The sequence below is a fragment of the Apium graveolens genome, unplaced genomic scaffold, assembly GCF_009905375.1.
Source record: "Apium graveolens cultivar Ventura unplaced genomic scaffold, ASM990537v1 ctg8045, whole genome shotgun sequence".
NCBI classification, from domain to species: domain Eukaryota; kingdom Viridiplantae; phylum Streptophyta; class Magnoliopsida; order Apiales; family Apiaceae; genus Apium; species Apium graveolens.
In genome coordinates, this window is record NW_027420842.1 from 25517 (window position 1) to 97605 (window position 72089).

General features: G+C 33.2%; 2 protein-coding genes and 1 long non-coding RNA gene across 5 annotated transcripts; all 3 read right to left on the reverse strand.

Moving 5' to 3' along the window:
• Positions 1 to 29141: 29141 nt before the first annotated feature.
• Positions 29142 to 29888, reverse strand: LOC141704585 (uncharacterized). The gene has a single exon (XM_074507808.1). It carries the CDS (start codon positions 29886 to 29888, stop codon positions 29142 to 29144), a length of 747 nt encoding a protein of 248 aa, XP_074363909.1.
• A 2402-nt stretch (positions 29889 to 32290) lies between these two features.
• LOC141704586 (uncharacterized) lies at positions 32291 to 33682 on the reverse strand. Its single transcript, XM_074507809.1, has 2 exons — positions 33151 to 33682; positions 32291 to 33027 (listed from the first exon to the last, which is right to left on the reverse strand). Exons 1-2 carry the CDS (start codon positions 33680 to 33682, stop codon positions 32291 to 32293), a joined length of 1269 nt encoding a protein of 422 aa, XP_074363910.1.
• Positions 33683 to 36373: 2691 nt separating this feature from the next.
• Positions 36374 to 39956, reverse strand: LOC141704588 (uncharacterized). Of its 3 annotated transcripts, none has more exons than XR_012568016.1 (4): positions 38922 to 39956; positions 38153 to 38200; positions 37655 to 37823; positions 36374 to 36667 (listed from the first exon to the last, which is right to left on the reverse strand). It is a non-coding gene; the product is annotated as an uncharacterized LOC141704588 (long non-coding RNA). The 3 variants fall into 3 exon arrangements; XR_012568014.1 differs by having other exon boundaries at positions 37655 to 38056; XR_012568015.1 differs by having other exon boundaries at positions 37655 to 38056; positions 38144 to 38200.
• Positions 39957 to 72089: the final 32133 nt, after the last annotated feature.

Here is a 72089-nt window from a genome sequence, read left to right on the forward strand (position 1 = left end):
GAAAGCCTCAATTATTGAAGGTGGCAGTGAGCAGAGTGTGAAGGAGAAGGAGAATAGGAAGAGGAAGATAGGAAGCCAAGGAATAGGAACCGGGAACAGGACCCTTCCGAGCAGGTTCATCAGGGGAGCAGTGTCCCAACCTGCACGAGGCCCCGGATTCAGAAAGGCCCCAAGCGAGAGTGTTGCCCCAATACTAGAGTGTCAAATCTGTAAGAAGAGACACCTTGGAGTGTGTACCCAGACAAGAGCCCCTCTGAGATGTTACTGGTGTGACCAAATCGGACATCTTGCCAACAGCTGCACCCGGCCCAATGTAACGTGTTTCCAATATGGAATGGTAGGACACATGAGAAAGGATTTCCCAACGTTGAAGCCCCCAGCCTCAGGGATGAGCAAAGCCGCATCCAACCGACCCCCAGCTGCTAGGACCTTCAACATGACTGTTCAGGATGTTGTTTGAAACACTGACGTGATAGCAGGTACCCTTTTGTTAAATTCCGAACATGCAAATGTCCTATTTGATTCCGGAGCAACCAAGTCTTTTATATATCTAGATTTTGCTAAAAAGTTAAAACTTAATGCCATACCCTTACGTGAGATATTACGGGTGGAAATAGCAAATAAAGAAATAATCCCTGTAAATCAAGTACACCCTAAGTGCAAGTTGAAATTAGAAGGGAAGATCTTCGAGGTCGACCTAATTCCATTTGCGTTAGGAGAATTTGATGTAATCTTAGGAATGGATTGGTTATCCAGTAACGGAGCGCAAATAGATTGTGAACGGAAGAAGGTAAAGATAAGAGTGCAAAATGAAAAAGAAGCAGTGTTTAAAGGTCAACGACAAAACCAGAAATTTCTAACCATGCTTCAGGCAAAAAGATTGTTAAGGAAAGGTAACGAAGCCTATTTGCTTATGTGATAGATACCAAGAAGGAATCCCTAATATACAGGATATACTTGTAGTAAACAAATTCGAGGATGTATTTCCAGAAAACTTACCAGGATTGCCACCTGACCGAGAAATAGAGTTCGCTATAGAATTAGCACCAGGAACGACACCAGTATCCAAGGCCCCATATAGGCTAGCCCCAGTTGAGATGAAGGAACTAGCTTCTCAACTGCAAGAGTTATTAGATAATGGAATGATAAGGCCCAGTGTGTCGCCATGGGGAGCGCCAGTACTGTTCGTAAAGAAAAAGGACAGCAATATGAGATTATGCATAGACTATCGAGAGCTGAATAAGCCGACTATTAAGAATATGTACCCTCTCCCCAGAATTGATGACCTATTCGACCAACTCAAAGGAGCTGTACATTTTTCCAAAATAGATTTGAGAACAGGATATCACCAGTTGAAAATCAAATCGGAAGATATACCGAAGACTGCTTTTCGCACTAGGTATGGACACTATGAGTTCTTAGTTATGTCGTTTGGGTTAACCAATGCACCCGCAGCCTTTATGGATTTGATGAACAGAGTGTTCAAAAAGTACCTGGATATATGTGTGATAGTTTTAAAGACGATATTCTGATCTACTCAAAGACAGAGCAAGAACACACAGAACATTTGAGGATAGTCTTAGAAATTTTGAGGAATGAGAAATTGTATGCCAAGTTCTCAAAGTGCGAGTTTTGGTTGAGAGAAGTTCAGTTTTTAGGACATGTGGTGAGTAGCAAAGGAGTTTTAGTTGACCCTGCCAAGATAGAGGCAGTATCCAATTGGGAAAGACCAACTACCCCACGGAGGTTAGAAGTTTTGTGGGTTTAGCAGGATATTACCGAAGATTCGTGCAAGACTTTGCTAAGATAGCCGGACCACTGACTAGACTTACCCGGAAGACAGAAAAGTTTGTATGGACAGAGAAATGTGAGGAAAGTTTTCAAGAGCTGAAAAGGAGGCCGGTGTCAGCATCAGTGCTTGCTCTTCCCGATGGAAAGGGAGAGTTTGTGATATATAGCGACGCATCACTTAAAGGATTAGGATGTTTACTAATGCAGCACGGTAAAGTTATAGGGTATGCCTCTCGGCAACTGAAGGAATATGAGAGCAGATACCCTACGCATGATCTAGAATTAGCAGCCATAGTGTTTGCCCTAAAAATTTGGAGACACTACCTATACGGTGAGAAATGCGAGATCTACACTGACCATAAAAGCCTCAAATATATTTTTACTCAGAAGGAACTGAACATGAGACAGAGGAGATGGTTAAAGTTGATAAAAGACTACGACTGTGAAATTTTATATCACCCGGGTAAAGCCAATGTGGTGGCTGACGCCCTTAGTAGGAAGGAAAGACTCAAGATGATAATGACATCAGAGGAGTTGATTTGAGAAGATGGAAATTGACGTGAGAATGACCGGTAGAGGAACAGAAGGGTTATTTGAGATTAAGCTAGTACCAGAGCTGACTGAAAAGATACGAGTGTGTCAGGAAAAAAAGATGAGTGAGGAAAGAGGAATGTTGACCGGTGAAGAAGTAAGATGCGAGAAGGACGAGAAAGGGATTATGAGGTATGCGTCCCGAATTTGGATTCCAAATGTGCAAGAGTTAAAGGATGAGCTGCTGCACGAAAGGCACAACTCTAGATATTCAATCCACCCGGGAAGTACGAAAATGTACCGTGACCTTAAGGAATATTATTGGTGGCCTAATATGAAGAGAGAAGTAGCAGAGTGGGTCAGCAAGTGCTTGACATGCCAGAGAGTGAAGGCTGAACATCAGCGACCTAGTGGACTATTACGACCCCTAGAGATTCCGGAATGGAAATGGGAGCATATAGCCATGGATTTTGTGACAGGCTTACCAAGGACAAAGACCAATCACGATGCCATATGGGTTATCATAGATAGATTGACCAAGTCCGCACACTTCCTACCAATCAACGAAAGATACATTGTAGACAAGTTGGTGGATATTTACTTGAAGGAAATAGTAGTTAGACACGGCGCTCCTGTAGCCATAGTGTCAGATAGAGACCCAAGGTTTAATTCCCGATTTTGGAGAAACTTCCAGGAATGCTTAGGCACCAGACTAAACATGAGTACCGCTTACCACCCCCAGACTGATGGACAAAGCGAAAGGACTATTCAGACCCTAGAAGATATGCTACGAGTATGTGCCATTGATTTCAAAGGAAATTGGGATGACCAGTTACCCCTGATCGAATTTGCTTACAACAATAGCTATCACGCTAGCATAGGAATGCCCCCGTATGAAGCTCTTTACGGAAGAAGATGTCGCTCTCCCCTGTCTTGGATGAAGTTGGAGAACACAAGATATTAGGACCAGAGTTAGTCCAGCAGACTAGAGAAATGGTAGGACTCATCAGGAAAAGACTGGTAGCAGCCCAGGACAGACAAAAGAAGTACGCCGACCAGACCAGGAAGGATAGTGAATATGGAGTAGGAGATTCTGTGCTATTGAAGGTATCTCCGTGGAAAGGAGTGATGAGATTTGGAAAGAAAGGGAAGCTGAGTCCCAGATTCATAGGACCCTTTAAAATTTTGAGGAGAATAGGACCTCTAGCTTACGAGCTCGCCTTGCCTCCTAATTTGCAACAAGTGCACAATGTGTTTCACGTGTCCATGTTAAGGAAGTACTATGCAGATGCACGACATGTAATAGAGTACGAACAGGTAGATTTACAACCAGACCTGACCTACATCGAGCAGCCAGTAAGGATAATGGACCAGAAAGAACAAGTGTTGAGGAACAAAACTGTGAAGCTGGTTAGGATCTTATGGAGAAATCAAAATGTTAAGGAATCAACTTGGGAACTTGAAGATGCAATGAGGAATAGATATCCTCACTTATTTTTTAATTGATTCCGGGACGGAATCCTTGTTAGAGGAGAAGACTGTAATAACTCGAATTTTTGAGACCTTGTAAAACATTTAATGAATAGTAACCCTGACGGACGGGAAAAACTTTTGAGCCCACACTATGTAGTGCATGAGAAAATGAGTTTCGGAGTTGATATTATGACTATACGTACCAAATGAGTGTATGTAAATGCTATTAGTTTTCGAAGAAAATGAACTTTGAAAAACCACCGTATTTACGACTTATCGAGGATTACGGGAATCACAATATAATTAAGAGATTAAAATCCTATGGATTTATATTCAAGTAGGATAAATAAAAATATAAGGAATAAATACGAAAGGAATTACTTCGCAAACCAATTACGAGTAAGTATTACGGAGGACGTTTAAGTAACCGAGCAAACGCGTAAATGATTAAATAAATGTAACGCACTAACTAAACCATGGTAAGGAAGTAACCATGGTTACTTCATCAAATAGTGAGCTAACCATAGGATGATCAAGCTAGCTAGCAAAATAGTGTGCTAAGGAAGCTAACCTTGTAGTTTAGCTTGTAACCTAGTAAGCTACAAAGATTTGTCTCTAAGATATGCAACCAAGAATCAACCTAGAATGCTATGCTAGGAGAATAAAATCAATTGCAAAGATATCACCTCATCTTCCTAGAAGCAACCTAACAAAGCATCCAAGAGAAGCAACCAAGAGGAGTATAAATAACCCCCCCCCCCATCACTTTGTTCCATTCGGCCATATTGAAGAAAAAGGGGAAATCCAATTCAAAAACTCCAAGCTCTAGCTCTTGTAAAATCACCCAATTAATTCTCAAGCCTCCTAGAAACTAAACTAAGGTAAGAAAATTCTTTCATATCTTTTTATCAAGGTTTGATGGATGGAATAAATTCAAGAAACTCACTAGTGAATAGTGTAAATAGTAACCTCTCTTTGGTTTCTTAATTTCAATGGTGGTTTTAGGTTCTAAAAATCATACCAAGCACTTCCAAGCCTCCACCATCCTCAATAACAAATCTCAAGCTTTCAAGAAAGGTAAAAATCTTTGGCCCAACTTTATTTAAGATTCATTTTTAAGATCCGTTTAGTATGTGGTAGTAAACATAGTGTAATGAGTGTTATTTATGAAATCTTGATGATTAAGTTAAGTAGATTTAAGGTTGGTTGTTGTTGCCTCAAGAACATGATGTTCTTGAGAGTAGTTTGTTTGTTGATGATGATATGATGATTGTTGGTGGTTGTGTAAAGAGTTAGGGCGTAAACGAAACCCCGATCGTAAACGTAACTTCGTTAAAACCAACAAATCGTAACTTTAAGTTTCTGCAGAAAGTCCCGAAATTTTAAACTGTAGATTCTTGAAAAATAACCTTTTTTAGGATAGAAAATGTTATAAGGATCGTTTAGGTGCTTGAATCGCTTGATTCCGATTTACGGATCAAACGTTATGGTCGTTTTACTAAAAGTGGTTTACGCGACAAAAACTGCTACGAATTACGAACTTTGAAAATATAAAGGATAGACTTAAAAGTGTTCATAAATCATGAAATTTTTACAGAGAGTAACATATTGAGTTTCTAACTGCCATAAAAATTTCAAGTGAAAATAATGATTTCTCAATTTTATAAAATTATCGGAGCCGAGACCGCGTGAGTAGAAACCGTGAGAATCCATAAGCGGAGCCGACGGCGATAATAAGAATGAACCTAAGATACTTAGGAAAATGAAGTGACCATAATGTGAATATGACTTAAAGGAATGATAAGGGTAGTATAAGTTGAGAAGGTGCATAATAAGTAGCGCATGAGTGCGGGTTGCCGTAAATTAGAACGGAACCTAACAAAATGAAATATGTTTATGGTTATAGATTTCCGAGCGGAACCTAGAGCATCCTCCACCTCGAGATACCCAGGAAAGTTTACGAACCAACTCCATTTTTACTGTTGTGTTGTGAAAGGATTGTTTTACTATCATTGCATAAATACCATATTAGCCATGATACGTAGTTGTTGAATTTTCGCATAATGTGGCGATGTTGTACAATAAGTATATATCGTGAAATGTTATTTCGCTTTAAGCGTGACGTATTATATAAGACCGAGAATCGGTCGGGATTTAAGATAAAACCCGGAAATTATTCCGGTGATACTATAGGACGGTTATAAGTCAATAATAATACGTTTTAAAGGGACTCAACGTCCACTTGCGAAATATTGAAATACCTCGAAGTTTTATTAAAATAATTTCCCAACGATCATATTTCCTCAACTATATTTTATTATTCGAATAATAAATATTATATACTTATTCCTTTATTATGGGAGTAGTATACTCCAACGTTTATTTATTTCAAACTCGATTAATCATTATAGATTATTAATTATGTAGACACAAACTAGTTGAGGAATATTTTTTTAAATATTCTTTTTAAAGAGTATACTCATTCGAGGTTTAATTATCTGTCGATTATCATTTAATTATTTATTAAGGGGATTATTATTGATTTAAAAATCATAGATCATGATTTAAAATATACTTTCTAATTTCAGAATATCATTCGAATAATTTCAGAATGTCGGTGAATATTATCCCGACTTATTTAATATGTTGAATATAGTTTCAAGGAGAAACTTTTCCCCCTTATTAATTATCTGTTGACAACGATCAACTCACATCCTTAGTACTTCCTCCGAAATTCTCGGAAGTATGTATATACATATATATACACTTATATCTTAGAGAGATAAGTTATTTCTATCAATAAGCAAAACGCTTGGGGAACTTCGATGTGGTTCGAGTTCTCGAGATTGATAGAATTCTTTTAAAGGACAAGGGAGGGGTAGACTCTGGTAGTATGTGTGCTAGGTGGACTACCAAAGGCACCGCAGGTGAAGGTACTCAGTGTACTCAGGAACTTGTGAAGTATGTGTATACCCGAAAATGGGACACGTAGCCCGAATACAACAAGGGTGATATCCGGGATAAGAAGGTGTCGCCCTTCTACTAGTAGAAAAAGTTACTATTATCGTATTACGACTGATCATCATATACGGTGGCTCCAACGAGTGTCCTAATTCTTCCAATTGGAATTGAGATGCAATACCGTAACCCAAGCCTAGGTGTTGGGATTACTATTAAGGTATTCGCAGGATATTAAAATCCCTTAAAGAATTGTTTTCATAAGAAGGTGTGTATCACCAAGGAAAACTATTTTCGAATAAAACATAATTATCATATATGGTGTTATCATACAATCATTTTCATACTGTACATTATTATGCTGGGCATTATAGCTCACACTTGTTTTCTTAAATTGACACAACACAACTGTGAATCAGGATGCCTGCCATGAAAACCACATCCAGGAAACGGGTAGGAAATGGCCAGCTGTTCCGTAGATTATTTGGTGTTGTACCACAGGTAGTCAGAATAAGCAGGATTAGTATTCAATTGTTTATAGTTCGGCTTATTTATAAGTATGACTTATATAAGGTAAGAAACAAGAAACGTATATTTGACCGGCGGACTAACCTTACCTAAAGGTCACTCCCGGTAAGACTAATTACTTTTGGGTTGTAATAAATATCACTTGATGGTTGACAATTACTCTAGTTATGATGGTTCGTTTCTAAGAAAATAACTTGTAAGTGTGTGTGTGTGTGTGTGTGCTAAGTGTGGGGTCGTGAAGCGTGAGTATTTATATATTGTAGTGTTAGTTGTGTGAGTTTAGATGGCGTGGCTTCCGAGACTCCTGACCCCGGGTTTTGGGGCGCAACATAAGTCATACTTAAACCTGGAAAAGGCCTTGGTAAAGGGGTCGTGGTTGTGTATTATTAATGATTTGGATTATATTATGTTTGTTATTATTGTTGTTGGTGACGTTAACTCCTGACCCCGGGGTTTAGGCCGTCACATGTACTATCAGTTGTATCTCATTCTAAACAAACATTTCAATTAAGCCTTCACATTGTTACTAAAATTATAAAACAAACGTCACAGGATTACTTAAAAATCTGTAAGGTTAACATCATATTGATCCTAATCACTTCCTGCACTCTCCACAACTTCACCCTCTTTTTCATTCTCATCTTCTTTAACTTCACGCCAGGCCTCATGACCTTCAACATACCACGCAATTTCACTATTTTCTCTTTCAATCAGGTAGATTTCCATTTTGTCGTACTTTTTATACACCTCGTCAATCTGACGGATGCGTTCATCCTCCGTGCGGGACTGATCATTGTAATCCTTTAGAATATTTTCTTTATCAGCTTTTATCACTCGCAAAATATTTTGATTCATCTTCTTCTTCATCTTTCTGGCACTCTCAGCTTCTTTCATTTCTTTCCATGATCGATACATTCCGCGATACTGAGCTAACGCCAAATGGACTTAGATGTGCTAGAAGATGCTCTTTTTTATCCTAATCCATTTTAAGGTTTTCAATTGCAAGTAAGGAGACATTTATAGGCCAACATAACAATTACTTGATAATGGATTCGTACAGTACTTCATAAAAATTTTATCATACACACTCACACGCTATTTAAGAAATTAGATCATTCTGAAATTCATCATAATAATTTTAAAATCTCAAAATAATAGAGTACAATATCAAAATACAATATTCGAATATATTATCTATCATACTCTGCACCTCAAGATGATACTTGTTGATGAATATGTAAGATGTTTTAACAACTTAATCTTGTCAATCACCAAATTCATTTATATGCTTATCATAAATCTATTCATGTGTCAGTACAGCGCAACCGTATGCATGCCTGGATACCGTTCGGGGAGGTAGGATGTTTTCATGGTCGAATTGTCGAAGGTCATACTTATGATATTTCAAATTTTCTTGTGACACCCTATGAGAGAAATTATAAATGTGTCGAAGGGAAAATATACATTCTCATTTGTTATTTAACTCAAATTACTGAAGTTTCCAACACTTATGAAGATGTATTTGACTTTGTTGATTTTTCAACAATTGATGAGGTTCACTTCCAAAATGATCACTGCGTTGGTAATCGTTGTACTCCATTTTCATTGAACCTTTTGGTATTACATTTCGTTACATATTAACATTTTCATCTTTTCTGGTTTGTAGATGTGGTTAGATTAATTGTTGATCGAGGAAATGTACAACAAGTTACAAATGTAAGAAATATACAACAAAGGTCTTTGGAAATGGTTATTGGTGATGAAATGTAAGAAAAACAGGTCAAATCCATCCTTGTGCAAAGATTTTTCAAAATATGTATTATGTTTCCTCAATATTGATAGTATATTGCAGTAACAAAGTTAAAGTTGTCTTTTCGGAAGCAAATGTTGTACCAGTTAATAGGGAGTTGAACTTTGCAACGTCTACACCCATATACCAACTACATTTCTGATTGCAAAATGAACCTTGATACTGGTACAGGTGAGACATGGCTTATCGATGCACCTTCAACCAGGTTTTACATTAATCGTCAGAGTGCGAAAGAAAGTGAGTTATGTTGTAGATTTAGAAATAACAATACACCACTTGTGTGGACACGAAGTATTGGTGACCCATGATCACGGTGATGTTGAACCTCCATCGCAGCATGTTGACGAGAATCATTGTGTTCTGATTTGATGGTATTATTTTTCTTTTTAGATTTATGCATTCTAGCTCTATATTAGTTGTATCTTTCTTTACTGTAATGTTATTATCATTAATAGTTGCGTGCTCATTTCAGTTTTGTTTCGAATTACTGTTATGTATTAGTTCTTTCTTCGTTTATCATGAATTTATACTACCATGTTTTAGTATTAAAAACTCATAAATATCCATTTTATTTATTTTTAAATATATATATAGTAATCAAAGTACTACAAGAGTACTATTACGTGGAAAGAAGTTTTTATAAAAAAAATTGCAACTACGTTTGTAAAACCCGTGAAATTGTGTCTTCACGTAAAAATTGCGCACTCGACTAGCAAGGCAACCTTTTCGAAGCTGCGAAAGTCATATATATACTATTATTTTATTAAAATAAAAAATACATACTAAAAATATGTTCACATCACTAACCAATAAAAATAATTTAAATCAAAATAATTTTGTAAAAGTATAATATTAGAGCTCAAAACGTGAGCTCCGGAGATTTTTTTAAAACTTTTTAACCTTCGAAAACAAGAGACAAAGACAAACGGAGGGGGAGAAAAAAAAAGAAAAAAAATTAATTTCACCCCAGAACGCCACTACTTCTGGGTCTCTGGGGTTGAACCCAAAAAGTAATGGTGTTTTGTGTCATTTCTGTAAATGTTTGAACAGTTGTGCCAAGAAAATAATTTTTCTGTTCAAATGGGTCAAATAGATCCGGGAGCCAAATTTGAATCCATCTTGCTATATTGTTTCCCCGAAGCAAATTTATACAAGAGTTAGAGGTCATATAGATGACGGGCTGCTTTCGAAAAAAACTCATGTAAATCATTTAATGTAAATTGATTCGAAATGATTGTCAATTAATTTAATTTGATCATTTTGTTAAAATCAGGTATTGAAATTATATAAAATTGAAAAATGATAACATAGATGGGTATAGTTCATTTTGAGTTTGAATATAATTAATAAAATATGCTATTTTTCGAATTGTGTATTAAAACTTGTTATTTCGTTCAACGAATCACGATTGAAATATTACTTGAATTCTTCGAACTCTAAAAAATGGAAGAATCAAAGTGAGGTTTTTTGATAAATTTTTGAGCCAAATAGCAAGTTTTACTAATTAAGTTAAAGTCCAAAGCTAGCTCTGTACACTTATGTTCTAATTTTTTTTTTTTTTAGCTAATTTTAATTTCGGACTTTAACGAAACAATCAAATTAAGTTTATTAATTATCATTTTAAGTCAAATTTAAAAATAAATGACTTACTTGAATATTTAGAATACATCACATACTTGATATTCGACCCATTTATATTATACTAGAGGTAATTCTTTAACGTCACATGAATAGATGATTTAAAAGTTCCGATGAAAAATTAACCAATTGTAAGATGACTAATTAAAATACAGATATTGCTTAATTAAATTATAATATAACAGCTGCATGCAATAGATAAACCTGCCTAGGTCAAAACCAACTGGGCTGTATCACCAAAAAATTATTATATGAAAATATAAGCACACTATACAAGCATGCATTAGGCGGCTGAGAAATACTTTTAAATAAGCTAATTAAATTTTAAAAAAAAAAGACAGAACTCCTCTGATCCACATAATTAAATTAATGCTGCTGTAAAATTAACATTTCTTTGCTTGGTGTTTAAGCCTGCGATACCCTAAGTACCATTTCAATATCATTTCAATCTAGTATTCTTTTAAGAATTCGTAACATTTATTAATAAAAGACAATGACATTTGCAACCACAATTTAATGATGATCTGAGCTAGTGTTTGCAAATCGGATATTACAAGTGATCAGCTCAAATGCTAAAACATAAAATTCCATATGGGCATGTTAATTAATATATCGATTACAAACAATTATTCATGTTTAGGACTATAATTTGATCAAACATGTAGCGTTACAAGGATATTATTATCGCTCATAAGAATTATATGTCACAACCTTATGACTTAGAATAAGAATTAGTAAGTAGTAATGTAGTGAAAGTTTAGTTAGGGTCAGTGACCGACTCTAATATTGATGACGAAACTTAATCAAAAAACAGGGTGCTAATAAATTTGAGTAGCTAGGTTATGTCTGTACGTAGTGCTCTAGTATCGTTTGTGTTGTATAGCGTAGTTCAATATATAGTTTGTGTCTCAGTTTGATCTAAGCAAGAAACACATATACATATATATATATATATACTATGAGTTTACTCTCCTGATTAACGAGCAAGCATGCACACCCAATTGGCCCCACCAAAGAGGAATTAACGCAGCCTTAACGTCATTAACATACTATTTTATGTTAGATATTAATCTCAAACGGGTGTTTTATTTGAATAAATTGATATTTGGTTTTGTGCGTTGATCACCGGATAACAATCATGATTGTCGCAGTTTATGTGGATGACTTATTGATCACCAGATCAGATATTAATATGATCAGGTTTTTCAAAAGGCAGATGAGCGAAAACTTTGAGATGAGCGACATGGGAAAGCTTAATTACTACCTGGACATCGAGGTAACACAGGGAAAAGGTTTCATCGAGTTAAAACATACGGGATATGCACATAAAATTCTGGAGAAGGCAGGTTTAAGCGAGTGTAATCATGCGAAGTATCCAATAGATTTAAATGAACAACTTAGTCGTGATGAAGAGGGAGAGGTTGTGGATGCTGCAAAGTATAGAAGCATGATAGGGGGGCTACGATATTTAGTCCATACTCGTCCTGATATCGCATATTCTGTGGGTATTGCTAGCAGATATATGGAAAGGCCTACAAAGTTACATCTCAATGTCGTTAAAAGGATTATGAGGTATATCAAGGGGACTACTCAATACGGTCTGGTGTATTCAAAGGATAGTGGCAACAACGTCTTGACAGGTTTCTCAGATAGCGACATGGGAGGTGATCTTGATGGCAGACAAAGCATTGGTGGCATGGTATACTACTTAAACGAGAGCATAATAATTTGGGTGTCGCAGAAACAGAGGTGTGTCGCATTATCATCTTGCGAGGCTGAATTCATGGCTGCAGCAGCAGTATGTCAAGGAGTGTGGCTGCGAAATTTGTTGGGACAACTTACTTCTGTGAAAATTGGTCCAGTTGTGTTATGTATAGATAACAAGTCTGCAATTGATCTTGCAAAGAATCCTATGTTCCATGGACGGAGTAAGCATATTGACATATATTTCCATTTTATCAGAGAGTGTGTGGAACGAGGCGATGTAGTCTTGAAACATGTAAGTAGCAGCAGCCAACGTGCAGACATCATGACAAAAGTTCTGGCAACTCTTAAGTTTGAGAGGATGTCTAATTTACTTGAAGTGAAGAATCTTGTCGGATGAGTTTGAGATTAAAGGGGGATTGTTAGATATTAATCTCAAACGGGTGTTTTATTTGAATAAATTGATATTTGTTTGTCTGAGTCATTGTATGCAGCAGTATGCATTAGTATAGGATCGTGAGAATAAGTCTAAGTAGTGGAGAGTTTTTAGGAGGTTGTTTTTAGTCATGTCCTATTATGTCGTTTGGTTGAGTTAGGACTCTTTTATATATTGTATTCTGGAAAACTGAATAAAGGCAGTAAGTCTTTGACGAGCAGTTTATGTGCTTTTCTTTCTCAGTTTCATACTAAACAATTAATATACTTATATATTGATATTTATATTAACAATATTTGGTATCAGAGCGGGAAGTTCTGGGTGAATGTCAAAGACAACGATGATGGATGTTAACAAGCTGAAGGGAGGTTCCATAGGGTTGAGTTACCCGATGTTAACGAAAACCAATTCCATGAGCTGGGTTCTCAAGATGAAGGTTTTCATGCAGGCACAAGGAGTTTGGAGTGCTGTTGAACTGAGTGATCCAAAAGCTGCTATTGCAGAGAAGAGTGACAAGAGTGACTCAAAAGCTGCTAGTGCAGAGAAAAATGACAAGATTGCCATGGCTATGATCTACCAAGGCATTCCAGAGGAAATACTGTTGTCAATTGCGGAGAAACAAACTGCTAAAGAGGCGTGGGAGACGATTAAGACGCTACGCCAAGGAGCAGATCGAGTGAAACAAGCACGGATTCAAACTTTGAAATCCAAATTTGAGGCTTTGAGCATGAAAGAAAGTGAGCAAATCGATGATTTTCACTTGAAAATGAATGGATTGGTAACGAACATCAGGACTTTGGGAGAGGAGATGGACGAAGCATATGTTGTGAAAAAGCTCCTACGTGCAGTACCGTCGAGGTTTCTACAAATTACATCCACCATGGAACAATTTGGGAACCTTGAAACAATGTTCGTGGAAGAGGCCATAGGCTCTCTCAAGGCACATGAGGAACGATTGGTGGGCAAAACAGAGCCAAAAGAAAGTCAGCTTTTGCTGACTAAGGAAGAGTGGGAAAAAAGGAAAAGTGATGAAAGGAAGCTATTGTTTACCAGGGAGGAATGGATGAGACGTGCAAATAATGAGGGATCTTCAAATTTTAGATGTCTAGGGAGTCGTGACAAAAGCAAGATTCGATGCTATAATTGTCAAAACTATGGACATATAGCAGTTGAATGTCGAAAGCCAAAGAAAACAAGAGATTATAAACAGGAGGCGAACATGGCATGGGTTGATGATGATGAGCCAGCCTTCCTGATGACAAAAATCGATGAAGGGAATGCAGAACAGGAAATTGTTGATGAACATCATGTAGTGCCAACGCTGCTGGCAACTAAAGAAGAAAAGGGTAATGATTCGGTTGTATGGTACCTTGACAATAGAGCCAGAAACCATATGACTGGATCCCGTGTAAAATTTGCAAACCTAGATGAAAGCATAACTGGTCAGGTCAGATTCGGAGATGGGTCGACGGTTGAAATTGCAGGAAAGGGTACAGTGACGATGGTCTGCAAAAACGGGGAAGAAAGAGCTTTGCGAGATGTGTATTTTATTCCCAGTTTGAAGAACAACATTGTGAGTCTTGGTCAACTTTCTAAAGATGGTAATAGAGTGGTAATGAGAGGAGATTTTTTATGGGTTTTCGATAAAGAAGAATGACTACTTATGAAGGTGAAAAGATCATTGAATCGCCTTTATAAAATAATCATCGAAACCAGCAAAGGTATGTGCTTGATGTCTAAGGTGGAAGAAGTGTCAAAATTATGGCATAGTCGTTTGGGTCACGTTAATTACCAAGCTATGGCGTTGATGACAAGAAATAAAATGGTAACGAGGATGCGAAACATTCAACAGCCAAAGGGTACTTGTGATGGTTGTCTTATGTCCAAGCAAACTCGAAAGAAGTTTCCAAGCAAAGCAAATTACATGTCCAAGAAAGCACTTGATTTGAACCATGCAGATATTTGCGGTCCAATCTCTCCGAAAACGACTTCAGGCAACAGGTATTTTTTCCTTCTCGTCGATGATTTTAGCAGATATATGTGGGTTTACTTTCTTAAAACCAAGGATGAAGCTCTCCATGCATTTAAAGTGTTTTGTGCTTTGGTCGAGAAGAGATCTGAAAAACAAATCAAGAATCTCAGGACTGACAGAGGAGGGGAGTTTTGTTCGAATGAGTTCAGAAAATTTTGTGAGGCTGTTGGGATTGAAAGGCATTACACGACGCCCTATACGCCTCAACAAAATGGCGTAGTAGAGCGTCGAAACCGAACTGTGGTTGAGATGGCAAGGAGCAGCTTAAAGGAGATGAGTTTTCCAGTTATGTTATGGGCAGAGACAGTAAGAAATACTGTGTATGTTCTAAACAGGTTGCCTACTCGTGCTTTAATTAGGATAACGCCATACGAGGCTTTTACAGGAAAGAAACTAGACGTGGGTCATCTAACAGTTTTTGGTTGTTTAGTGCATATGAGAACTCCTGGAAATCAGATTAGAAAGCTCGATGATTGAAGCATTCATGTTGTCAACTTAGGGAGGGAGCCAAGAATGAAGAGATATTGTTTATTTGATCCAATCAATGGCCGTCTGCATGCAAGTCGTGATGTTGTGTTTGAGGAGGCAAAGTCTTGGGACTGGAGTAAGTTGGAGGAAAGCAAAAATAGAGCTACTATTTTCTCTATTCAGAATGAGCAAGAGGAAGAAGAAGAAAATGATCAGAACAAAGATAGTGTAGACTATATCACAGGAGGACATGGAACACCTACAGCGCAGCAGAATACATCAAGAGTGGATTGGGAGACTTTTGATGATAGTACTGAACCAAAGAAATTCAGGTCTTTAAATGACATTTATAACGAGACAGAACAAGTGACATTAGATGAGGAACTATATCTAATGGGAGTTGATGAACCTGCGAATTTTAGAGAAGCAGCAACAGACATAAATTGGAAGAAAGAAATGAAGCAATAGATTGAGTCTATTGAAGATAATAAAACGTGAGAGCTGACTATTTTGCCACCTGGTAAAAAGAAGATTGGTTTGAAATGGATTTACAAACTAAAGAAGGATGAGGAGGGGAGAATTATTAAACACAAAGCTCGGTTAGTTGCTAAGGGGTATATTCAAGAGCATGGTATGGATTTTGATGAAGTGTATGCACCTGTGACACGACTGGAGATAGTGAGATTGTTGTTGGCCTTAGCAACTAAAAACAGTTGGAAAGTGCATCATTTGGATGTCAAAACGGTGTTCCTCAATGGAGAGATAAAGGAAGACGTGTATGTTTCTCAACCAGAAGGCTTCGAGTAGGCAGGTAAAGAACATATGGTTTACAAATTATTAAAAGCATTGTATGGATTACATCAGGCACCTCGTGCTTGGTACGAAAAATTAAATGCTTGTCTTGTGAACCTCGGTTTTGTGTGTTGCCCCTATGAACATGCGGTTTATACTCATAAAGAAGGAGAAGATAACATGATTGTCGCAGTTTATGTGGATGACTTATTGATCACCGGATCAGATATTAATATGATCAGGTTTTTCAAAAGGCAGATGAGCGAAAATTTTGAGATGAGCGACATGGGAAAGCTTAATTACTACCTGGGCATCGAGGTACCACAGGGAGAAGGTTTCATCGAGTTAAAACAGACGGGATATGCACGTAAAATTCTGGAGAAGGCAGGTTTAAGCGAGTGTAATCATGCTAAGTATCCAATGGATTTAAATGAACAACTTAGTCGTGATGAAGAGGGAGAGGTTGTGGATGCTGCAAAGTATAGAAGCATGATAGGTGGGCTATGATATTTAGTCCATACTCGTCCTGATATCGCATATTCTGTGGGTATTGCTAGCAGATATATGGAAAGGCCTACAAAGTTACATCTCAATGCTGTTAAAAGAATTATGAGGTATATCAAGGGGACTACTCAATACGGTCTGGTGTATTCAAAGGATAGTGGCAACAACATCTTGATAGGTTTCTCAGATAGCGACGTGGGAGGTGATCTTGATGGCAAACGAAGCATTGGTGGCATGGTATACTACTTAAACGAGAGCATAATAATTTGGGTGTCGCAGAAACAGAGGTGTGTCGCATTATCATCTTGCGAGGCTGAATTCATGGCTGCAGCAGTAGCAGCATGTCAAGGAGTGTGGCTGCGAAATTTGTTGGGACAACTTACTTCTGAGAAAATTGGTCCAGTTGTGTTATGTATAGATAACAAGTCTGCAATTGATCTTGCAAAGAATCCTATATTCCATGGACGAAGTAAGCATATTGACATACGTTTCCATTTTATCAGAGAGTGTGTGGAACGAGGCGATGTAGTCTTGAAACATGTAAGTAGCAGCAGCCAACGTGTAGACATCATGACGAAAGCTCTGGCAACTGTTAAGTTTGAGAGGATGCGTAATTTACTTGGAGTGAAGAATCTTGTAGGATGAGTTTGAGATTAAAGGGTGGATTGTTAGATATTAATCTCAAACGAGTGTTTTATTTGAATAAGTTGATATTTGTTTGTCTGAGTCATTGTATGCAGCAATATTCATTAGTATAGGATCGTGAGAATAAGTCTAAGTAGTGGAGAGTTTTTAGGAGGTTGTTTTTAGTCATGTCCTATTATGTCGTTTGTTTGAGTTAGGACTCTTTCATATATTGTATTATGGAAAACTGAATAAAGGCAGTGAGCCTTTGACGAGCAGTTTATGTGCTTTTCTTTCTCAGTTTCATACTAAACAGTTAATATACTTATATATTGATATCTATATTAACAATATTATGCATCCCTTTCCCTTGACAAGGCTATAGCTCTTTCTAGTCGATCGCCCCAGCTAGCTTGATGAGATCGTCATTTAAAATATTTTCTAGCGTGAATATATAATATAATATATATTATACATGCACTTCAGTTTGGGGTTGGCTCAACTATAATATAATTGGTCACATTCTAGCTCTTAACTAAAATCTTAATCTATTATTGATAACTTTTTCACCCTCCCCCAAGCAGATTGTTGTATTAAACCCCAAGAGCTGTCATTTAGTGTCTTGAACAATATTTAAACACGACTACATACACACTTGATATAGTAGTAGTGTAACACCCCCTTCTTAAATTTAGAAGGGAGATATTACTTAAAATCCAAAAACCTGCAAACAGAGCACTAATATATTTCTAACAATAATTTAACAGTCTAAAATCTCCAAAATAATATTAAATCTCCGAAATGTCTAAACCAATAATATAAATACTGAAATCTCTAATAATAAATTATGTCTAAATAATGATAGAAGTCTGAAATCCTAAGAACGAAATAAAGGGAAGCACTCCATCACACAGTCCCAGATCCCCCTAAGCACCTGCCAGAAAAAGAATACGGCATGAGCCAAACGCCCAGTACGGATTTGGAATACAATTTATAAAACAAGAGATCAGATATAAATAATCAGCAATTTATAATAAAACAACAATTTTAAAAATAAGTAAGGCTGAAGCAACAAGGGCTAGGATATTTCATACCGAGATCAGAATAGAACAAATACAAATACACACATCATAGGGTACCTAATGCGTGCAACAGAATGGGTAACACGTACGGCATATACAACGTCACCATAAATCAAATCACAAATCAAACTTTGGGTGCACCCACATATCTTGAACAAATATCAAATGCGCAAAAGCTCCTCCCAAGAGCTAACAGAAGGATACGCCATGACCAATCATACTGTCACGGAAGTGTCATGTCACTGGTGCCGCAATGACATGGGTGTAGTACCCCTACAGCTGGTTAACTCAGTATACCCTAAATCACTAAGGGTTCAAAATAAAATATTCTCGCAAAATTTAAAATCACCTGATACAAGTAATTCAGATTTCCAAAACAAAGGGTGTCACAAATAAATATTTCAAAATAGAAGTAAACAAATATTTATAATTTTGCAAATCCATTTTAAAACAATTTTCGGAAGTCGAGGAGGTTAAAAGAATTTTTAACGGAACAAACAGAAGGTAGAACGAAACGAATCAAATATATATAATATCTAAGAGAAGTAGCGCAGAATAAAAGGGGACAGAATCTGTACCTCGAATATCGCAATTAAAGTAATATCAAGGTCTGCAAATGATCTGCTAAAACCCCAACCCGTGATCTAAATACAAAATTATAATATAAAATTAATATACATTTTATATATTCATTTATTAATTAAGTATTACTACTTATAATTTATTTACAAAATTATTTAATCATGCAATTTGCCTCGTGAACATAACATGTCACTGCAGCCACAAATTCAATACACATTAATTAATCAAGTTCACTATGGTAACGTATGTATAAACTAGTTTATTATCATGCCATGAAAGTCAATGTGTTGATAAAATAAAATAATCAAACTAACTGGGAGTCTGATTTCATGAACTAACTTAATACAAAATCTTGTTGGTACCTTGTTTGGCCGAACAATTACATTCCCAGTTTGTTCACTTCATGTACTAAGAGATTAGCTCTACTTAAATACCAAGAAAATATATAATTATATATTTAATAACATGAATTAATTGTTATCTTCTATTTACTCATCTAATCTCAATATTTATAGATTTTATGACCCTAGTCTATAGAATTACTAACATTAAAGCCTATATCATCATTAATATCTTAAGCTACTAAAATCAAGTAATACTTTTTATAATTATATATTAGTTATTTTAACTAAATTTATTCAGTTTTACACGAGTATAATTAAATTATTGAAACAACTCTAATCAAATTTGTATCAAACCATCTCTAAAATCAGTATTTGTTTTATGTACACAAACATGTGTGCCAAGTGCATAATTGATTTTTACAAGTGAAAGCATTGCCCTACATACAGAGGCATAACAATGATTTATAATAAGACAAAAGTACCTTATTTGAGATTGAGCACGCGATCTCTCTTTGATTCGTCGTTAACTCCCTGTTGTCCTGCCGCTCCCATAAACCCCTTTTACACGTATGTTCTACTTTTTTTTAGGGTACCAAATATGTGTTTATATAGTATGAAGTCACCGACTAATTCCTCTGCTTAATCTTTTAGAGCTTGTTTATATAATAGTCTAAGCATCCCATTATTATTAGAATTAAAATTATATCAACAAATTACCATTAATTTTGTTTCTCATCTAATTAGCAAATAATTAAAAAAAACTTATTTTAATTCTAATCCAAATCTTATTATTATTATTATTATTATTATTATTATTATTAAAATTCACATATATTACATATATACCCACTTAAAAGGATTCCGTCCCCGGAATCAAGCGAAACTAAAAACTTGTACCTGAATCGAATAAATGCGGATATTTCTCACGAATAGATTCTTCTAATTCCCAAGTAGCCTCTCTCTCCGAATAATTTTTCCACAAAACTTTCACAAACGGAATAGTGTTCTTCCTCAAAACTCGTTCCTCTCGAGCTAAGATAGCCTCAGCTTCTTCCTCGCACGAAAGGTCCTCTCTAATCTTATGTAATGGGTACTGAACTACGTGTAACGGATGATATTTATAGCCCCTCAAAACAACACATGAAACATATTATGCACATGAGATAGTTGTGGTGGCAACGCAAATCTATAAGATACTTCCCCTACTTTCTCCATAACATCAAAAGGTCCAACATATCTCGGACTAAGCTTTCCCTTCATACCAAAACGCTTAATACCCTTACAAGGCGATACCTTCAAGAACATATGATCACCTGGCTCAAATCCCCCAAACTTCCTATGTTGGTCAGCGTAACTCTTTTGATGAGATCGAGCTTCCTTCAAACTTTCTTTAACTTTCTCTACCTTCTCATTAGTGATTCTAACTAACTCCGACCCTTCAATGACTCTCTCGGCAACCTCATCCCAACAAGATGGTGCCCTACACCTTCTACCATACAAAGCCTCAAATGGTGGCATACTAATACTCGCGTGCCAACTGTTATTATACGCAAACTCAACCAGATATAAATATTTATCCCAATCACCTGTCCACTCCAGAGCACATGCCCTCAACATATCCTCCAACGTCTGGATCGTCCTTTCTGACTGTCCATCAGTCTGCGGATGATAAGCTGTACTAAAATCAAGTCTCGTACCCTAAGATTGTTGGAACCCCTTCCAAAAAACGCGATGTAAACCTCGTATCCCTGTCAGAAACTATCGACACAGGCACACCATGAAGTCTAACAATATCTCGCTGAAAAATCTCTGCCAACTAATGAGCAGGAGTAGTCTCTCTAATAGGTAAAAAGTGAGCGGACTTAGTGAGTCTATCAACCACCACCCATATGACATTGTTCTTCTTGAAAGTTTCGGCAAATGAGTCACAAAATCCATAGTAATGTTTTCCCACTTCCAAACTGGAATATCTAGCTGCTGCAATAGTCCACTAGGCCTCTGATGATCTATCTTCACCTGTTGACATGTAAGACATTTCCCCACAAATTCTGCTATATCTCTTTTCATTCCACTCCACCAAAAGTGCTTCTTCAAATCCCTATACATCTTAGTGGAACTTGGGCGAATAGAGAATAAAGAACTATGAGCCTCCTTCAAAATTTTCTCATAAATCGTCGGGTCTGAGGGAACACACAATTTACTACCCAACCATATCATACCCTCATCATCAACACGAAAATGTTTTGCCTTGCCACTTGCCACCTCGGATCTAATAGTTTCCAAACCTGTATCACTCTTCTGAGCTTCCTTAACCATTGAAACAAGATTCGGTTCCACTTTCAAACTTGCAATACTACCATTTGATCCTCTAACATACAACTTAACACCCAAGCGCTCCAAATCTGAAATAAGGTGCGGCTGAGTAATGAGAGATGCGACACTCCCCAAGTTCTTCCTACTAAGAGCGTCCGCCACTACATTCGCCTTCCCTGGATGGTACTGAATATTTGCATCATAATCCTTAAGAAGTTCAAGCCACCTCCGCTGCCTCATATTAAGCTCTTTCTGTGTAAAGATGTATTTGAGACTCTTGTGATCAGTAAAGATGTCACAAGTCTCTCCATAAAGATAGTGTCTCCATATCTTCAAAGCAAATACGACAGCCGCTAACTCCAAGTCATGGGTAGGATAGTTCACCTCATAAGGTTTAAGTTGCCTAGAGGCGTAAGAAATCACTTTCCCATGCTGCATAAGCACACACCCCAATCCTCTCTTAGAAGCATCACTATAAACCTGAAAACCTCCACTCCCTGATGGCAACACAAGTATTGGAGCAGACACCAACCTCTTCTTTAACTCTTGAAAGCTCTTCTCACGATCATCATTCCACTCGAACTTAATTCCCTTCCTCATTAGCTGAGTCAATGGCAAAGCTATGGAAGAGAAACCTTCCACAAAATGTCTGTAGTAACCTGCCAGACCCAAGAAACTCCTCACCTCCATCACATTGCTAGGTCTAGGCCAATTATTAATAGCCTCGACTTTCGCAGGATCCAACTCAATGCCCCTACCAGATACAATATGCCCCAAGAATGCCACTTCCTCCAACCAGAATTCACACTTGGAAAATTTCGCAAACAACTTCTTCTCCCTCAAAATTTCAAGTACAGTACGTAAATGCTCCTCATGCTCCTCTCTGCTCCTAGAGTATATCAAGATATCATCGATGAAGACCACCACGAATTTATCCAGATAATCATGAAAGACCTGATTCATCAAATCCATAAATACCGCTGGTGCATTCGTCAACCCAAAGGACATCACGAGAAACTCATAATGACCATAACGAGTGCGAAATGCAGTCTTCTGAATATCCCCCTCTCTAACTCGTAACTGATGGTAACCGGATCTCAAATCTATCTTCAAAAAGAACTTCACCCCTTGTAACTGATCAAACAGGTCATCAATGCGTGGCAGAGGATACCTGTTTCTGACAGTTATTTTATTCAACTCCCTATAGTCAACATGGAACCATCCTTCTTCTTCACAAACAACACAGGAGCACCCCATGGAGACACACTTGGCCTGATAATAATAATAATAATAATAATAATAATAATAATAATAATAATAATAATAATAATAATAATAATAATAATAATAAGATTTGGATTAGAATTAAAATAAGTGTTTTTTTTAATTATTTGCTAATTAGATGAGAAACAAAATTAATGGTAATTTGTTGATATAATTTTAATTCTAATAATATTGGGATGCTTAGACTATTATATAAACAAGCTCTAAAAGATTAAGCAGAGGAATTAGTCGGTCATACTATATAAACACATATTTGGTACCCCAAAAAAAAAGTAGAACATACGCGTAAAAGGGGTTTATGGGAGCGGCAGGACAACAGGGAGTTAACGACGAATCAAAGAGAGATCGTGTGCTCAATCTCAAATAAGTTACTTTTGTCTTATTATAAATCATTGTTATGCCTCTGTATGTGGGGCAATGCTTTCACTTGTAAAAATCAATTATGCACTTGGCACACATGTTTGTGTACATAAAAAATATACTGATTTTAGAGATGGTTTGATACAAATTTGATTAGAGTTGTTTCAATAATTTAATTATACTCGTATAAAACTGAATAAATTTAGGTAAAATAACTAATATATAATTATAAAAAGTATTACTTGATTTTGGTAGCTTAAGATATTAATGATGATATAGGCTTTAATGTTAGTAATTCTATAGACAAGGGTCATAAAATCTATAAATATTGAGATTAGATGAGTAAATAAAAGATAGCAATTAATTCATGTTATTAAATATATAATTACATATTTTCTTGGTATTTAAGTAGAGCTAATCTCTTAGTACATGAAGTGAACAAACTGGGAATGTAATTGTTCGGCCAAACAAGGTACCAACAAGATTTTGTATTAAGTTAGTTCATGAAATCAGACTCCTAGTTAGTTTGATTATTTTATTTTATCAACACACTGACTTTCGTGGCATGATAATAAACTAGTTTATACATATGTAACCATAGTCAACTTGATTAATTAATGTGTATTGAATTTTAGGCTACAGTGACATGTTATGTTCACGAGGCAAATTGCATGATTAAATAATTTTGTAAATAAATTATAAGTAGTAATACTTAATTAATAAATGAATATATAAAATATATATTAATTTTATATTATAATTTTGTATTTAGATCGCGGGTTGGGGTTTTAGCAGATCATTTGCAGACCTTGATATTACTTTAGTTGCGATATTCGAGGTACGGATTATGTCCCCTTTTATTCTGCGCTACTTCTCTTAGATATAATATATATTTGATTCGTTTCGTTCTACCTTCTGTTTGTTCCATTAAAAATTCTTTTAACCTCCTTGACTTCCGAAAATTATTTTAAAATGGATTTGCAAAATTATAAATATTTGTTTATTTCTGTTTTGAAATATTATTTATGACACCCTCTATTTTGGAAATCTGAATTACTTGTATCAGGTGATTATAAATTTTGCGAGAATATTTTATTTTGAACCCTTAGTGATTCAGGGTATACTGAGTTAACCAGCTGTAGGGGTACTACAGCCGTGTCATTGCGGCACCAGTGACATGACACTTCCGTGACAGTGTGATTGGTCACGGCGTATCCTTCCGTTAGCTCTTGGAAGAAGCTTTTGCGCATTTGATATTTGTTCAGGATACGTGGGTGCACCCAGAGTTTGATTTGTGATTTAATTTATGGTGACGTTGTATATGCCGTACGCGTTATCCATTATGTTGCACGCATTAGGTACCCTATGATGTGTGTATTTGTATTTGTTCTGTTCTGATCTCGGTATGAAATATCATAGCCCTTGTTGCTTCAGCCTTACTTATTTTTAAAATTGTTGTTTTATTATAAATTGTTGATTATTTATATCTGATCTCTTGTTTTATAAATTGTATTCCAAATCCGTACTGGGCGTTTGGCTCATGCCGTATTCTTTTTCTGGCAGGTGCTTAGGGGATCTGGGACTGTGTGATGGAGAGTTTCCCTTTATTTCGTTCTTAGGATTTCAGACTTCTATCATTATTTAGACTTAATTTCTTATTAGAGATTTCAGCATTTATATTATTGCTTTAGACATTTCGGAGATTTAATATTATTTTGGAGATTTTAGACTGTTAAATTATTGTTAGAAATATATTAGTGCTCTGTTTGCAGGTTTTTGGATTTTAAGTAATATCTCCCTTCTAAACTTAAGAAGGGATAAATTAAGTCTAAATAATGATAGAAGTCTGAAATCCTAAGAACGAAATAAAGGGAAACTCTCCATCACACAGTCCCAGATCCCCTAAGCACCTGCCAGAAAAAGAATACGGCATGAGCCAAACGCCCAGTACGGATTTGGAATACAATTTATAAAACAAGAGATCAGATATAAATAATCAGCAATTTACAATAAAATAACAATTTTAAAAATAAGTAAGGCTGAAGCAACAAGGGCTATGATATTTCATACCGAGATCAGAACAGAACAAATACAAATACACACATCATAGGGTACCTAATGCGTGCAACATAATGGATAACGCGTACGGCATATACAACGTCACCATAAATCAAATCACAAATCAAACTCTGGGTGCACCCACGTATCCTGAACAAATATCAAATGCGCAAAAGCTCTTCCCAAGAGCTAACAGAAGGATATGCCGTGACCAATCACACTGTCACGGAACTGTCATGTCACTGGTGTCACAATGACATGGCTGTAGTACCCCTACAGCTGGTTAACTCAGTATACCCTGAATCACTAAGGATTCAAAATAAAATATTCTCGCAAAATTTAAAATCACCTGATACAAGTAATTCAGATTTCCAAAACAGAGGGTGTCATAAATAATATTTCAAAACAGAAGTAAACAAATATTTATAATTTTGCAAATCCATTTTAAAATAATTTTCGGAAGTCAAGGAGGTTAAAAGAATTTTTTACGGAACAAACAGAAAGTAGAACGAAACGAATCAAATATATATAATATCTAAGAGAAGTAGCGCAGAATAAAAGGGGACAGAATCCGTACCTCGAATATCGCAACTAAAGTAATATCAAGGTCTGCAAATGATCTGCTAAAACCCCAACCCGCGATCTAAATACAAAATTATAATATAAAATTAATATACATTTTATATATTCATTTATTAATTAAGTATTACTACTTATAATTTATGTACAAAATTATTTAATCATACAATTTGCCTCGTGAACATAACATGTCACTGCAGCCACAAATTCAATACACATTAATTAATCAAGTTGACTATGGTTACGTATGTATAAACTAGTTTATTATCATGGCACGAAAGTCAGTGTGTTGATAAAATAAAATAATCAAACTAACTGGGAGTCTGATTTCATGAACTAACTTAATACAAAATCTTGTTGGTACCTTGTTTGGCCGAACAATTATATTCTCAGTTTGTTCACTTCATGTACTAAGAGATTAGCTCTACTTAAATACCAAGAAAATATGTAATTATATATTTAATAACATGAATTAATTGCTATCTTTTATTTACTCATCTAATCTCAATATTTATAGATTTTATGACCCTGGTCTATAGAATTACTAACATTAAAGCCTATATTATTATTAATATCTTAAGCTACCAAAATCAAGTAATACTTTTTATAATTATATATTAGTTATTTTACCTAAATTTATTCAGTTTTACACGAGTATAATTAAATTATTGAAACAACTCTAATCAAATTTGTATCAAACCATCTCTAAAATCAGTATTTTTTTATATACACAAACATGTGTGCCAAGTGCATAATTGATTTCTACAAGTGAAAGCACTGCCTCACATACAGAGGCATAACAATGATTTATAATAAGACAAAAGTATCTTATTTGAGATTGAGCACACGATCTCTCTTTGATTCGTCGTTAACTCCCTGTTGTCCTGCCGCTCCCATAAACCCCTTTTACGCGTATGTTCTACTTTTTTTAGGGTACCAAATATGTGTTTATATAGTATGAAGTCACCTCTGCTTAATTTTTTAGAGCTTGTTTATATAATAGTCTAAGCATCCCATTATTATTAGAATTAAATTTATATCAAGAAATTACCATTAATTTTGTTTCTCATCTAATTAGCAAATAATTAAAAAAAACACTTATTTTAATTCTAATCCAAATCTTATTATTATTATTATTATTATTATTATTATTATTATTATTAAAATTCACATATATTACAAGTAGCGAGAATTAGTTATGATACCGGACAGTGACAAGTTCAAGGTGAAATTGGAAGAAACAGAAGGAATGATGACATTAGTTTGGAAGCCGTCCATAAAAAGTCCCGAAAATTTATTTTGACATGCAAAGAATATCGACAGGCCTCAGACGTCAATTATTTAACCACTACTTATTAAATTATGGATTGGATTATACTTATTTATAGTGACTAATTTTAAAAGATTGCGATGTTGGACTTACATACTAAAATTAAATAATATTGCATCATAATCTAAATATTGTTTCATGATGCGATCCTGCAACTATAAAACTAACCATAAAAAAATTATTGATTTTATTTATAATATATACTTAAAACTAACAATATAAACTCATTGATTTAACACAAATCTGTTATGTTATTTGATCGTGTTTAACTATCATAATCGATTAATTGTGAGTTATGAATTTTTGGATATACAAAATTGTGTGTCATTTTTAAAATATGTGTAACCACCTGATAACAGGTGACATCTTATAATGTTAACAGAAAATAAAAAGATTATAAACCCCCGGAGTACTTGGTCGATTACAATGTTTTATAATTTTATTGAACAAATACAAAATTACTGATCATCGAATCTTTTCCTGTTATAACCCAGCCGATTTTTTTTTGCAGATTTTAGTGGCTCGATTTTATATCATTCGGTTTTATTGTCCTAATTACGCATTGGACTAAATATCAAGTAGGTGATTGATTGCGTTCAAAAAATTCCAGTAGGTCAATCATTACGAATTTAACTCAAAATAATTATCAGCTAACTTAATTTGATCATTTCGTTAAACTCGAAAACTAAAATTAGCCGAAATCGAAAAATGTTAATACGGGAGGGTATAACTCATTTTGAGCTTAAATATAATTATTAAAACTTGTTATTTGACTTACGGAGTCATGATTAAATCTCGTTTTTAATCTTCGAATCTCACAAATAACTCAAATAGAGAAAATTAATGCCAAATTTAATCAGAGTCAAATATAAAGTTTGTGTTGTCATATTAAACCCCAAAGGAAGTTCTACCATCATATGTTACCATTTTTCAATTTCGGTTAACTTTTATTTTTACTTTATCAAAAAAATTTAATTAAGTTAATTGAAATTACTTTGAGACAAATTTGTAATAAATGATGTACTTAAATTTTTTGAAGACAATCAATCATTTACTTGATATTCAACCTATGGCACATCAGTCGGTCGATCTTAATTAGTCAATTATAACCTGCTTTTGTTTTCCTTCCCGTGTATGTTAATTTGTTGGTCATTGTTCGTAGTTATATTAGATTGTAATTTGAAAATATAATAGTTGGGAAAGAAGTTCTAAACCACTTTTTAAAGCCGTTAAATTTAATTAGAGAAAAGTTCATTGAAGACCTGACTTTAGTTGGAGACTTGAAGACCTAATTGTTTTTTTTTATTTTATTTATCACATGGATTGAGGGGTAATTTAATCCTGGTGTATTATAAGTATTATAAAAACAGTTATATACGTCAGGCACAGTTATATACGTCAGGCCATTCATATACTTATATAAAGTTGTTAATATAATTCCCATACATTAATCATTTTATCACATTTCCTATAACATAGAAATTTGGATGAATAAATTTTATTTGTTATAAATAATTGAAATTTGCTTATGTTGTGTTCTATTTTCTAATACAAATTTATTGATATTTCTAATATAAATTCTGTTATTTTTATTACTTAGTTTACATTATTATATCATTAATTAAATGTAAAACTAGAAAATTAAAATCGAAATTGCTCACAATTTTTTAATACTATTGTAGTACGTTAATATAACTTTCATTCACAAACTTATTTTGATGTAAAATAAAATTAAGAATTAAATTACAATTTTTTTTATAAAAAAATTCTTTAAAATATTAGTGACTCAATTTATTCTCTTCTTAAATATGTATAATAAATGTTATTAGTTCTTGAAAAATTAATAAAGAATTATAATGATCATTTAGTACACGTGTGATGCACTATATTCTCTTTTTTTTGAATCAAAACCGAATTTCATTACTGAATCATAATATCCGACATAATAGTCTCCAACAAACAAGATGGAGCAGACAAACTAATAACGAAGCTATTTAGATCACAAGGCAATTTAGCCAATACATGGGCCACCTTCTTTACTTGCTTCCTACCAAAAATAATTGAGACTCCACTCCTAGCTCTCAAAATCTCCTTAAATTGGCCTACCATATTACCAACCTCGAACCAATTCAGGATGTTATTGTTCAAAGCATTAACATAGAGTAAAGAATCACTCTCCATGATGACTGGACCTGCTGTTAAATCCTTAATCCACAACAAACCTTCAAGGATGGCTGTTGTTTCTGCTTCGACCACCTGCACAGCCCCTTCAAACTTTCCTGTCTTACCTGCAATGAAATGTCCCTGACTATCCCTAAGAACCATTCTTATAGAGAAGAAGTTTTGTCCTTCCTTAACTGATGCATCGACATTCAGCTTTAACACTCCAGTAGGGGGCTTCTCCCACCTATGAACCTGATGTTGTACTCTACGACCGTGACTAACTCCCTGTTGTTTTCGTTTCCTCTGAACAATGCTCCATTCACGCACGTGAGATAAACTCCAATTTACAGTCGCAGCTGGGGAAATAATCTTTCCTTCAAAGATATTTTTATTCCTGGCATAACATATTCCCCATAATACTGCCATTAGCTTGCTCAAAGTCTCATTAGATGCCTTACTAAGTTGCTCCAGCACCCATTCTGAAGCATTTTCTACCATCCTCATGTCATACCGAAGGCCCGCCAATCTCCAACATTATTGGGCAAACTGACAGTCCCAAAATAGGTGAAGCATATGCTCTTCATCGCCCACACACAACGCACATCCAATAGGCACCGGTACCCCTTTATGTCTAAGTTGGTTTCTAACAAGAATAACATTTCGACAAAAACGCCATATAAATACCTTCATATTATGAGGAACATCTAATGTCCAGATTTTACTCCAGCCTTTCGTTTGTTGCACTCCTGAATTACCTACCTGATTCTTATGCCATTGATGATATCCCGTTTTCATTGTATACTGACCATTGCTCGAATGGACCCAGGCTACGCTGTCTACAGTATTAATTTGTGGAATACGAGTTCTCAAAATTGCATCCGCATCAATGTGGTTAAAACACGATCTTACCTTTCTCTCATCCCAACTCTTACCATTTTCTGTAAAAAAACTCATAGACTTTTACATCATTTCCAACCCTCGAATCTTGCTGATCAACTACAAAATCATCCTTATTCCTTAACCATCTATCAAAGCAAATGTTAATAGTCTTCCCATCCCCAAGAACCCACCTCAACCCTCTCTTAAGTTCCTCTTTAGCTTCCCAAATCCCAGACCAGGTATAACTAGACCCACCTCTTCTACAAGCTTCAAGAAGACTAAAATTAGGGAAATATTTCGCTTTAAGCACTCTAGAGACCAGAGCATGAGGTCTAGTGATCAAATTCCAACATTGTTTACCCAGTAACGAAATATTGTACCCATGTAAATCTCTAAAGCTAAACCCCCTACTTCTTAGTCATACTCATTCTTCCCCAATTCCCTTAAAAGTAAACTGTAAAAATTCTACCCATTATCCGTCGTGTAATGCTTACAAACTGTAAGTATACTCGATGGATAATGTTCAGGGAATTAACGGCTGAGATTTAGACAATTCGACGGATGAGGATAAACTGATATCCGTCGAGACATAAAGTATTCCAGAAAAATAATTGACTTTTATTAGCAAGTAGTATATCGACGGATGACTAAACTCGATGGATAATGGTCATCCGTCGAGATGCAAATTTTGACTTAGCCAAAATTTCATCCAAGACTTAAAAATCAACTAAATTTCTGGCTACATTACAACTTGCAAAATAACTCAGATAAATTTAAGAGTAATTAAGCATACCTAACTCACTTACCAACCTTGGAAAGGTGGATTCATCCAGTGGCTTGGTAAAGATATCTGCAAGTTGCTTTTCACTTGGAACAAAATGTAATTCCACAGTACCATTCATCACATGTTCCCTTATGAAATGGTACTTGATGTCTATGTGCTTTGTCCACCAGTAAGCATTCATCAACCGTTCCATATCCTGATATAGAGACTTAGAAATCAAGAAACAAGACATGGCGTATGATGGGATCATCTGGGCCACACTTTTCAACATAACAGCTTTACCTGCACTTGATAGAAGTTTCGAACTCCAACCCTGAATTCTCTGATAAACTCTGTCTTTAAGGTACTTAAACACCGTTTTCTTCGATCTACCAATAAGAGACGGAAGTCCCAGATATCTGCTATCTCCTATCTCATTAAACACCCCGAGCACCTGCTTAATTTCCTCCGGTTTATCCTTCCGCACGTTAGCACTAAAAAGACTGCAGATTTTAGAAAATTAACAGCTTGCCCAGAATCATCTTCATACTTCGAAAGTAATGCCTTGACTACGATTGATTCCACTGTCGTTGCTTTAAAGAAGAGGAAGCTATCATCCGCAAATAGAAGATGGGAAACAGCCGGAGCTAAATGACTTACTCGGCACCCTGAAATTCTGCCATTGGCAGCCTCTGATTTCAGAGTTAGGGACAAACCTTCTACACATAATAGGAAAAGGTACGGGGACAGGGGGTCCCCCTGCCGAAGCCCTCGTCCCGGAATAATTGGATCAATGAGAGACCCTTAAAAAGATATAGTATAAGAAACTGTTTTCACACACATCATTACCCATTTGATCCAGCGTTCTGAGAACCCCATATGCCTCATCCTGTTTTGTAAATAGTCCCACCTCACTCTGTCATACGCTTTGAATATGTCCAATTTAAGAGCTACTTCTCCTTCTTGTCCCAACTTTTTCCTTTTCATATAATGTAGCAACTCAAAAGCTACTAAAATATTATCATATATGTTTCTACCCGGCATTGTTCTTCCGTAATAACATCTGGTAGAATCTTTTTCAATCTATTAGCTAAAACTTTTGAAATCACTTTATACAATACATTACACAATGCTATAGATCTTAGGTCCTTAGGATATTCTACCCTTTCTTTTTAAGGAACTAGCACCAACATAGTATCATTGACAGTGGCTGGAAACTTACATTCTTGGAGCCAGACTTTACAGCTTTGATACACCTCTTTTCCTAATACTTTCCAGAAATGCTGAAAAAGGCCGGGTTCAACCTGTCTGGACCGCTAGCCTGGTCGGGGTGCATACTTTTAACTGTAGCAGGGAACTCCTCATACTCTATCTCGGCTGTTAACATATTGTTCTGCTCATTTGTAATCACCCCCTCATCACTATAATTAGGAAACTTTGTTATGTCAGCATGATTTGTATCAGATAAAACAATTTTATAGTACCTTTCTAACAAGTTGCAAAGATGCCCGTGTTCAGTAATCATAGAACCATCCTCTGCTCTTAAACCAACAATGAGATTCATTTTTTTCCTGCTTGAGGCTGAAGCATGAAAAAATCTGGAATTAGAATCTCCCTCTTCCAACCAAAACGTTTTGGCTCGTTGTTTCCAGTATAGTTCTTCATGCAACAACAAATCACTAAGCTTCTCCTTCTCATTAAAATAAAGCTGAATTCCATCATCATCCTCTCTGTCCTTGAGCTGATCAATAATTTCTTTTTGCTTGATAACTTTCTCCCTGAACTTGTGAAAGAAATTACGTCCCCACTTGGCCATGTAATCTGAAACTGTAGTAAGCTTTGGAAGCAAATGAATAGCAGGGAGACTTTGCCAGAACTCAACAACATCATCATGAAACTTCTCCTCCTTCATCCAGGTATTTTCAAATTTGAACCGGACTTGTTTCTTAGACACATCCATGTTGAACAGTTCCAAATTTATGGGCTCATGGTCTGATGACACTGCATGAAAAACCGTTAAAGTACATAAGGGAAACAGTTGCCACCACGAGCTACTAGCAAAAGTTCTATCCAGTCTTTCACGCACCCCGTCGTTCCCTTACCTTTTTCCCCAAGTAAAGCAACCTCCTTTAAGCTCCAGTTCAGCTAGACAACAATCCTCAATAGAACTTTTAAATCCATTCAGCAAGTTATTTGGATGCGGATGCCTCCCTTTTTTATCTGTGCTATATAAGAGATCGTTAAAGTCTCCAAATATACACCAAGGCAATTGAGATTTAGTAGATAGAAATCTAAGAAAATCCCAAAAAGCTTGTTTTCTCTCTCGTTCAGGAAACCCATAAAAGCAAGTCAATCGCCAGGATACAGAATTGATTTCCTTTATAACGACATCTATGTGGTTTTGAGACGAGACAAAAATCGAGCAGCGCACATTATGTTTCCAGAATACTGCTAGACCACCTCCCCTTCCTTGTCTATCAACTGAAAAATAATTACTAAAACCTAACTTAGACGACAAAACTTCAACTTTATTTCCTTCTACCAGAGTTTCAGATAAAAATAAAAAATTAGGCCTATGAGACTTGGTCATCTCCTTGAGCACTCGAACTGTACGAGGTGTGCCTAGACCTCGACAGTTCCAACTTAGCAGAATCATGGCTGGTGGCTGGCTTGCCTAGCAAGCTCAGCCAAAACGTTGTTACCAGGTGCTGCTAAATCCCTGCCAGAAATAACAGAACCGTTAAGTTGACCTCTTCCATCACTCCCTTGATTCATTACTATGTCCCCTCTCCTCCTTTTACGTTCCTCTAGCTGTAATCTTGTTTCCTCATCCTAATTTATCTCGTATAACTGATTTATATTAGTGGTATATCCCTGATTTATAGTTATAGTTAACGATTTTGACTTTCCATCCACTACCCTTATCCTCTGTTCAGCTGTATCCCTATAATTTCTCCCACCATTAACCTCCTTTCCTTTTTTAAATTACCCCCCCTAGATTGATGATGTTTGTTACTCCCTCCCCCACTCTTGTGGTCCCACGTGTCATCATCTTCTTCCTTGAGTCAACGACTGTGAATCTGACTATCCCCCCTACGCTGTGGTGCTCTAAGCCAACTACCCCACTCTTTCTCACCGCCTCATTCTCCATTGGCATCGATTACATGACAAAATCTATTTGTATGTGTTACCATTCCGCAGATAAAACAAAATTCTCCTAAGCGTTCATATTTGCAAGTTACCACAAATTCTGAACCATCTCGCTTCCTTATCTTCTTCTTACGTTTAATTGGCTTACAAACATCCAACCTGATCCGTACCCTCACACAATCCCTCCAGATAAATGCATTGTTCTTACTATCATACTCTAGAAATTCTCCAAAAAAATTCTCAAGCTGTCTCCCAACTGACTTCAGCATATACCCCATTGGGAGATTATACAGCTGAATCCAGATATTCAGAAACCACGTTTGAACCTTGGTTGAATCTTCTCCAGGAGCCACCGGCTTCAAAGCTAACATTACATTGTCAAAAGACCAGGGACCTCCACTCATCACCCAATTCATGTCCTCCTTTCTAAAAAACTGGAACAAGAAGACCTCTTGACCAATTTCTTTGATATTAATACCCGCTACCGGCTTCCAAACATCTTCCAACTTTGATTTCATTGCCCTGACATTGATGTTCTTCTCTGTTAGCAGTCTACCAACAAGGCACAAATCAAATATGTTTACATTTCTTCTATCGCCTCATCTAATACGAAACTTGCATTTTCCTCATCTTCAATACTCAGGGTTGCCATCTGTTGATCGATATTCATACTATCTCCCATAATGAAAAAGAGAAATGAAGCAAACACTCTCACATTAATCCTTAAAAGTATAAGAAAATGGAGAGAAAAACCAGCCTCTCACAAATTAGTTACTAGTACAAGTCAATATTCAGTTGCTAGTACAAGTCAATATTCTGCTTTAATTTACTCGAGTTATGCAAATATATTATACAACCCAATGCTGGAGGATGCAAAATATTTAAATGCAGGACAATCTTTTCCAAGTGCAGGACATCCTTATTCTGCAAGTTGCATTATATCTTTTATTAAGGTTTAAAAGTACTAAATATTTATTTATGTATAAATACTTTTTTTGTCATTTACTCCACATCAAATATATTACACTCTAATTTTTATTAGGCTAAGTTATGCACTACAACTTTATTTTTGAATATTGTTTTAGATAATATGTGTTCTACATGTTAAATTGTATTTTTTTTATTTAGATTTTAAAGTACCACATTTTGTTTATAAAAAATCTACAATATGTATGCACTCTATTTTTTTAAAAGTACTACACTTTATAATTTTAAGTACTACACTTTGTTTATAAAATTCTATTATATGTTCTACCTTTCATTTTTTTAATATATTTTTTCACATAATATTTTATTCTACAAGTTGCATTATATTTTTTATTTAGGTTTAAAAGTACTACACTATATAATTTTAAGTACCACACTCTATTTATAAAATTCTATAATATGTTTTGCCTTTCATTTTTTTAATATACTTTTTCACATAATATTTTACTCTGTGAGTTACATTATATTTTTATTTTGGTTTAAAAGTATTATATTTTATAATTTTAAGTACTACATTCTATTTATAAAGTTCTACAATATGTTATGCACTTTTTTTAATATATTTTTTCACATAATTTTTTATTCTGCATGTTGCATTAATTTTTTTTATTTAGATTCACTACAACAAATCTGGCTATTTACGACGGTTTTTTTGAACTGAAATCGTCGTAATTGAGCCATTTACGACGGAAAAAAATCGTCATTTTTGGTCGAGTAGTAAGTTCGTTTTTTCGTCACAAGATAAAATTGCGTCGCAAGTTAGAAAGTAGGGGCCCACATACTCAATAAAATAATAAATCTACTTACGACGGAATTTATCGTCGCAAGATACCAGAATATGACGAACAATAACGTCGTAAGTTATCTACTTACGATGAAAAAAATGTCGGATATTACTTTACGGGACCCACTTTTAATGAGATAAAACATAATTTATGACGGAAAAAAGCGTCATAAGTTAGAAATTTTCGACAGAAAAAACGTCGTATTTTAGATGGTGGGGCCTATAAGCTTGAAAACGAAAATTCAAAAAAAAATAAATATGAAAATATATACATTACGACAGAATGTTTGAAGAACAACCGTCGTAAATTTGTTTTTCCAGAATAATCAAATACTGATTTTTCAGTTTTCAGCCATTTTCGGCTTCCAATTGAAATTTTAAACACAAACTCAACATAACTCTAAAACTGCCAAAAGACGATCAATATTTATCAAAGCAAAATACATAATTATCATTGTATCAAGTTTTATCAATAATTCCAAATCAAGCACATTACATAATTACATTTTTTAAGTCTAACTTAGAAATAACTTATATTCCGGTAACATGAGTGTCATGCTCATCAAAAACAAAAGGGTGGGACAGAGTAAAAATATAAAGAAATACACTGGCACTTCAATTAGGCGCCCAGGAAAATATCCAATTGACTACTGTTATCTAATTCAAATATAGCTGCTGAACTTGTCATGCTATCAAAACCTGAAATCAGTGGCAATTGACCTGTGCAGCGAAAGAACACAAGAACACACACTTAGAACACAAGAAATAATAAAGACAACATTCTATTTTTAGACACAAATCTAACACAGTAGTGACAAAAATGTCATATGTCTTCTCTAAACTGCAGTTTATACAAATATAGAAAAAACCAAAGTTAAAAAAAAAAATCTTGTATCATGACTAATTAAGTATGAGAATCATGTTCATGTATGAGAACCATTTATAAATGGGTCAATTTATATAATATGCAGAGAATTAAAAACCACACAAACACACACATATCTTTGGACCCTAAATGCTTACTACTGTAACATTAAACCTTGAACTATTTGACTATATCTTTCTGTCAAAATAGCCTTTTACCTGACTATTTGGAAATTAAATGCACATTTAGAAAGCACTTCAGTTCTCACCAAGTTGGTACAAGCAGGGTACCATTGTTGTAACCGGGTCGAATTTACTAGACAAAAAACTAAAAATTCCTTTATCAACAATAAAAAGGTAAACTCAAAAATGAAATGGAAAAAGACTCAGTTTTCTGGAATTTCAACTCAAGATCACTAAAGGTACCCTAGACATGCAAATTTCCTAGATACAATGATTAATTTACATACTAAACCATGAATATTTATTAGGGGGAAAAAGAACAAGAAAACTGTTCTTTTTATTTGAAAATAGATGTACATTTAGATTTCGACAGTAAAGATAATCATGTAACAGTATAATCCAGTGATAATTCACATGCAAGGCTAAAACTCTAAATAACACTTGTGTATATTGTAAGTGAGACATTGAACAGACTTGTTTCAAAAATTGGCTGCTCTTGGTATTCAGTATTTGAACCAGTCTTTCACACAATAGCTTGAAAAATGGGAAGATGTACAATCATAATATCATACTACTTTAACAGAGATAGAAAGCGAATAACACAATTAATAACATAGAAAGTGGCACAAGACATTATAATATCTGTGACAAAATAGCTACCTTACTAACGCAGCCTTGAAGAGAACTCTTTGTATATTTATCTTTGACAGTTGGAGCTTCCGACGACCCAAAGATGTAATTATTTTAACAAGTGTCTCTCGAAGAATGTTGCATTCTTCTTGAACTGAGTGACTGCTTCCTAGGGAGGTGTCATGGATATCAGTAGCACCTGAAACATGGGTTTCTAAGGTTGAAAGAAAAATTGAGCCAATCTCACATGCACTCGGAAGTAGTTTTGTAGTTGGAGAGCTCTCATCAGCTACTGAGTGTTGATTAAATCATTTGCAAGACCATAAACTACAAAATTCTTATTGAATCACAAAAGTATGCTAATTCGCTAATTAGTATCAGGCTATCAGCAAGATTAAGAGTCAGAGAGGCAATCATAATGCAAATATTAACCTGCAAAATAGACAAAGCATCCTTGTAAACATTTTTGCAGTTTGTTATAGACTCTTGCAACCTTAGATCCTATTGAAGTTCATATACCTCATATACCTCTTGCATCAAACGATTGTTTAGTAGCATTTGTTCCTCCTGTTGTCTCTGTAGATATTAAAAATCATAAAGAATGTGATGGACTTGCAGAAGGAATAGTTCCTAAATAAAATTAATATTCCTTTTTCTTTGGGGATATTTTTTGGATTAAGCTTTATTTTTTAACATTTTACAATGCAAGTAAACTATAACCAACTTAGCTGGATTTATGACTATTGACTGTTAAACGCATACATAAGGCACAAGATATTCTTTTATCTAGTATTTAGGTCAATACTTGATTATTTAGTGTAATCAGTCACAACATAATAGATACAATGTTGTTTGCTTGATATATGAATAATAAACTCTCGCCCTTATAGAGGTTGTACTGTAAAATATATAAATTTGTTCATAGTTGGCATCAGGTACTTGATATATGTCCTCTGATTTATTTTAATTCAGCTATAATCGATAGACAGTTAAATCATTCTTCTATGACGTATAAATGGGTTATCATAAATATCAAGTTCATTATGTATTCGGAAATAATTCATCAAATGTTACAATCTAGAAATATTCGTTTTCCAGCAATAACCTGATATCATACATCTCAAGTAACATGTACTATTACCTTGATAGCAGAGGCAAAAGGAGAATCAAATGCATCTATTTTTAATATACATATTTACTATTGAACCTATCACATTAGACGATAATAATTCTATCTTTTGAACACTGATCAAGAAGTATAAAAAGAGAACATAAATATATATCATTGACAAATGACCTTGAAACTATCCTTTTCTTCAGTGGCAACCTTCAATACTGGACAAAAGTATATGTCCAGTATCCTGTAGGCCAGATGCTTCATGCACATCACCTCGACCTTTCACTTTGGCTGTCACCACACCACTGCCACTGGTCTCTCCTAAAGCTTCAATTTTATACAAAACAAATGGAAGCTTCTTCTGTCTTTTTAAGCAATCAACAAGATAGTTCTGTCTAATAATAGGTAGCTTCATCCTCCATCCAAGATAAATCATTTTTAAATTAAAAAAAAATACTTCAAAACAATAAATACGAAAAAATGTGTACCATCACTTGAGCAACATTACCTTGCCTTCTTTACCTCAGCATTTTGACCATTTTCCATTTCACTTACAACCAAGCAGTTTGTGTTATACATTGTCAATTAGGAAACAAATATATCCCAATTACTCCTTACAACACATCTCCATCATCACCGTTTTTTCCATCACCACCACTCTCCGCACAAAACACCTTCTCCGCTCCCAATTACTCCTTACAAAATGTCTCCACCATCACCGTCGGGTTCGCCATCACCACCACTCTCCTCCCGCACTTTTCAACCAAGGAAAATTAGAGGGAGAGAGCCTGAGAGACTGAGACAATCCCAAGCAGGAGGAGAGATACTGAGAGAAATAAAGATCAGAGGGAGAGATGGAGAGAGAGAGAGAGACGCCTTCCCTTGAATCCAAAAATAAGCCCTAAAGCCCTAGTTTTGAACACGAACTGAAACCCCAAATTGAAGTCAATTGAAACCCTAAACGAAACCTTAACTAAAGCATCCATAAAAGAAACATACAAATCAATCAAAGAGGCCAAAATCAAAGTAAACATTTATGTATGTATAGATTTTACATAAGCAGGAGAGGAGAGGGGAAGAAAGTGAGGGGAAGAGAGAAGGGGAGAGAGAGGAGTAAGAAAGAGAGAATGAAAATATATTCAGATCTGTGAAGAAATTAGACTGTCCTGTTTCTCAAAGGCGGGGTTTTGGGAAAAATCGGAAAGAGCGGTCCATTTGCCGCTTCTACTTTCACCTGTTTTGCTTATATACTGCTTATATTTCAATACAAAAATTTATTAAATTTTAAGTAGATTAAATATTGACAATTATTATTATATATATATATATATATTCATATATTTAGATTTGATATTTGTGTATATGACTAAAATCAATATATCTTAATAATCACAGGGTTGGTATTATTCAAAAAAATCATATTAGGAAAATTAGATGTTAATTTTTAAAAATATTTTTCAACGATCCAACCATATAGATCTCAATAGATATTTATATTATTGATATAATAAAAATTTCACATCAAAATAATTTTTTTGGGTTGTCATTTTAACAGTCAAACATGAGTTTGACAAGTACATCTAACAAGTGTTTAATCCTGAATTGGTGTTTCGATTATTTTAAAAATATTTTTCAACGATCCAACTGTATGGATGTAAATATATATATATATATATATATATATATTAGTGATATAACCAAAATTTCATATTAAAATAATTTTATTTGGTTTGCCATTTTAACAGTCAAACATGAGTTTGACTAGTACAGCTAACCAGTGTTTAGTTCTGAATTGATGTTTTGATTATTTTAAAAATAATTTTCAACAATCCAATCGTACGGATCTCAATAGATATATATATATATATATATATATATATATATATATATTAGTGATATAACCAAAATTTAATATCAAATTAATTATATTTGGTTTGCAATTTTAACAGTCAATCATGAGTTTGACTAGTACAACTAACCAGTGTTTAGTTCTGAATTGGTTTTTCGATTATTTTAAAACTATTTTTCAACAATTCAACCGTATGGATCTCAATAGATATATATATATATATATATATATATTAGTGATATAACCAAAATTTCATGTCAAACTAATTATATTTGGTTTGCCATTTTTAACAGTCAAGCATGAGTTTGACTAGTACTGTTAACGAGTATTTAGTCATGAATTTATGTTTCGATTATTTTTAAAATATTTTTCAACGATCCAACCGTATGAATATCAATAGATATATATATATATATATATATATATATATTAGTTATATAACCAAAATTTCATATCAAACTAATTATATTTGGTTTGCCATTTTAATAGTCAAGCATGAGTTTGACTAGTACATTTAACCAGTGTTTAGTCCTGAATTTGTGTTTCGATTATTTTAAAAATATTTGTCAACAATCCAACCGTATGGATTTCAATAGATATATATTAGTGATATAACCAAAATTTCATATCAAAATAATTTTATTTGGTTTGACATTTTAACAGTCAAGCTTCAGTTTGACTAGTACAACTAACTAGTGTTGAATCTTGAATTAGTATTTCGATTATTTTAAAAATATTTTTCAACGATCCAACCGTATGGATGTCAATATACATATTTATTAGTGATATAACCAAAATTTCATATCAAACTATTTTTATTTGCTTTGCCATTTTAACGGACAAGCATCAATTTGACTAGTACATTTAACTAGTGTTTAATCCTGAATTGGTGTTGAGATTATTTTAAAAATATTTTTCAACGATACAACCGTATGGATGTCAATAGATATATATTAGTGATATAACCAAAATTTCATATCAAAATAATTTTATTTGGTTTGATATTTTAACAGTCAAATATGAGTTTGAGTAGTACAACTAACTAGTGTTGAATCTTGAATTAGTATTTCGATTATTTTAAAAATATTTTTCAACGATCCAACCATATGGATGTCAATATAAATATTTATTAGTGATATAACTAAAATTTCATATCAAAATAGTTTTATTTGGTTTGACATTTTAGCAGTCAAGCTTCAGTTTGACCAGTACAGCTAACTAGTGTTGAATCTTGAATTAGTGTTTCGATTATTTTAAAAATATTTTTCAACGATCCAACCGTATGGATGTCAATAGATATATATATTAGTGATATAACCAAAATTTCATATCAAAATAATTTTATTTGGTTTGACATTTTAACAGTCAAGCTTTAGTTTGACTAGTACAACTAACTAGTGTTGAATCTTGAATTAGTGTTTCAATTATTTTAAAAATATTTTTCAACGATTCAACCGTATGGATGTCAATATATATATATATATATATATATATATATATATATATATATTTATTGATATAACCAAAATTTCATATCAAAATAATTTTATTTGGTTTGACATTTTAACAGTCAAGCTTCAGTTTGACTAGTACAACTAACTAGTGTTGAATCCTGAATTAGTGTTTCGATTATTTTAAAAATATTTTTCAATGATCCAACTGTATGGATGTCAATATGTATATATTTTAGTGATATAACCAAAATTTCATATCAAAATAATATTATTTAGTTTTACATTTTAACAGTCAAGCATCAGCTCGACTAGTACAGCTAACTAGTCAATATTATATATTGACATTAATATGGTATATATATGGTTTAATTTTTCATTGATACAACTGTATGGATGACAATATATATCTATATATATTAGTGATATAATCAATGTTTCATAGTAAATTATTTTATCAAAATATATAAATTTTTCTGAAATTTTTGAAATGTCACCCAAACAAATAAATGTTGACATTAATATGGTTGGATCATGAAATAATATTTTTAAAAATTGAAATTATCAAAAATCATGTGCTAATTTGAGAAAAGTCAAATTTACCGCCAAAATTTTGAGAAAAGTCAAATTTTCCGCCAAAATTTTGGGGAAAAGGTTAAATTTCACTCTTTGATAACTTACGACGAATTTTAATTTCCGTCGTAAATTGGATATTTAACTTACGATGAAATTTTCACATCGTCGCAACTTCAAATAATTTTTATTATCCCGCCAAAATTTTTGGAAAAAAGTTAAATTTCCATCTTTGATAACTTACGACGAATTTTAGTTTCCGTCATAAATTTGACGATCCGATTTTTTCCGTCGAAAATATTTCGTTGTAAATTTAGATAAAATATTTTTTTATTCAATTTAAAATTTGAATAAAAATAATTAACTTACGACGAAATGTTTAAATCGTCGCAACTTCAAATAATTTTTATTTTTGTTTAATCGTGTCGTGCATAATTTTATTAATAAAATATTAAACTTACGACGGTTTTGGATTTCGTCGTAAATATTTACGACGTTTTACTTTTTTCCGTCGTAAGTTGGGCGTGCATTTTTTGTTGTAGTGATTTAAAAGTACCAAATTTTATAATTTGAAGTACTACACTCTATTTATAAGATTGTACGATATGTTCTGCACTCTATTTTTTTAAATAAAATTTTCATGTATGATTGTAATCTTGTTACATTTTTTTTAGGTTTAAATGTACTACAGTTTATAATTTAAACTACTACACTCTATTTAAAAACTTGAGCACTCAATTTTTTTAATATATTTTCACATAATATTTTATATACATGTTACATTATATTTAGGTTTATTAGTATTAATCTGTCTCTCACTTTGCATTCATCTCTAACCGCACAATCTTACAAAATTTTACGGGAGTTATAGAGATCTCCAGGGTCTCCAAATAATATTGGTCTCCACTAAACCCAACTCAATTTAATTAATATATTATTGTGAAATATAATATATTGTGCTTAAGTAGTTGGTGATATTGGAAAATTAATATATCTACTGTTATTTAAACTTATTATAAATAAAAGCGAATGACATGCATTTTGTTACTGTTAGTAACATTATGTTCTCAGCATGTTCAACATATATATTCAATACATATTAAAATTAACTATAAGTTTAACTAAGAAAAATTAATGATCCATTGAAGTCATTTTGATCGCTGAGGTATTATTTTTAAATTCTGAATCACATATCTACTTTAGGTGCGCATATTTAGTTTAACAAAAAACTTTGGTCGAAATGCTCTAAAATCGTTGTGACTGGGAGATGTACCGACTTTAGACCATCTTCGATGATCAAAAATATTTTTATTTTTATATTATCCCAGTGTTATAGAAATTAGAAATGGAAAGATTGGTTGAGTTACTGAATTATGAATAATTGAAAATCGGGACTTAATCAGATTTCAAAAATTGAATCGGTTAGGTATCTTGCAGAGGGATTAATCGGGGATTAATTAATTGAATCCGAAATTTTTAGAACAGTGCTTATAGTATAAATTGCAGTATATTTACTTTATTTATTTCCAATATCACAATTATCCTTAAGAATTTATTATAAAAAATGTTTTAGGAGTATATATTGGATTTCAGTGTATAGGACTTCGTCTCATCATCAGCATGCATGCCAAATTATTGTTACCAACTCAAAATCTCAAAGAGTATATATGTCAATAGATTCATTTCCTTCCTGCCTACTCCACCATAATAATAATGGATTAAAAAGAGGTCATCAAAAGCTACGACAAACCGATCCATGATCAGTAATAGCCGACAAACCGATTCATGATTGATCTACATTACTCGCTAGTTGCATTATCCTTTATCTATGTAATAGCCAACATGTCAAGCCTCCCTAAGCCTCCCTTCTGAGCAAATAAATTACCTACCTCCGAACTTGAGCCTAACTCCGAACCTAACTCCTCCTCATATATAAAAAAATTTGTCATTCACAAGAATTGAACCCAAGACCTCTTGAATTGAAAAACACCACATAAACCATTTGAGCTACACAAGTATTCACTTTGTTATTAAAAAACATTAACCACATACATTAAGATTGTTGTATTTATATTCTCTTTAATATCTTATTTAATCGAGATTAAGTTATTATTTCAGGAAAGTCTCATATATTGTTTAAATGTAGATTACTACCTATAAATTAATAATTCACGTAAATAAATTTTAAAATGAAAAAGAATCTGAATAATCGGGCTCGAACCATGATTCAGATATAACTCATTTCGAATAAAAATGAACGAATTCAAATCTAACTTAATAGTTTAAACGAGTACCAATACAATATTATAGAAACTTTAAGTCATGAATGTGACGAATTAATTAACCACAAAAATTAGAATTTCGCTACACAAGCATTCACTTTGTTATTAAAAAACATTAACCACATACATTAAGACTGTTGTATTTATATTCTCTTTAATATCTTATTTATTCGATATCAAGTTATTATTTCAGGTAAGTCTCATATATTGTTTAAATGTAGATTACTACCTATAAATTAATAATTCACGTAAATGAATTTTAAAATGAAAAAGAATCTGAATAATCGGGCTCGAACCATGATTCAAATATAACTCATTTCGAATAAAAATGAACGAATTCAAATCTAACTTAATAGTTTAAACGAGTACCAATACAATATTATAGAAACTTTAAGTCATGAATGTGACGAATTAATTAAGCACAAAAATTAAAATTTCACTACACAAGCATTCATTTTGTTATTAAAAAACATTAACCACATACATTAAGACTGTTGTATTTATATTCTCTTTAATATCTTATTTATTCGAGATCAAGTTATTATTTCAGGTAAGTCTCATATATTGTTTAAATGTAGATTACTACCTATAAATTAATAATTCATGTAAATGAATTTTAAAATGAAAAAGAATCTTAATAATCGGGTTCGAACCATGATTCAGATATAACTCATTTTGAATAAAAATGAACGAATTCAAATCTAACTTAATAGTTTAAACGAGTACCGATACAATATTATAGAAACTTTAAGTCATGAATGTGACAAATTAATTAAGCACAAAAATTAAAATTTCATTAAGCAACTTTGAAAGGAAAAATTGATGGACTTTCAACATGGACTATATCATATTAATTTTTTTTATTATTATAAAAGGTGATTTATAAAGAGATTACAATTTTTTGGAGAACACTAAATAAGATAACTGAAAGAATATTCTTATTTAGATTATTTTTTATTTTAAATTTATGAATTCAGAATTCGACGTGTAACTAAATCTTTTAAAAAAATATATAGATATAAGAATAGTGACAAAGACATCAAATTTGGTGTCATAAAATATATCTAAATGATGTAATATTGATGATATATGAATTTGAAATATTATAACATGTGATTTAAAGGTGAATTTAGGGGAATTCTACATTCTTAATCAAAAGTCAACCAAATAATAATAAAAAGCGTTTACAAGAACTACTAAAAGAATTGAGTTATAAATTTTATTTGGTTAAAATAAAATAAAATAAAGAAATAAGTTACTTATATTAAAGTCTTAAAACTATCATTTATAATATGCCGTCAATCAATATATAACATACCAATTAAAAAATGAATCAAACTACAATTAAATTGATTAATCATTTACAAATTAAACTAAAAATAAAGAATTAATCCTGAACCGGATAATCTCAGGCGATATGGTTAAAACTAATATCTGATTAAAGGGAACTAGAACAAGAATAGTTTTTTCATAATTTAGAATATCGAATATCTGATTTGATCTTTAACAATTGAACATGATATGCTACATTACTCACCCCTAAGAAATACGAGTACCAAAAATTATTTAAAAATGTGAGTTTGCTCAAAGCTAAAATAGTAACTACATAACTAATTGAGCTAAATATTTCATGTTTTTATGAACTTTATAGGCCCTAACTCATATCTACTCTCTTTTTGCTATTTGAAATTGTAGAAAATCATTTATTTGAGATTTGGTTTATAACAATTACATGAAAATCATTAAAAGTCTTAATCATCAAGCTCAGAAAACTAATGATAAAAAATTAAAATTTTATAACGAGTCAATTTTATAACATACTGTATCAAAGTAATAATCTTCTAATATTTTAAATTAACAATAAAAATGTAAGACATTGAAGTACTATATAGTTGATATGAAAATTAAAAGGGTAAACCACATTAAAGATATCAAAAAATATTTGGGTACAATTATAAGGTTAGTAGTTCAATTATACTTTTATAATAAAATTAGGTATGAGTTTTTTTACATACAACATATGTTCCAAATTCTATTAATACAAAGTGTGTGCAACATATGCTAAAAAAGACTATATTTATGATATGCCCCATCATGTATTACTTAACTATGACGCCAAATCTATGCTAAAAAAAGAAATAAATATAAAATAACACATGTCATACATTTTCATCTAATCACGATTTAGGATATCGTAATTCACATGTCAAGAACATGTTTTCATCAAAATTATGTTATATTATATGAAATAATTTAATAATTTTCAACAATAAATTACAGATACTTTTAATGTGGTATAATATATTTAAAATCTAAAAGTTTCAGTATCTATTTCGAATGTAATTTTGAACATATAGATAATATGATAATGACCTTATATCCTAACGAATTTGAAAATTAGAAAAACCTGTTCAAATGTATTTTTGATCCATAATTTTTTTTTAAAACATAGTACTTATTATTATTATTATTATTAATGCTATTAGGTTGCAAATGTTACATTTTCATATTTACATATTTTGTCAAAAAATAAAATATTATATTTACGCTCGAAATAATATAATGACACATAAATATTATTTAAAAATACTGCATAAACGAACGGCCTGTGCTTCGCACGGGCTTTTATGCTAGTTACATATAATAGGAGAACAAAGATCTAATTTTATGAAATTAAAAAGTCTTATTAAAAAGATTAAATTACTCTTATTTTTAATATTTAAATAAAAGATGTGGTTTGTGGAAATCAAACCCAAATTATTTTATTCAACTATATAACCTCTTATCACTACACCACATTGTCACATATGTTTTTTATCATACACATAATATATAAGTGTGCTAAATGAATATTTTATTTAACTTTAAAGATACTTACTTGAATTCCGCAAAAAAAGATATTTAGTTGAATATTTGTACAGTTAATTTTAAAGAATTGAATTCCAGATATAAAATTAGGCATAATACATAAATGAATTATTATCTTATTTATTAATCATTTTTTAGTTTGAAAATATATCCAATATATTTTTAACATATTTTTTATTATAAAAATAATTAAAATGTACATATATAATTTTTAAAAAATATTGAATATAGAATCGCTTATATATAAATAATCTATATTGGTATTACATATTTAGATAAGTTCGAATTATAATGAGCCAATACATTTTAGAACTTAGCACATTCTTCAAAAAATACTCGAAATTTGACTAAATGACCGCCGAAAAATATCGTCACATTCTACGTTTGATAAATTTAAATTACAAGCTCGGCAAGAATATCTTACCGATTATATGAAATATTTTAATATCTTATGTTAATATAAATTAATGTGTTTGAGTTTTTTATAGGATCAAGTCGATTAATTATTTATATTAAAATTACTAACTTCACTGATAACGCATTATTATTTTTGGGATTTGTCCCAATTTTAAGAATATTTGAAATTTGAAATGAGATCTCACTAGAATTGTTAAAACTACGATTATATATTAAATCAATTTATTTTTCATTTTTCACTTTAAAAAAAACTAACTTTTTAAAAAGAATTCTTTTAGATCAACAATATTCATTGATCAAGATAATATTGTACAAATATTTTGAATTATTCAAATAAAAGTTATATCTATACTATATTGTAGCATTTGATTCAATGCATTTTATATTATTTAAGAAAAAAATATATATTGTTCAATATTTTAAAGGAATTAACCAGTTCAACTCATATTTAGAAAACTTTATCGAACTGAAATTTTTTAATTTTAGAAGAATAGTATAAAATATTGTCAAATTATTATATGAAGAAATTTTAGAGTCGTAATGAAAGAAACTTAAAAACGGTTTAAATAACGATATAAATATAATTTTTCTTTCGAATTCTTGAAAAAAATCATGAATATCAATAATAAGTCTTAAAACTATATAATTCATTTTTATGTTACAACCATGATTGATACCCGGTTGCGTAAAAAATAGATATGAATTTTTTGTCAGTGATAATGTGAATACCATATATAAATTATAGCAATTTATTTATTACATAATTTTAATTTTTGAATAATTATAAATGCATGTTATTTAAGTAATCAATTATCTCACTAGATGTTAATAATGGTTATACATGTACATAAATCAGATATTTAACATATAAATAATTGAAACCATCATAATTTACTAAGAGATGTAACATACAATAGTTTACATGCTAACACACACACATACATATAACTTAATCTTATTTTGTTAACAATAGTGTAAATAAAAAACTAACATTTTTCCATACATACAATCGTTGAATTTCAAAAACTAATATTTTTCATTAAAATCAACTTTAATATTAACAATAATGTAAATTTTACATTATTGTATATTATGATTGCAAGTCATTCTTGAAGGGTTTTTAGCACATAAACGCAATAAAAACGTAAATTTAATCTTAAAAAACCGAAACCCTCCGCAGCATCCATGCGAAAAAATAATATTTAATTCGTAGTTTAGTATGTTTACCTTAAGAAGTTTTACGTTAATGGAAAGATGGAGGTCTTTAATAGCGATCCAAGAACGATGAACGGAGATCCTTAGCAGCTGCTCCTCAAGTGTGAAGCACTCCACCGGTATCTACCAAGAGATCAATGTAATGAAGGAGGAGGAGATGGAGGGAATCAGGGTTTTGTAAATCTTTTTGGTTGAGGCCAAAATAGTGTTTATAATAGAATATTTATAGGCAAAATTTTCAGCTGAAAATTTTCCCATAAAATATTATTATTATTAACCCTTTATTATTCTCACTAATAATTAAAATACCTTTTAATCATTAATCCTTTTTTCTAAACTCTTTAGAAAAAATTCTCTCGCTTGATTTAATTTCCAAAAATTAAATTCTTAATTAATAATATTAAAAACCTTTTCTTAATTAATTTATAATCAATTAAATCTCATTTAATCTATTATTAAATTTGCCAATTAATTATTTATTTCATAAATAAATAATTATCAGCCATTATTAATTAATTCCTCCACCATTAAATCATTCTCTTTTATGGTGTGACCCTGTAGATTCAATATTAAGCCGGTAGTAGAAATAAATAATAATAAACCTATTTTATCATTATTTATATAAATTCTCTAATTCATTAAATATGATTAATTAATTAATCATATTTATTCTACATCGTGAGGGATACTTCTCAGCATATCGCGACTATCCGGATAATACGAATTCACTGCTTAGAATACCAAGAACCTATTCAGTGAGTAGTTACCGTACAATTAATTCATTCTACCCTGCAATGTCACGATTAAATACAAGGCATGGAACTTGTGTCAAGCCTATCTTATTTAATCACTTGCTTTCCCATTCACTATGCTTAGTTCTATTTAATGTAAATTAGAAACTCCTTTCTAATTTCATTCACTCTGGCCAGAGATTCCCGAACTAACATAAGTAGATCAGCATTGAACATTCTCTTCCTACACTGGAAGGGGTAGATCCTTTATTGATCATACACTATCTTTGTGTACAAATTCTTATACCCAGTAGAGCCCTTATAATTGTCCCTTGAGACTAAGAGCTAAACCAAAGTATAGTTCACTGTACACAAGATGACTATGATGACCTCAAGTCTAAGGATACTTGTACAACTATCACTATGTGAACAATTGCTGACACGTGAGTGAACTCCATCAGTTCTTCAGCAGTGTGAGTCATGTTCAGTGAACTTATTCTATAATAAGCACCTACATACTAGCTATAGTGTCACCACACAAATGTCTATGAGAACAGACATCCTTCATAATGAAGCAAGCATAGTATGTACCGATCTTTGCGGATTATTAATTACCAGTTAGTAATCCTACGACCAGGAACTATTTAAGTTTAGAGTTATCATCTTTTAGGTCTCATTATTATGATCTCATCACAATCCATAAAAAGTTTTACTCTAAACTGTGGTATATCTTATTTAAACATTTAAATAGATAGAGCCTGCAATAAAAATACAACAAGTCTTTTATTAATATCAATGAAATCAAAATAGATTACATAAAAGTTATTCCTAAATCCTTATACATGATTGGACTTAGGACATATCTCTTTCAATCTCCCACTTGTACTAAAGCCAATCACTCTGGTATTTAATACCCATCTTGTCTTTATGACGATCAAAGTGACTATGAGAAAGTGGCTTTGTGAGTGGGTCTGCTACGTTGTTATGTGTGTCAACTCTCTCGACGTTGACATCTCCTCTATTTTCAACTCAGATTCACCACCAAAAACAAGAAAAATTTACTGAGTCCTTCGCAAGTACTTAAGGATGTTTTTCACTGCTTTCCAGTTGTCTTCACCTGGATTGGACTGATATCTGCCTGTCACACTAATTGAATAAGCAACATCAGGCCTTGTACACAATATCGAGTACATGATAGATCCTATTGCTGAAGCATAAGGAATCTTACTCATACGCTCTCTTTCCTCAGGTGTCTTAGGAGACATTTTTTTCGGAAAGGGACACTCCATGGCTCATCGGTATGAGACCTCTTTTGGAGTTTTCCATGCTAAACTTTTTAAGCACTTTCTGGATGTATGTACCCTGGGTAAGACCTATCATTCTTCTAGATCTATCTCTATAGATCTTCATACCGAGAATGTAGGATGCTTCTCCCAAGTCCCTCATGGTGAAGTTCTTTGATAGACATACTTTGACTAATTGTAGCATCGGTATATCATTTCCTATAAGAAGTATGTCATCCACATATAATACAAGAAATGTTACCGCGCTCCAACTAACCTTCTTGTAGATACATGGTTCATCTATGTTTTTGATTAAACCAAACTCTTTGATTGTCTCATCAAAACGGATGTTCCATCTACGAGAAGCTTGCCTTAAACCATATATAGTTCGCAGCAGCTGACACACTAGGTGTTCATTTCCCTTGGAAAGAAAACCCTCTGGCTGTGTCATATACACTTCCTCCTCAAGTTCCCTATTGAGGAAGGCCGTTTTCACATCCATTTGCCAGATCTCATAGTCGTAGTAAGCAGCAATCGCAAGCAAAATCCGAATTGATTTTAACAGGGCTACAGGTGAAAAAGTTTCATCAAAGTCAATCCCTTGCCTTTGTTTGAATCCTTTTGCCACGAGCCTGGCCTTATAGGTCTCCACCTGAACATCTGCTCCAATCTTTCTTTTGTATACCCACTTGCACCCAATAGGCTTAACACCTTCAGGCGCCTCAACCAGAGTCCATACTTGGTTGGTATACATAGATTCCATTTCGGATTTCATGGCACTATGCCATTTCTCTGAGTCAACACTACTCATAGCCTCATTAAAGGTCACAGGGTCGTCATCATCAATGATTGACAACTCATTGCCATTCTCAATGACAAGGCCATAATACCTCTCAGGTTGGCGAGACACTCTCCCTGTCCTACGAATGGGCTGTTCCACCGAAGGTTGTTCAGTCTGAACAGGTGTTTCCACTTGATCCGTAGTAGTGTGTGCTTCTTGAACTTCATCAAGTTCAATTTTGCTCCCACTGTTTCCTTCAAGGATAAACTCCTTTTCCAAGAAGGTAGCATGTCTGGAGACAAACACCCGATGATCGGTGTAAAAATAATACCCCAAAGTCTCTTTAGGATATCCCACAAAATTACATTTTATGGATCGAGATTCCAGCTTATCTGGGTCAACTTTCTTGACATAAGCTGGATATCACCAAATCTTAACGTGTTTAAGACTCGGTTTCCTTTCTTTCCATATCTCATATGGTGTTTGAGTAACAGATTTGGAAGGCACCTTATTTAGTAAATATGCTGAAGTTTCCAATGCATAACCCCATAGGAATACTGGAAGATTCGCATAGCTCATCATGGACCGAATCATGTCTAACAAAGTTCGATTTCTCCTTTCAGATAACCCATTTAACTGTGGAGTATATGGAGGAGTCCACTGGGAGACTATACCATTTTATTTGAGATAATCTAGAAACTCTCCATTCAAGTATTCACCACCTCGATCTGATCGAAGAGTTATAATAATGTGTTTGGTTTGTTTCTCCACTTCATGTTTATATTCTTTGAACTTTTCAAAGGCTCTAGACTTGTGTTTCATCAAATACACATATCCGAATCTAGATCTATCATCTATGAAAGTAATGAAGTACGAAAATCCACCCATGGCTTGCGTAGACATTGGTCCACATACATTTGTGTGTACCAATCCTAGCAAATCTGCAGCCCTCTCTCCATGTCCACTAAATGGAGATTTGGTCATTTTACCCAATAGACAAGACTCGCATGTAGGATATGATTCAAAATCAAAGGGGTCAAGTAACCCTTCCTTATGCAATGTCCGCAGTCTATTTTCACTAATATGACCTATCCTACAGTGCCATAAATAGGTCAGATTTTCATCATCTCGTTTTCTTTTATTAGTTTGTTCAATCTGAAGTAAATCATGCTCTACGTCACATACATACAGACCATTATTTAAAATGTCACGTCCAAAAAGAACATTATCTCTAAGGATAGAACATTTATTATTCTTAATAATAAATGAAAAACCATCCACATCCAACATAGGAATAGAAACAATATTCCTCATAATAGAAGGAACGTAATAACGATAATTCAAAATAATAGTCTTACCCGTAGGCATATGTAAACTAAATGATCCTACAGATATGGCCGCAACCCTTGCTCCATTGCCCATACGTAGAATCGCCTCATCTTTTTCAAGAGTCCTACTTCCCTTTAGTCCTTGCAACGAATTGTAAATATGAGAACCACAGGCGGTATCTAATACCCAAGTAGAAATTTGACCTAGTGACATATTAACTTCGATCATGAACATGCCTGAATCAGAAGCGGTAGTCTCACTACCCTTCTTCTTCAATTCTGCAAGGTAAACCTTGCAGTTCCTCTTCCAGTGCCCCAACTTGTTACAGTGAAAACAAACAGCTAAATTATGACCAGTCAACTTGTGAGCATCTAGTATGCTCCGGAGTGATAGTGCAGAAGATATGACGAATATAGTAAATCTGTAAATGATAAACACATAACAACACTTAGAAAATATTCAATTTCATTTCAAAAACACTATATGAATCGGGTCTTTATTCATAAGTGTCTCCCACTAGTTTATCTAATTTTTTCAACCCCCTAAGTGAAAATTAAGCATTCATAATGCTAGTGGGAATAGGGATCCTACATTTCATCACACAACCTCGGCTGTGGCACGAAACGTCATGTGATGTTCAATAGGCAGACAACTCTTGTCAATTACATCTTATGTAATTCCCTAATATAAGTTTAGCCTCTTGAATAATTGAGTCACGGCTGTGGCACGCCAAACTCAATATTCTAAGTCAAGTCTAACCCAACATTTCGTACAATTGAATCAGTCTCCAACGGCCCACGGTTGTAGCACGTACCGACCTTTAGATTCTAATTCAATGTACACATCTCTATATAATAGACAAGTATTTCTTATTTCGAAATCAAAGCCCTCGGCTGTAGCACGAAACGACAATGATTTAAAAATAAGAACCACTTTCTACCATGTTGGAAGGCTATGACTGACACAAGCCCGTTGTGTCATTGGCCAATTACTACTTAATATTATTTAATTTTAGAGGGATTATATTACGTTACAATCATAATCATATTATAAAGAGATTCTTCCTTTTAAATTAAATATTTCAAATCAATAATCGATAATCAGATGATTCCCAGATCGGGTGGAGCATTGTCAAGAGGCGTCACTTAATAACCCTTTCTTACAGATAAAAATCTGTTGTTGACAGAGTCATCCTTTCTCTCAATATTGAAAATTCATATTCAATTACGTGTTTCATAAACATAAGAATCTCATGATCGTATTCATAATATTTATTGTTAAGGCAAGAAACTATTCATATTCTAGATTTTCTAGAGCACGCCTTATTGATTTAAGTTCACCTAAATCTATCATCGCATGGTAAACATAGGCATATATCTCATATATAAAATTAAATAAACAAGTAAATGTAAAGTGCAATAAAGTAAATGTGTTTGGTTATGGCCCCATCCTATGTGATCTTTATCAAGCTCATGATAAAGATCAAGGTCAATCTAATATGGTGATGGAAATAAATACAACTACTTATTACATAAGTCTTCTTCTTTGTTTAGACTTCTTGTATGCCTCGTCTTCTTCTTTGTATCACCTCTATTGGATAGCCTTCTTGAGTCTTCAATTACATTACATGATTGAAAGTAAAACTAATCTAATGAACTTACAAGAATAACTCAAGTTACATTCGAGATTTATGATTACAAAGATTGACGACATGCAAGTCGTATTTAAAACCAAAATCAAAACCATTACACTAAGGTCGAAAGGCCATAACCATCCACCATGCTCATACAACACATAAAAGCATGTTAAAACACATAATCTGATCTTAACATATCATATTATCCATGATCTAATCATAAAAAGAAAATATGACAAAAATCAGAAAAATCAGAATTAAATCAGAAAAACAAGAATCACTGTTTACGGGCAATAAACGACGTCAAACGCCTTACAGACGAGTCGTTGATTAAGCTACCAGTTTTGTTCCGACGCTCGTTTACCTATGGAATAGGGTATTCGTTTGCGTAAATCGGATACCAGACCCAGATTTCAGCAAATCTGCAGCAGCCAATTCAGAATCCGTATATAATATGATTCTCATAATTAGAACAAACATAAATCATGTATATATCAGTATACATACAGATTACATAATCATCTTATGATTATACAACTCACATGAATATCATATATTCAAAACCATACATATATAAGCATATTATGTCAACATCAAATCATGGCGAATCGCGTACATGCTCATATATCGAAAATAATTGAACACATAAACGAATTAAAAACTTTTCGCAAGTAGCTCTGATGCCATTGAAGGGTTTTTAGCACATAAACACAGTGAAAATGTAAATTTAATCTTAAAAAACCGAAACCCTCCGCAGGATCCATGCGAAAAAATAATATTTAATTCGTAGTTCAGTATGTTTACCTTAAGAAGCTTTACGTTAATGGAAAGATGGAGGTCTTTAATAGCGATCCAAGAACGATGAACGGAGATCCTTAGCAGCTGCTCCTCAAGTGTGAAGCACTCCACCGGTATCCACCAAGAGATCAATGTAATGAAGGAGGAGGAGATGGAGAGAATTAGAGTTTTGTAAATCTTTTTGGTTGAGGCAGAAATAAGGTTTATAATAGTATACTTATAGGCAAAATTTTCAGCTGAAAATTTTCCCATAAAATATTATTATTATTGACCCTTTATTATTCTCACTAATAATTAAAACACCTTTTAATCATTAATCCTTTTTCTAAACTCTTTAGAAATAATTCGCTCACTTGATTTAATTTCCAAAAATTAAATTCTTAATTAATAATATTAAGAACCTTTTCTTAATTAATTTATAATCAATTAAATCTCATTTAATCAATTATTAAATTTGCCAATTAATTATTTATTTCATAAATAAATAATTATCAGCCATTATTAATTAATTCCTCTACCATTAAATCATTCTCTTTTATGGTGTGACCCTGTAGGTTCAATATTAAGCCGGTAGTAGAAATAAATAATAATAAAACTATTTTATCATTATTTATATAAATTCTCTAATTCATTAAATATGATTAATTAATTAATCATATTTATTCTACATCGTGAGGGATACTTCTCAGCATATCGCGACTATCCGGATAATACGAATTCACTGCTTAGAATACCAAGAACCTATTCAGTAATTAGTTACCGTACAATTAATTCCTTCTATCCTGCAATGTCACGATTAAATATAAGGCATGGAACTTGTGTCAAGCCTATCTTATTTAATCACTTGCTTTCCCATTCACTATGCTTAGTTCTATTTAATGTAAATTAGAAACTCCTTTCTAATTTCATTCACTCTGGCCAGAGATTCCTGAACTAACATAAGTGGATCAGCATTGAACATTCTCTTCCTACACTGGAAGGGGTAGATCCTTTATTGATCATACACTATCTTCGTGTACAAATTCCTATACCCAGTAGAGCCCTTATAATTGTCCCTTGAGACTAAGAACTAAACCAAAGCATAGTTCAATGTATACAAGATTACTATGATTACCTCAAGTCTAAGGATACTTGTACAACTATCACTATGTGAACAACTGCTGACACGTGAGTGAACTCCATCAGTTGTTCATCTGTGTGAGTCATGTTCAGTGAACTTATTCTATAATAAGCACCTACATACTAGCTATAGTGTCACCACACAAATGTCTATGAGAACAGACATCCTTTATAATGAAGCAAGCATAGTATGTACCGATCTTTGCGGATTATTAATTACCAGTTAGTAATTCTACGACCAGAAACTATTTAAGTTTAGAGTTATCATCTTTTAGGTCTCATTATTATGATCTCATCACAATCCATAAAAAGTTTTACTCTAAACTGTGGTATATCTTATTTAAACATTTAAATAGATAGAGTCTGCAATAAAAATAAAACAAGTCTTTTATTAATATCAATGAAATCAAAATATATTGCATAAAAGTTATTCATAAATCCTCATACATGATTGGACTTAGGACATATCTCTTTCAATTCTAAATTCAGTTATGCATTTTTTTATCTTTTTAAATTGAGTAAGTTAATTGTAAGTTAGTAGTTAACTCAGTAATAATATGGAGCAGTACATATAGTTTATTTAAATAAAATTCAAGATTTTGGTCAACTCTGTATTCAACATATATGTTAATTTGTAGTTTTTTATTTATAAAAATACTAACGGCATTCTACAGATTTAGATTAATAGTTTCGTTTTAGACGTACACTTACTACCCTTTTTATATTCATTCATTAAATATAAAATAACGGGTAAGAAAAATATAATATAATAATAGTTGAGGGGATATTCACTCCTAAAATTGAGGAAACATTCGAAGCTCCTAATGTTATAGAGGGGAACATAGAGCTTGTTGTAGTAAAATTTTATCACCATTTCTTCAAAATTTGACACAAGAGCATATATACGAATATTGTTGGAGTTGCTATAGAAATATTATAATTGAATGATGTATAATTTTTTCTTTTTAAAAATGATCCGTGCCTCGCATGGCTTATTATACTAGTATTAATAATATGTAGTATTATTAATATTTATTGGCCTGACCCTTTCTTTAAACACAATCTGATAGAACACAATAATTATTTTGGGGGTCCTACTGATACATCTATTTTGGGACACAATAAGTAGTCCTCACCTTTTTCCCTAATTCCCTTTACTTTGAAGAGGACTTTCTATGTTGAAATTGTTATGATAACCACAAAATGGTGTACACTTAGTAATTTTAGGATCTTAATTTTACATACTCAAGCAGAGTATTGTCTGAATAATAAATATGATCTCTGCTTGTTGACCCCGCAACTAAATAAAGATGCAAAAGGACTTCATATTACAAGTGACATTCAACATTTGATGATTACCATGAGCTCTTCTTGTTGTAGTCACATGAGCTCTTCTTGTTTGTAGTGTCATGATAATCTTGTCAATTGCACAAAGTCCAACTACTAGAAATATAAAGATGTAAAACTTCTCTCATGCTGTTTATTTGGGCTGAACAAAAAAATGAATAAAAACAGAACTAAATTTTGCATTGGTATTCATATAAATATCTTTGATGAAGACGTTGCCAATATTACTAGTCATAACTTTGTTTAATTTCTTCGACCATTGTGATAATGCTGTTGTTAGGTAAATGCACACAAAACATATTAATTAGTACGTACTGCCGGTATTATAGAAATCGGAAATCGGGGAAGATCGGTCACATAATCGTATAACGATTAATCGGTGAATCGGGAATTAATCGGAAGGATTAATCGGTAGAAAAATCGGAAATAATTTAAAATTAATAAATATTTATATATGCATAAAAAATATTACAAACACTAGGAACCTTTGTCTGCGCATTTCGCGTGCTAGCCAAAAAGATTATAATTCTGCTATTTATTACGATTAGTGCTAAATAAATTAGTTTATCATTTCTTTTTATGATTTGAATATTTTATTTTCGATGAAAATTAAGGTGTCAAATTTAGAAAAATGTCTCTCAAATAATATTGCCACAAATAGTTGCAATATGATGTTAGTTAAATTTTTTATTGGAAATATATAATAAAAAATAAATATTTCAAGTTAAATAATACCATGAATTAATTGATGTGGGTTATAAATTAAACTATTAGAAAATGTATTGATCGCAAATTGTTTCCAAATTAAAATACAATTGGCAAGTCTCCTATTCTTTTATCTTTTATCAGGCTTCAACACCAAAAAAATTCGGTTATCATTTTGTAGTATAACTATAAAATAACCATTATTTTAATACAAAATGGAGGTAATATATATTGTTAGTCACCGCGCTCATTCTATTACTTCCTATTCTATATGTTCCATTGCATCATTGACTTTTATTCACAAATGGTAGTGTATATTATAATTTTGTGTATATTTTTAGGTTTGTTGAACAGTAGTAATGAGTTTGATTAAATAATTATTCTAATATGATTCCTTTCATTCATGCATTTTCTTCATAACATAAAACTAATTTGCTATTAAGTACACATATAGTTAGTTGATATTTAAAGATGAAAATGAAACATTCTAGATCAGAAATGAAAATTGGGGATTGAGCCTGAGTTGAAAATGTATTTAGCCTCAAATGTTACAATCATGCATTTGATAAATCCATATAATACCTAAATACACAACAAACATTCTCCAATCCAACCTGTACTTATAGTACTAAAGTTTTCTTTTTGTTCTTGTGTGTATATAAAAATCGAACGCTTAGATGTTACACAATTCATCAATGTTCTTGATCCTTATAATGAAGATACTGATGTTCAGGTAATAAAAATTTACCTGCATATTCTTTTATTATCAAACAATACTCTAATTTGATAGTAAAAGTTTGTAATATTTATATTTTTTATAATGAATAGATAAACAAATACTTTTCATTTCGTTTGTAATTTTCATTTTTTTTATAATGAATAGATAAACAAAAATAATTATTGTGAGAAATAATCATAGAAAAATACTAATACGTAGAATTCCGTAAAAAATATAAATCCTAAAATTTGACCAAAGTGTTTATACAAGACAATTGACACAACTCCCCTATATCAAGAGTTCGCCCCAAAAAAATTGATTTTTCATTTTCTACCACAAATACAACTACATAATATCACTTCAATCATAAATGAAGATAATATAGTTATTGAGATTGCTTATTCTATTACTTCATCATAATATGATCAGATGAAATTTTTTCTTATATTTCTTTCTCAATATTTTTGAAATTAAAACAAAATCAAAATAAAAATTTTATTGACGGCTTCTCGGCATCGTCGAAGTGTTTTACAACTGAAATGGTATAATAGAGAATATACAATAATTTTAAAATTGAAATTAAATAAAAAAATAATATGTATTAACAGTTTCTCGGTGTCTTCTTCAATGAAGCATCGTGTTCTGCACTAAAAAGGTATAATAAAGGATATACAATAATTTTTGAAAACTTACGTATAATTTTGATATAAAGTATAAGTATAAAATATGTCTATTTCATAAACACGTCTGAATTGAAAAAGAATGTGAAATTAGTAGTGCACAATTTTGTTTATTAAATTTTATAAAAATCTGATCAAATTAAATTTTTACTTATATTTCGTTCTCAATACTCGGTGTGAATAAAAAACATTTATGGCCTTGATTTCCTTTTGGCCATATGAAATTCTCTTCCAATAAAAAGTACAGGGCATGGGTTAAAACGGTCTTCTATTGCAATTGCTTTAGCAAGAAACTCGAGTTAGACATAATTCAAAATTTGATTTCCTTATTCTGGTGTGTCAGGATCTTCTTACTCTTTTCACCGAACAATTAATCTCCCAATCCCACTCTTAGATTCATAGATTCAGAAACACCAAAAATCATTCAGGATGTACTCTCCTAATAGGTCAAGTATGCAGTTTTACCAGCTCCAAGACCTTGCATTTTTATTGGCATATTAATATTACAAAGTTATATCTGATTCAGACGCATGTCTCTTAACAACTTGCCGCAGAGTATATTTACTGATTCAACATTTCATCAGAACCTGGTTGTTGGATCAAAAGTTGCTCAGTATTCCTAGCTGTAATCCTCTGAGACTGAGATATCGACAAAAAGTACCTAATGAGCAATATATACATAATAATTTTTATCCACCATCTTAAATTAAAAAGATTAGACCTGACAAAATATGCATGTGTGAGATAATAAAGAAAAGAACCCATATTTCTTATATATTCTATTTACTGTAATCGATAGCATATTAATATGTAAAGAAAATCATTACCTTTAATGTTTAGGGAAATGACAGAGAAATATATAAAATAATCGGAAAAAGCTGGGAGTGATACAATGGGATCTAGGGCATTGTCTTGGTTATACATAAACCGTAAAAATTCTTTATCCAGACCCACTTCCATTTGCCCATATAGTGTAGGCTTCACCAGCAGCATCACGAGTCCATATTAATTCTCAATATATCTTATATAATGTTCACACACCAAAACCTAAAAATTTATTAAAACAGTATTGAAGATGGAGATAATGGTCCGAGAGATTGTCTCTTAACCCCTATATAGAAATGTTAAAAAAACAATTATGATAGTACAGTAAAACTATAATTGCTTGAAGAGTAATATAGGATAGGAAAGGACTGGTTATCTTTGTTTAATATATCCTTCTTATTGGGTTGCTCTGTTTCAATGTTACACATTATGGGTGGTGTAATTTGGGAAGCAGAGAGTTGGAATAAAAGTTTTTTATTTTTGGGTTCTGGATCGTGACAAAAGTATCAGATAACGTGTAAAGTTAAACAATATACTTAAAAAATTATTTCAAAACATGATAGAAGAGGAAAATTTTAGTTTATATAATTAAATCCTAATGAGTCTGTATATTACGGTTAATGGTAGTTTACAGCACAATCACAATTAGGAAAACATACCAAATTTAGGCGAACACACGACATTAGGATTTATGTTTTCATTTAACCCTGTAGGCGAAGCGAATTTCGCAGCTTTGGTACCACTATCAGGTGTATGAGTATGTCTTTTCTGGATACCTAGTGGAAAACATAGTTGTCTTTATAGTTAGCACAACAATTAAGCGCATATAAGCCACAAAAAATTACAAACCACTGTGTTGATGATGGCGACAATGGTCCGAGAGGAAGTCGCTTAAATCCTATAAAAAATGGTTAAAAGAGACAATTATGATAATACAATAGAACTCCAATTGCTTGCAAAGTAAAATAGGATGGTAAATGACAGGTTACCCTTGTTTAATGTATCAATCTTTTTCTGTTGCTTACTAACAATGTTACGCATGGTAACCTCACAAATAAAGGATACAGTTGAATCCATAATTAAATATTTATAAAGGGTTATGAGAAATTTGCCTACCAAGAAATAAAAACATCACTGATCCTTTTGATAACTAAAATTCATCATCAGTAATACAACAAAATTAAGGGCTAGTGCAAACTAAAACCCAACGTTTAGCCACAACAATAAGGTCAATAACTGACTTTTAATTTACATACAGACTGCACCTCATGACCTTGATTCATGGTGGCTGAATGAGGCCTCCGATTACATAGTATAAAATGTTATAAATTTGATAGATATATATAGCTTCGCAAAAGAATTTACTTGGATGTTGTTTGTTCCAATCTTGAATGCATTCATTCCCCGTCATTTTCTATATTCTATAACCAGTTGAAAAGAAGAAATTTATAGTTTTCCACTGTCCACAACCCTCTATATATAATAGTAAAAAATTTTAGCCACAATACTGGGCACCAAAACCTGAGGCTCTTGGATCTTAACTTTGTTGTTTTCAACAGTTTTAAAACATACAAAAGCAGGATATGCATCCAAGGACCATCCAACAAATGTGACTTGATTATGGACTAATTAAACATAAACGAATATAACGAAAAGAATCGAGTGAATATAACGAATATAAAAATTTCTCAAGGGTTAGCAAAGACCCAAATAAAAGCAAGTTTGAGGTTTCTAGACCTAACAGTATCAAGTATCTGATATATCTCGACAATTTGACATTTTAAATAGATGACCTTTGGTCCCTGCTTTTATCAAAGCAATGAGCTGCATCAAATAGACCTTCCTGGTAAAAATGATTCAGGATAATCTGATAGAGTATGTGAATGTCAAAGTCATCATTTCTTTACACCTTGGATATTCCAGGATTAAAAGCGTCATCAATCCATTTTGAGTAATGTTAAGGTTTTTACACCCAACTCCTTTAATGATGCTTCTAACTGATTCTGTGGGCTTGATTATTTCATTTTTTTATGTGCAGCAAGCAAGTAAAGGATTCTGATCAACAGGGGTATTGGAATTTTTTGAAGATAACAGCTCAACAGAAATATGATTCAATCAATTAACTTACTTTTTTCATACATGAGTTGGGGAAAATTACAGACATTAAAACTATAAAGTCAAACAGCCATGGTACATGTTATCATCAGTTAATGTGTATGTGTATTAGCTTGTAGAAACGACATAAAACTTTACCACTGTCATTTGTACGATCTGTAGGTGGTTGAGTAACAGGACTTTCACAGTTGGTGTCCGTTATAATCCGCGAAGCAATAAGCGAGAACATAAGCTGACTCTTTGTGGTTACATGATGTTTGTCAACTTTTGGTGTCTAAGGGGTTTTCACTACATTATACAAAATATATCACAGTCGTCAGAATAAAGTTTCAAATAATTCAGAAATTCTTTGTTGATCACTATAGTTTTAAAATTTGAAAATTACAGTACATGTTTGTTTTTCAACAGTGCTCGCACGTTGCTATAATGGAGCGTTTAATCGATCCTGATGTGCAAGGGGATGACATGTAGTTGATACACAAAAACTCCCACACATTAATGACTATTTTAGTAATATTGGCTTTTATATATATATATGTGTTAGGTCACACAACACTGTAGAAGGGGGTTGAATACAGTGTTATTACAATCAAATCGATTTCGAACATAAGTAACAGTAAACATATATATTTAATATAATAAACTCTGTTACAATGGAACTGTTCTCTCTCAGTGATGAACAAATATCACTAAGAGCTGCTAGGTTACAATGTATGATCTTCTCGATAATGATAACATATATAGTGTAAACCTATGTCTGTGTTTATATAGTACACAGTTACAAAATAACTTCTAATTGATATGGAATATAATTCTATCTCCTAAAATATATCAATCAGATATCTTATACAAGTCTTTTTATCTTCTAACTCTTTCCATGTATATCTTCTTTTATTTTAGTCTCGATCTTCTATCCTGTAAATCAGCTTCCTTCCTTAACTGTAAGTCCTCCCGTACTTAAGTTCTGATATGACCTTAAGTTCTGATATCTATCTTCTGACTTCCAGTAAGTACTGATTCCAGTAAGTCCTGATATTTCCTGTTTGTTAAGATCTGAAAACTAAACATGAAACATATTAGACATGACATCTCAAATATATCTAACAATCTCCCCCAACTTGTTAATTATGCAAAAATATACAAGTTAATAGATTTGATGATGTCAAAAACATTTAAATTCAAATGCAATAAGAGTTTAATAAGACTATTAACTACAACTTACAGAACATGCAGCTTTACCAACATTACTGGATCAATCTGAATCCATAATGATTCTTAACTAAATCTTTTACCAGCTTATCTTTAGCTTTTCTCAGAACTTCAACTAACTGTGCTTTGACCTGCATCAGTTCTTCATTTTTACTGTCACCAATTTGATAAATTGTTGTTCTGAGAGCTTGAATTGATGTTCTTTCAAGTCCATCACCAAGTCTGATAACTCTATGATGTGAAGAGTCCTCATTATAATATAAGCATCTTCCTTTCAGAATAACTTCCACCTTAGCAGAGTTCTTCAGCATAGGAATTTCTCTTCCATCATCTTCAGTAATCATTGGAATGTACTGAGAAGCCTTTGTACCAGAGATTCTGAGAAGATCTCTTATAGCCTTCAAAATGTACTCTGACCATCTTCTTGTAACATCAGATTTTACTTCCAGAAGATAGTGAATATGTTAAAGCTCTTTGACAGACTTCTTTAGCACATCAGTATCAGCTAGTCTGTAAGTTCTTCCATCATTGAGAAATAAGATCAATTTCTCTTTTAGATTTTCTTTATCATGAGCATCTATCACAATTTGAGCAGACAGCACTTTGTCAAGGTGCTTTTGTTTGATTCGTTCATATGGTTTGTCTGTCAACATGAAAGGATCTCTTAGAGTAACTTCTACTCATGTTTGTATCTTTTCTTCATCAGAACCTAATCCAGCTCTATCTCTAGGTTGCTTGGCTCTCAACCCAAATGTTGCGAGTTGATTAATCATAAGATTGGACTTTGGTTCAACTGGAGTAGCTTTCTTCCATAACAGCTTCTTCTTATCAGCAATTGTCATCTTTTTCAAATCAACTTGAGCATTGTCAGTATTTAATGTCTTGATAGCTTGATCAGAATTTGTTGTTTCTTCTGTAGCTTGTTGTTCTTCATTCTGAATAACTTGAGCAATGTCAGAGGTTGTTTTAGATTCTTCAATTATCTTTCTTCTCTTCAGAGTTTGAACAGTTTCATCTTCTATCAAATCATCATCATGCATTGTAGCTTGATAGACTGGAACGGAAGAACTTATCATTTTCTGAATCTTTAAAGGTTCACTAACCTTTTCTTTTCCCTTTGACTTAGGATCAATCTCAGTTTGTAATATAGTCTTGGACTTTGAAGCCTCAGAATTTGACTTTTCCTTGATAACAATGCCTTTTTCCTTAGGCCTTGGAGGTTTCTTTGCATCAGAAGCTTTAGAATTTAGATTTTTCTTCTCAGCTGCAAATCTAGCTTCTTCCTCCTTGAGAGTTTCCAAATTTATTCCTGGATTTTGTTTCAGAAATAATCTTCTAGCTATCTCCTCATCAAGTGTCTGGATTTTAGGATCTTTGTAATAAACAGTAGTCTGCTTCCCATTTAGCTTCAGAGTTTGTAAAAACTTCTGAGAGTCTTTAGATCCTGACTGAATTAGGATATCAGAACTTGACATCAGAATTTGCTTATCAGAACTTGACTTCGGACTTTTAACATTCACAGCATCAGAACTTGACTTGTTCTGTGTAGAAGATTTACTAACATCAAAAATTACTTTCTGTGAAGATTTTCCTTTAACTTTTCCTTGACCTCTGCTCTTATCAGAGTTTCCCTGGTCATCATCTTTGTCATCCTTCTTCTTTAGTTTTTGAGTAGGTGAGCATTTGGACTTAACTACCTTCTCCCCCTTTTTGGCATCATCAGGAAGTAAGAGAGAGAGAGAGAGAGAAGAAGTTCAACTGAAGATTGGATCTCATCCAATTGAGCTTTCTGAGAAGCTTGATTTTGTAGGACCTCAGTAATTTGGGTCTGTTGCTTCTCTTGAATCTTCTCAATGGCTTCAATTTTCTCAAGAGTAGGTCTGATATATCTGTTCTTGTCAAGCTTGATCTGTAGATCTAGCTTATCAGCATTTTCCTTTAGTGTATCAATCTTATCATGAGTAATGGAATGTAGACCATGAAGTCTTCTTGTACTCATAGATGTAACCTTGGGTGAGTCTTGAAATCAGAATTTGACAATAAACTCATCAGCTTTTGACACATGTTCTGTCAGAATTTTGGTGCGTGGAATAAAATCTGATTCATTCCACTTCTTGGTCCACTCAACTCCCCTGTGAGTTTCTTCCCAAGGTACAGGAGCATCCCGTTCAACAAATTTCTTGACCAATTCTTCCTTTCCCAGAATAGGAGCTGGAGTCTCAACAGAAACATTGTCTTCAGAACTTGAGGAAGATTCATTATTTTCTGACAGCACAAGAGTGTGTGATGCAACTGGAGATTCAGGAATAACATCATCTAAATTCTGAGCATCATAATTTATCTCCAGAGCTGGTGTGGTTGGTGTAGATGGTATCCCAGCATCTAAAATTAGAGAATGAGTTGGAGATTGCTGAGCTGCTGTAGATGGAGCTTCCAAAAATAAAATAGTTGGTATAATCAGCCTTTGAAGATCAATTTCAGGACTTATTCCTGAACCTTCAACTGTTGTCTCTCTGACTGGAGAAATAGTAGGAGTGATCACTATATCAGGAACAGTGTCTTGGGCTTTAGCTGGAAGGGCTTCAATGATAATTGGCTCTTTTGAGATCAGAGATTCCTGATCCCCTTCCTCAGCTTCTTCAGTATCTTCTGATGGAGATTTAGCATTATACCTCTTTGCCCTCATTTTCTTCAATCTCCTTGCCAATGAAGGAGTTGCTGTGCAGCACCAGAGCTTACATATTTCCTCTTCAAAGTATCAGAACTTTGAGCTGCAGTTTCTTTCTAAGAAGTAACATTCTTAGCTTCAACTATCATAGGTTCAGAAGCATGAACGTATGCTTCCTTTTCACTATCAGATTCATCTCTGAGAATCATCTTCCTTCTCTTTTGTGGAGGTTGAGGAACAGTCTTTGCCCTCTTAGAAGGTTTGGAAGATGAAGGTCTGATGGTGTGTGCTGATGGTTAAGATGATTGTGTTAGTTTGAAATATGTTCTGATAGTTGGTTGTGATTGTGGTTGAGAAGTATGAGGTGTTTGGGTAGTGGTGGTGGGTGCTGATGGTTCAGGTTCAGATGGTTGGACATCAGGATATAGTGCAGTGTATGTGACTGGATCATAGATTATTAAGGCTTGTTTGACAGATAAAAGAATTTGGAGGGGTCTTAACACATCCTTCTTATTATCAATAGATAATACGTCATTAAAAGCTCTTTTATCTAGTCTAAATGGTGGAATTAATTCACTGGCTAATTGAGGCTTATCAGTACAACAAAAACTATAAATAAGCTGACAGAATCTAGCAAAATAGATAGTATTCCTATCTTCTGTCATCCTATCCCCAATAAAGCCTAAAACAGTACTTGCATAATCAAAATTAGTTTGATTAATGAGAGCATACCCGATTTGTTGACTAAGTATAGGGATTGCATCGAAATTTGAACATTTGTTTGTAAAAGCCTTTGTAATGCAGTCGAAGAAGAAACTCCATTCCCTCCTTATGTAAGGTCTCTTCAATTGACCAAGCTTTGCCAACGTCTTTTCATACCCCAGACTGGCCATCATTTGTTGAAGAACTGGCTCCTCAACAGTCGAATAAATACAATTCTCAGGTAGTTACAATGCTTGGCGAACTGTAGCCAAAGTCACGGCATGCTCATCCTCCCCTGTTGTAAAGATGATACTTGGGGACCCTTGAGCACCACCATCATCATATACGCCACTTCTCCAAAACTCAAGCACTTAAGTTCCAGAGATTGCTTCAGGTTGGGTTAAAGCATACCCAATATCAGAATTAGCAAGGAAATCCTGAATAAAGTGAAGTTCCGATGGAGCTTCAACCTTGCTAAGAATAGACGAGTAGTTGTTAGGAACAAACTTAGCTCCATTGAAAATCAAGTCTTTTGGTGCCATCTCTGTAAGAAATTAAGTGAGAAAATAGATTGCTTGAAAGGTGTTTGTGAAAATGCCTGTAATAAAAACTGCTTCAGAGAATATTAGTGGGTGAGAGAAATAAGAGAGATGAGAATAGAAAAATAAGTAAAAGATTAGAAAATATTTTAACTCCCATATATATATATACTCTCTCCACTCAACAGTTATATTTTTGAAGCATGGCAGACAATTTATACCTGGCAACGTGTGAACAGTCAGTAAAAAGTTAAAGCAGGAGTTAATGAGCACATGAAATAAGCAATAATTACCGTGCACATACAGTTTTTTAGGATATACACGTTTACCACTAACCCTTAATGATTATGACTATTTTTATCTCACCTTAATATATTCTGATTAAATATGACCGTTTCAGTTTTTACCACAAATAAGTCAAGTAAGAATAATGCCACGTAAGCATCAGAGTTTCCATCAGGATTTATATCAGAACTTGATTATTATCAAAACGTAATGGTCATCAGAATATGGCTTTTGTACTCAAAAAATGAATATTTGTTTCTGTAATTCTTCATACAAATACTGGCTTGTTTTCTTCAGACTTCCATCAGAATATGGCCTCAGAATTTATGCAAATGACACTTAACTGTTTGTCAAAAACAACTTAATCACCACAGTAATTTTCATCATTCATATGGAGTGAATGTGTGTGCATTCAGCAGAATATCAGATAAAGATTAAATTCTGATAAACTTCAGTACATCTTAGAAATAAGGCATAACTAAGAAAGTGCTTAAAATCTGTCATCAATCATGAAGTCTACTATAGAACAAATTTATGCAAGAGTCCACCTCAACTATTTGTGCTCATTTTATGCATTTTTTGAAATTTCTTTTTACAGTGACTTCTCAGTGTAAGTGAGTCACAACTGCCTATCAGAATTTATGCTATTATCAGAGTATTTCTCCAGTAATCAGAGAATTTGAAAAGTCACCAAGAAAAATTTATTTGCTTTTCTAATGCATATTACTTAATACCAGCAATGCACTTGGGTCTTCCCTTCCACATATTTACTCTAGATCTCAAAGGAGTACCTGACTTTTCTTTTCTTTTCTTTTCTTTTCTTCAGATAAGTGAGGCTTATCATCATTTAGGTTCATCCTTAAGATTTACTAACATCAGAATTTGACAGATAAGAAGAAAGAATCTAGTTTGTGATATAGTAATAAGATACACAAAGTAAACTTGACTAAGCTCAATATCAGAATTTGCTTGTGTCAATGAGTTTCCATATAAACAACTAATTCAAACATGGGATTTCTAGTATGTTAAAGATTACTAGGTTAACATCTGGCACAGTTATCCTCATCGGATTGAATAATCATAGAACATTTAAAAACACTTATCAGAGTATATAGTTCCACATCAGATAACAATCAGCATTTAATGAATTTCAATTAGAACACAGATTATATGAAAATAAAATAATCTGTAAACACTGATCATAACGTCTGATGCATGAGAACAAAAACTAAGCAGATTTGGAGATAGAACCTGAAACCATTCCAAGTTCATTTACCAGTCTTGTAAAGGTAGCTTCACATAGTGGTTTTGTGAAGATATCTGCTAGTTGTTGATCTGTTGGAACAAAATGCAATTCCACTGTACCTTTCATCACATGTTCCATTATGAAATGGTACCTAATGCTGATGTGCTTTGTCATTGAGTGTTGAACTGGATTACCTGTCATAGCAATAGCACTTTGATTATCACAGTAAATATGGATTTTAGAAAATTCTAACCCATAATCCGGTAACTGATTCTTCATCCAAAGAATCTGTGCACAACAGCTTCCTGCAGCAATATATTCTGCTTCTGCAATTGATGTGGAAATTGACTTATGTTTCTTGCTAAACCAAGAAACCAATCCGCCTCCAAGAAATTGGCAGCTTTCACTAGTGCTTTTCCTGTCTATTTTGCATCCTACAAAATCTGCATCTAGGTAATCTATTAGCTTAAAATCTGATTCTCTAGGATACCACAATCCTAGATCAGTTGTACCCTTGAGGTACTTGAGAATTTTTTTCACATCTATTAAGTGAGGTTCTCTTGGATCAGCCTGAAATCTTGCACAAAGACAGGTAGCATACATGATATCAGGTCTACTTGCAGTTAAATAGAGTAAAGAGCCAATCATATCTTTGTAGTTAGTAATATCTACTGATGAACCAGTATCTTTATCTAACTTGGTTGCAGTGGCCATGGGAGTGGATGCAGTTGAACAATCTTGCATTCCAAATTTCTTCAATAAATTCCTGGTGTACTTGGATTGACAGATAAAAGTACCTTCTTCATTTTGCTTGACTTGAAGTCCCAGAAAATTGCTGAGTTCTCCCATCATACTTATTTGATATCTTGACTGCATTATTTTTGCAAACCTTTCACAGAGTTTGGCATTTGTAGAACCAAATATGATATCATCAACATATATATGTACCAAAAGTAGGTCCTTTCCATGGTTGAGGTAGAACAGTGTTTTATCAGTTGTACCTCTGTGAAATCCACTTTCCAGAAGGAATTGAGCTAAAGTCTCATACCATGCTCTAGGAGCTTGCTTAAGGCCATAAAGAGCTTTTTTCACTTTCTTTGGTTCAGTCTGAGATAGAAAAGAATAATAGAGACATTCATTTGATGTTGTAGTTCTAGTTCTGACACCTGCTCCAGGATCTCCAATTATTAAGTCAGGTGTATGTGATTTGGTCCACTTCCTTGCAGATTGAAGTTGACTTCTAGAACTGGATCCTCCCCCATGATCCATGTTGTCTCCATCAGCATTTTTTGATGCTCCCCTGTAGTTATGCTCTCTGACACTTCAGAATTTGACTTGGATCCTTCAGAATTTGAAGTATCAGAGTTTCCAGAATTATCAGAATTTGGCTCATCAGAACTAGATGAATCAGAACTTGAAGAGCCAGTGACAGGTTCTGATGCTTCTTTAGAGTCTTGAGATGTGGTAGAATCTCCAGCTAGCTCCCCCTGGACAAGTGCATTTTACTTTAGAGTTGTTACCACAGTTTCAATGACATCAGAACTTAACCCGTCATAAATTCCAGGATCAGAGTTTAAGTCATCAAAATTTACAGAATCAGAATTTAAGTCTTCATTTTCAAATCTCAGCTGATCATGATCATTGAAATCTTCAAGTCCAGTAATCTTCTTATTATCAAAAGATACAGTGATAGATTCCATGACAACCCTTGTTCTTAAATTGTAAACTCTGAAGGCTTTTGTGGAAAGTGGATATCCAACAAAAATTCCTTCATCAGCTTTTAGATCAAATTTTTCCAGCTGTTATGGATGAGTCTTAAGAACAAAACACTTACATCCAATTACATGAAAATATTTCAGATTTGGCTTCTTTTTCTTCACCATCTCATATGGTGTTTTTCCATGCTAGTTTATGAGTGTTGCATTATGTGTAAAATAAGCAGTCTGCACAGCTTCGCCCAAAATAGGTTGGTAGCTT

Excerpts from the sequence above, each read along its gene's own strand:
- LOC141704585 (XM_074507808.1), bottom strand. The coding sequence starts at position 29,888 with ATGAGGATGGTAGAAAATGCTTCAGAATGGGTGCTGGAGCAACTTAGT.
- LOC141704586 (XM_074507809.1), bottom strand. The coding sequence starts at position 33,682 with ATGATTCTGCTAAGTTGGAACTGTCGAGGTCTAGGCACACCTCGTACA. Across the intron at positions 33,028-33,150 it reads TGAACTGGAGCTTAAAGGAG|TGTCATCAGACCATGAGCCC; the intron begins GTTGCTTTACTT and ends TTTTTCATGCAG.